The sequence below is a fragment of the Nannochloropsis gaditana genome (genome assembly GCF_000240725.1).
Source record: "Nannochloropsis gaditana CCMP526 unplaced genomic scaffold scaffold071, whole genome shotgun sequence".
Classification (NCBI taxonomy): domain Eukaryota; class Eustigmatophyceae; order Eustigmatales; family Monodopsidaceae; genus Microchloropsis; species Microchloropsis gaditana.
Window position 1 is genome coordinate 20,970 of NW_005803882.1, and position 53,144 is coordinate 74,113.

General features: G+C 56.4%; 6 protein-coding genes across 6 annotated transcripts; 5 read left to right on the forward strand and 1 right to left on the reverse strand.

Moving 5' to 3' along the window:
- Positions 1-1,633: 1,633 nt before the first annotated feature.
- On the forward strand, positions 1,634-5,112 carry NGA_2085200 (uncharacterized protein; the record flags this gene model as incomplete). The annotated part of the gene is made up of 1 exon (XM_005855938.1): positions 1,634-5,112. A coding segment is annotated over one exon (3,455 nt), but the record flags the coding sequence as incomplete, so codon positions are not given.
- A 13,901-nt stretch (positions 5,113-19,013) lies between these two features.
- On the reverse strand, positions 19,014-20,518 carry NGA_2029200 (wd40 repeat-containing protein). Its single transcript, XM_005855934.1, has one exon. The coding sequence runs from the start codon at positions 20,345-20,347 to the stop codon at positions 19,073-19,075; it is 1,275 nt and encodes a 424-aa protein (XP_005855996.1). The 5' UTR covers positions 20,348-20,518; the 3' UTR covers positions 19,014-19,072.
- A 9,290-nt stretch (positions 20,519-29,808) lies between these two features.
- NGA_2087700 (conserved c2h2 zinc finger protein) lies at positions 29,809-30,123 on the forward strand (the record flags this gene model as incomplete). Its single annotated transcript, XM_005855939.1, has 1 exon — positions 29,809-30,123. A coding segment is annotated over one exon (315 nt), but the record flags the coding sequence as incomplete, so codon positions are not given.
- A 2,493-nt stretch (positions 30,124-32,616) lies between these two features.
- On the forward strand, positions 32,617-34,157 carry NGA_2063800 (exocyst complex component 6b; the record flags this gene model as incomplete). The annotated part of the gene is made up of 1 exon (XM_005855936.1): positions 32,617-34,157. A coding segment is annotated over one exon (1,541 nt), but the record flags the coding sequence as incomplete, so codon positions are not given.
- Positions 34,158-36,816: 2,659 nt separating this feature from the next.
- On the forward strand, positions 36,817-38,262 carry NGA_2100500 (glyceraldehyde-3-phosphate dehydrogenase). The gene has a single exon (XM_005855940.1). The coding sequence runs from the start codon at positions 37,069-37,071 to the stop codon at positions 38,242-38,244; it is 1,176 nt and encodes a 391-aa protein (XP_005856002.1). The 5' UTR covers positions 36,817-37,068; the 3' UTR covers positions 38,245-38,262.
- Positions 38,263-52,184: 13,922 nt separating this feature from the next.
- On the forward strand, positions 52,185-52,898 carry NGA_2041610 (uncharacterized protein; the record flags this gene model as incomplete). Its single annotated transcript, XM_005855935.1, has 1 exon — positions 52,185-52,898. A coding segment is annotated over exon 1 (611 nt), but the record flags the coding sequence as incomplete, so codon positions are not given.
- Between the last annotated feature and the right edge of the window lie 246 nt (positions 52,899-53,144).

The window sequence follows — 53,144 nt, forward strand, 5'->3', positions numbered from 1 at the left end:
GTGGAGGTGGGAGCGCCCTTCCCCATGCTGAGCCTGGAGGAGGCTCGAGCCGCCTGCCTTTCGGGTGACGCGGACCTGCGCATGGCGGCCCTCCGTATGTTGGTGGCCTCGGCCAAGACCACCACGCTGCCCTCGGCGCTGGAGCAACACTTGATCGAAACCGCGCTGCCGGTCGCCCTTAAGGCCCCTCTCTCGGGCCAGCGCCACGGCTTGGAGCGCGCCCTCCGTCCGCTCTTCCTCCGTTACCAGGAAGCCCTGCGAGTCCTCTCGGCGCGACTTCGCCACCAGGCTCTAAGGGCGCCTGCGGAGGAGGATGTCTCGGCGCACTCCCAGCGTGTAGTGGGCTGCATCGCTCGCGTAGCTCGACTCCTGTGCGAGGGTTTCTATCCCGGAACGAACGTCTCGAGGAGTGCTCCCACCCTGGACGTGCTGGCGCTCTTCCTCGCCATCCTCCAGCCCCCCCCGCCCTCAGACGAGCGGACCGCGGCTCTGTACTCCCGCGCCTTGGCTCCCATCCACGCCTCTCCCACCACCGTGCTGACGGTCCTAAACCTGCTCTTGGCGCCCTGGGAACGCACCCGGCGGACAGCCTTTGACCTGCTCGCCTCCTTTCCGGCCCCCTTGAGCGGCCTCGGGTCCTCGCCTGCATGCTTGGCTCCGGCCATCGCCTGGTCCTTGGAGCTGACGCGGTCGGCTCGGCGGAACGAAAGCGAGGCGGGGGCGCTCATGCTGCGGCTTGTCTTCAAAGTGTACGTGGTGGGGCTGGGATGGCAGGGACTGGCCGTGCTGGAGGACTCTCGTGCTCTCGGCCCTGGAGGGATTCCGCGCCAGGACGACGGGACCTACCCGGGGAGCGCCGAGACTTTATTCCTGCGGCAGGTGACACGACTGATCGAAAAGCGAGTGGAAGCCTTCCAAGAAGGGCTGGCGGCGTGGGGTCTAAGGGAGAATGAGAGGCGGGAGGCGGCCACGGCGGGTGAGAGGGCGGGAGAGAGGGTAGTGATGGTTCAGGGCGCGGTGCAGGCGGCCAAGTATGTCTTGGAGGAGGCCGGTCGCCGCGAGCGAGCCAATGGGGAGGAGGGATGGAGGGAAGAATGGAACGGGGCCGTTGTCGCTCTGGTTGCTGTCTTGGAGAGAGTGCTGGAGGTGGCGTTGGGGGTTGTGGGCACGGCGCAGGAGGGTCTCCCGGAGTCTCTGCTCTTTGACCAAGGTGACGCGAGGGATGCCGAGAAGGCCCATGACTACACAGAGGAGGCGGCCTTGCACACGGCGGGGCCTGGTTTGGTCGTCGATTGTCGAGGGCACCTGATTCGGAGGGGCGGGGCGGCAGGGAAAGGCAGGGAGGTGGAAGGGCTTCTGGGAAGGACGGCTGAGGGCGAGGCCGATGGGGAGGAGGAGGAGGACGACGCTCGACAGCGATTGATCGTGGGCGGGTGGATGATGGTGAAGGAGGCGGGGGCCTGTCTGGCGGAGGTGGTGCAGCAAGCGACCTTCTCGTGCTCGTCGGTCTGGAGCGGAGGCGGGAGGATGACGAGGGGGCAGCCCGCGCACGGACCATCCGGGGGGGGGGTCCAGGAGAGGAGGGAGGTTGAGTCACAGGCGCCGGCCCTCTTGGCGGCCCTGGGTGGCAGCGCCAAGATGGACGCGATAGGCCGCAGCCTGCTGCAGGCGCTAGGGCGACTGAAGCACATGGGAGCCATCCAGGTGACGCAGTCGGCGCTGTTGACCGTCTCCCGGGCCTTGTTGCTCTCCTCCGACCCGGAGCTATCCCGCCTGCCCGATCAGTGGATGCAATCCCTTCTGGACAGGCTGCGCCATCCCCGGGTGCATTTCGTCCTGCGCCGCTCTGCAGGGCTGGCCTCCGGCTTCCTGGGCGTAGTGGGCGCGGAACCGACTAATCGCCCCCCTATCCTTCTGCCCGCGCTGATGGGAGAACTCCTTCGCCTTGCAGCACCCCTTCAGAAGAGCGCATGCCTCGGCACCATGTCGGGTCACGGGCTGCCGTCTGACGACTGGCGCACGCGCATTCACGCCCTGAACGTGCTCCGGCTGCTCCTTCTGGACGGGGGCCCTTCTCGCGACGTGGCGCAAGCCTTCATGGCCCCGGCAATGGAGGTGGTTCTTGTCGCTTTTCGCGATGCGCGCTGGGCGATTCGAAACTCTGCATTGATGGTCTTCGGCGCGCTGATCAACTCCGTCGTGGGTAGCGGCAAGAATAGTTTGGGGGCGGCGGGTTGCGGGGAAGGGGCTGGCGGCCGAAGGGAAGGGCCAGCGACGAGACCCTCGGGGCCGTCGAGTGCCCACGACTTCTTGAGGCGGCACCCAGACTTTTTGTTCATAGTGGCGGGGGAACTCAACAGGAGCATTGGACGGGGCGCAGACAGGGAAGGAAACCCTATGCTCGCGGCCGCCTTGTCGAACCTGACCGCCATCCACGTCGCGGCCCTGTTGCCCCCCCAGATGAGGAGAGATGGCGCTCAGACGTCGCCTTGCCTCTTTCCCCTTATCTTGCTCCTGTCTCGTCTGCGGCCCCCTTCCGAACACGTTGCAGAAAACGAAACTAGTGGAGCTTTGGACGAGTCGTTGAAGCAATGCCTCCCCTCCGTCGTCCGATGCGCATGCTTGCCCGATGGACTCATGCGTCTGACGGCGGCGCGTGCCTTCGCTTCTTTGGTGGGCCCCGTTCGCGCGGCCGCGGTGGTGCTTGCTCTCCTCTCTGCGCTCCCTCCCTCATGCGGTGCTGCGCATCCCGCGCTCGACCCAGCTTTTAGAGGAGCCAGCCATGAATATTACAATACCCTTCACGGCATCCTGCTCATGATCAATTCACTCTTGCGAAGCGTTCCTCAGGCTGTGTGTCGCCTGCGTCATGACGATGGAGGCGAGGTCCTAGGCAGTCTGCCCCACTTCCTTCCGCTTTGCTCGGATTCAGGTCTAAGCCTCGTCGAAGAGAGACGTTGGTTGACGGGCCCAGGAATGACCTGTCCGCCCGTCCGTGAGGAAGCTTTGCAAATGTTTCTGTACATTAACCATCTCTTGGAGAGTTTGGAACCGGCGCAAGCACCCATTGCAGCATCGGAACGGTCAGCCGCACAAGTATTTCGGCACACGCATAGACACCCGTTACATGCGGCAGGCGATGGGGTTATTTCCACGACTCCTCAACATCGACGGTCTGGGCCGAGAGAGGGAGCGCGGTCCGTGAAGTCTTTGCGCGGGGTCATTCAGGCATCCGTGAAAGATTTACTGGACTTGATCGAGGCAGGTGCCTCGCTCGACAAACCGCTGCCAGGGTTCGCTAGCCTCATCGCCTGGACCACGCGCTGGAGCCTTCCCCTCTCCTTGTCGTGTGAGAGCCTCGAATCTAGAACGCCTTGCATGCTGGAGAAGGTTCTCGCAACCTGGCTGCGTCACCGCATAGTCGAGGTCCGTCGAGAGGCCCTCCGCGTCCTTCTCTTCCTTCTGAACCGGCGAGCGGACCTTGGGGACGGACAAACCCAGGAGGACGGGGCGGCCGACGACAAGTTTCTGGAGCAGACACTGCGCGTGGCCTGCAGAGAGCCGTGTGACGCTCTCTGGCAGGAAGTTAAAGTGGCCTTGGTGGCGCAGGTGCAAGAACGCGAGCGAAACCCGAGCCTGCTCAAAGGCCAGATGGAGGCCCTCTGTTCCCTCTTTGGAGAGAAGAGGCGCACGCGCTCTTCCTCCCTTCCGCTAGCGGAGTCGTGCGCGCATGTTTCAGAAGGAGATGTCCGTGTTTTGGCTCAGAATGCGGCAACGCGCGATCTTGAAACGTCTGGGGAGCTTTTGTGCTGTATCTCTCGGCACGAGCCCCAGGCTTTTTCGTCCGTCTGTTTGGCCTCAGGGGGGGGAGGTGGCATTCTTGCGCGGAAACTGGAGTTGATGGGCCATGTGGTTGGTGAAGAGGTCAGGAGAGCGCAGCAGTATGAGCTGGATCGCAACACGGTGAAGATTTCGTATGATCGAGGCCTTAAGAATGTTGAGGAATGGATGTGTCTCATTGAAAGCGCTGCTTTGCCTACACAGACCTCAGCCATGCGCCAGGCGGCTCTGAGCTCTCTTCGGGCCTCGGGTCTGGGCATCCTTCCAGAGAGCTCGGACGCCCCCCACTTCGGCCCTTTCCTTGTCCGAGCGCTCTTCGCGGTCTCTGTGCTGGCCCAGGACGACGAGGATGCGATCCGCGAGGGGGCGCGGAGCGTCTTGGAGGCAGCTGTTGCGGGGAAGCGACTGGCGAGGTCGGCTGCCCCAATTGGTCCTACGAGTTCAGCGACCCCCTGCCTGGACCCTCTCATCGGCTACAAGCTCTCCCAGTTGGCTCGGTGCAGCCAAGGCGTCGCCGAGGAGTGGGGCCGGGCCGTCGTCCGCGTGGTGATCCTGCGGATCCGAGGGCTGGAAGCGGTGCTCAGAATCTCGGTGACATCCCCTCATTTGGGCCTCTCTCAACAAATATTTCGGCCGGAGCCCGACAACGTCTTCGAGGAGCCAGCCCTGGTCAGTTACTGGGCTGTTCGCTCGCTCATAGTGTCATTGGCAGAAATAGAGGAGCCGAGCTCGTTCTACGAGGTGGGCGTAGGACCGGAGGGGCAGGGGGGTGGGAAAGGGGGCTGCTCCACTTCGTTGCCTACAGGCTGGTTTGAGAATGCGGAATTGGCTGAGCTGGACGCGCTCTGGGAGCACGCGGGGCTGGTCACTGAGGCCTTTGAGTCCTCCGCCTGGCCTGGAGGCCTGACTTACCATCCCGACGTCTTCGCTACGCTCTTCGTGGCTGCGCTCGGACAGCTACTCATCACAGTCCTTGCGCCGGTCTCTGGAGAAATGGAGGATCGCAGAACTCTCTGGAAGCGTCTCCAGGAAGTGGGAGAATCTCACCCGCTCATGGCATGGGCGCTGTCGAGTCTGCAGGCGGTTACCGGTAAGGAGGAGCCCAAAACGGTCCAAGCACGTGCGAAAATGGTGTTGGATGCAGTGAATTGGACGGTGGTGGACAAATACACGCCTTTCGCCAGGCCCGGTCTGGAGACGGACACCTTCCTTTCTGTACAGAGGGCGACTTGGGAAAAAGCAATGTAAAAAGTCTACAAATAGCCGCCCTTTTTATGTGCAGTTTGTTTAAGAATGGGACGCCCCACATCCGCCTCTTGCTGAGTGTATCTACGGGATTTTCCTTTCCAACACTTTGTTTCAAAACAGTCCAATTTTGCAGTGAATCTTACACAAACAAGATCTCAGGTCACCGAGAATATGCATTTATCCCTTCAGTCGTGCGGTCACTCCTCAATCACCTTCCCTAGCCAAGCAAGGACGTCTGCTTCCTTCTCTTTGAGGAAAAAGTGCCCCCCAGGAAAGGTTTTGATCTGAATGCTGCACGTGGTGTAACGATCCCACTCCGGGAGCTGCTCAGGCGGAGAACGGGGATCATCCAATCCACCGATGAGCCATAGAGGAGCCTCCAACTTTTCGGCTTTCTCGTTGAATACATAGCGGTCCATACAGAGGTGGTCCATCTTGATGCCGGCGAGCACGGATGAGACCAGGAGCTGAGAGGAAGGGGAGTTTATTCGGTGAGCATGTGGCCGGGTGATTTCGGACGTAGCGATATCTGTCTTAGCCACATTCTGCCTACCTTGTCCTTGGCCATCTCCTTCGTCATCCCACCGCAGTCGACCATGCTCTGAATCATCTCGTCGTCGTCCTCCTTGTAGTAAGACATGGGGAACCCCCACCTGAGCCGGGAATCGAGAAATGTGTCGGCACAATTGACATCACGTCCAGCATTGAAGAGGCCTCCAACCCTATCGATGTTTCTACTTACCGATGCAGTGGCCGACACCCACCAAATATGCACATTTTGGGGGTGTAGTCGTATTCTTTTTTCATGATCCGTGCAAGGTGCAGCCCGATCATCGCTCCGAAGGAATGACCGAATATGACAAGAGGGGTTGTGGATTCCAAATACCCCATAACGAAACACGCCTGGGAGATCTTTTTAGCCAGGATATTGACGTCATGAATGGGTTTATCATTGAATCGAGCATTCCTGCTGGGTAATTCCACTTTCACAACTTCACCACACTTTAAATCCCATGTCTTAAAGACGTTGGAGTTGGCACCCGCCCATCCCAAGCATATTATCCGGACTTTAGCTCCAGCGATAGGCTTTCCATTAGAGAGCAACCACTTCTGAGCCATTGCCTCGCTCATGACGGGTCTACGGGGACCTGCCTTGAAGGTCGACTGAGAGTCCGTCGGGGCGTCGGATGCCTTTTTGGGCTCTGCTGCCGCATGTACTTCGATTGCCTTTGAAACATACGGAGGAATACAACAAGATGATCCACAGCCTGATAGACAATAAGAATGCACTGGTTAGTCTGCGGAAATAGGTTTATACTGTGGACGGGATCGTACGTCCTTACCCATTGGATCTTGAGAGCGCTATCTTTCGATGTATGACTAAGTCAGCCTGTGTGAGGGAAACGACAATGACGGGACGAAAAGCACATCATTAAGACAAATGAGACGCATTCCCGGCACGGACAGAAATTAATTAGAGAGAAGCCGTTACGCCCTCTCCTCTGCTTCGTGACCGCCGTGGCCCATGCCCAACGGAAGCAGGTGCATTTGTCATTTGTTCATTTATTTGCGCTGTACTCTGCCGGTAGAAAAGGTGCCTTTGTTTAAGTCTCGCATGTAAGATCTCATCATAGCCAGGATAAGTTTACTCTTACCGCGTAAGACCCAGTTGAGATGGGTTAGTGCTAGGATTCAAAATTCCCAGAGGAAGCTAACGGACAAGTGCATGGGCCCCCATTCGCGACGCCCTCAGCATATGCCACCTGATTCTGTCCTTTCTCATCTCGTTATCACGTACACAACGCTAACACAGCATTGCCTCTTCTTTGACTGGCCTGAATTCCCTGTGCCGTCTTCTAGGGGCAATCGACTTCGCCTCCTCTACGCCTCGAGTAAGTACGGTTGATGCCAGCTCTACCGTTATGTTAGGTTTTTTTCACACACAAAGCCTGTGGGGCTCTCTGTCTAGCAAGGACAAACATATGCGACATAATTTTGAACAGATTGCTGTCGATGTACACATACTTACATGGGTAAATGCGCTTGCTCCACCGACGTATTCTGCTGACGCCACTAATTCTGTTTCACTGTTGTCCCCTTTCCTAGCCGACCACTTTGAGCACCGGCTGCCAATATCTCACTCATATTTCTTGTTGATACACATAGATATGATGCAACATTCTAAAGCAAGGCCCGCAGGTGCAGTGGCTCCCTCGATTGTGTCATCGCCCCCTCCCGCAGCCGCCGCCATTGCAAGCGTCCCCTCCGGCCTCAAGAGCATGGCGTCGTCGGAGCCTCATCTTAGCACGTTTTTACCTGTGGAGTCTAATGGTCGCAAACGAAAATCTGTGCGAAATGAGGTGAAAGAGGGGGCAGATCCCCGACATATGTCCGTTGACGAGGATGAGGCAGACCCGGGCCCTTCCTGGACAGACGAGCAGGATTCCAAGTTGCGCAAAGTGGTGGCTTCGAGGGGCCCCAAAAACTGGAAGAAAATATCACAAGAGCACTTTCAAGGCCTATACACCGATACCCAATGTTTAAATCGGTGGTACAAGGTCCTACGCCCGGGTCTGGTAAAGGGGCCGTGGCTAGAGGAGGAAGACGCGGTCATCCTTCAGTGCATGCGGAGCGGACTCACCAAATGGTCCGAAATCGCCGAGCGTATTCCAGGAAGGCTGGGGAAGCAATGTCGAGAACGGTGGCTGAACCATCTGGATCCAAGCGTGAGCAAGAGCGCCTGGAGCCTTGAGGAGGACAAAGCCCTCTTGGCGGGGCAGGCGCGGCACGGGAACGCATGGGCCAAGATAGCCGACCTGCTGCCCGGCCGCTCCGAAAATTCGGTCAAGAACCGATGGAACTCTGCTGCTATGGTCCGATTGCGAGGCTCCGTCGATAGATCCCCCCCGCCGGATTGGGACGAAGATCTTGAGCGGCAGACAGTGCGAGAGTACTGCCTGAGGATGGCTGAAGCTGTCGGTGCAAGCGAGCCGCAGGAAGGAATGGCGAGGGCTGCTGGGGCCTGGCCTCCTGCCTCTGACTCAAGCATCAGGAAAATGTCTTCCAAGCTAGCCGACTTCATTCCCTCTGTCATGGGCGCGTTGGAGGGCGCGAACCCTGGTCTCTACGGGGGACTGGGAAGCGCCCACATCAAGCCCTTGCACGCCCGGCTCCGCGTGATGCTGGAAAGAGAAGCGGAGAAATACGGACCCACACACGCACTTTATCGGTCAGTCCTCCGTCGCGCCAAAAAAAAGTCAGCGGCCACGACCCTGGGCCCCAAGTTCAATCCTACTCAGACGCCGACCCCAGCGCCCGCCGCGGCGGTGCCCAAGCTGTGGTCGTGTGTACCTGGGACAGCCATGCTTCCTGCCGCCGCGCCCGCAGCATGTCCCGAGAAGCTTTTCTTAGAGAATGCCCCACAGGCCTTTCGGAAGCGTACCCGAAAGGACGATCAGGGCGCTGCAGGCGCGTTAGGGAGAGGCTCGCCTCTGGACGTGTCGTCGGCTGTGCCCTTGCTCCATCAGCTTCGAATGGAACCATCCCCGCAGACCTGTCATGTGCCCGCCCAGGGTAAAGAGCCAAGTGACAATGCCTCGAGTAAGCACCACCGATCCCACGAGGAGCCCTTTATGTCCTCTATCTCGCCAGTGAATTACGAAGCAAGCCAGAAGGGCCCGACTCAAAGGCGCGAGAGCCCCCCTTTCAAGAGAGACGAGTCTTTTTTGTCCATCCCTTCGAATCCTATGCCTCGAGGCTCAGACGCGCTTGCCTATATGACCTCCTCTTCCTTATGCTCGTCAGCCGGAACGCCCTCACCATCTATTGAACACGCCTACTCAGGCCTAAAAAGCCTTGCACTCGCCGTCAGCTCTCTCAGCGGCTTAACGTCTATGAGCGCCCCTAAGCACAATAACATCCACCCTGATTTTACTCCGGAATACACTACTCACAAGCGTGAAGAGCGAACACAGGAACAGCATGTGCTCTCCAGAGGTGCACGCCTGCCCGCAGAAGCCGTTGCAACTCCCTCTCCTTCCCAGTCTCAGAGGATGCGGGATGTCATTTCCTTGCTCTTCGCTGCCTTGCGCCGCGAGACAGACGCTTCTCGCCGCACTCTCCTCCAGGACGCCCTCGACGCAGCCACGCAAGAGATTCCCTCCATGGTGAATTTGGTCGAAGGCGGGCTCGGCTCCAATGCCGGCATTTTCAGCCTAGCCAGAGAGAGCGATCGCATTTTTATGCTAGATCAGCTTATGACAGCTGCTCACCGAGGAGTGTTCAGACCTTGCAACCGACGATGATACATTTATGAAAAGGGGCAGCATTGAATGAATTCTTTAGCCATGCATATGTGGCCAAATTAAAACTACACATGGCCTTGAAACTGGGAAGGAATCGTTTCGCCATATTATGTCAAGAAACAAAATGACTTATCAACAACACACGCATTCACACAAACAGAAGTACTCTTTGTCTTTTTCTTCTCAGAAAACATGCCACGGCTTGTACGTTTTTCAGGTGTCCGCATCCGTAATCTTTGTCTTGTCTCTCGACACGGCTTATACATTTATCGATGCTTCTCGAGACCGAGACATTTGTCCGTCATCGAGGCTGAATCGATTTATTTCATAATGATCACGTTCCGCACTTTTGCCTCGAGAAAAGCCATGTGTCCCTCGCCATGTGGTACTTTAGCTACAAAAGCGACCACATATTCATTCGACATTTGTTTACGCAATAGTAGAGGCAATATCTTTCGATGGTCTATTCTTGCTCTTTGAACTACTCTCCAAAAGTTTTTAAATGACTTAGCGGCCAGATTAGTGAGGTCCCTGAACCATACCGCGGCTGCAACCAACGTTGCCATGTGCACGCGCCCCATCGTGGCCTCCGCACCCTCGCCCACCGTCATCTCCCCCGTAAGCACCACTAGATCCATAAACATTCCCTCCACCATGTCCACCTCCACCTTCATGGTCCCAACTCCCACTGCCATGTGTTAGCATCCGGTAGTCAGGATCTAATCACTTACTCTGGTTTCCTTCCCGTAGACTGCTTTGCGGATGCCCCTCCCCCCCAATCGCCGTGGTATTAGCCCGTGAACCCCCAATAGCCGTGGTGTTCGTCCTTGATTCATTCGGAGTGACAATGCTAGGGCGTGACTCGCCTTCTGTAGTATTAGCCCGTGACCCCCCGGCAGCCGTAGTGTTCGCTCTTGATTCATTCGCAGTGATAGCGCTAGGGCGCGATTCGCTTTGATTTGTGCCACTCCCTCGTGACTCGTTCCCGGTCACGGAAGGGGCTTCACGCTCTCCATTAGTTTCGTTCTCGGCAGCTGTTGTATTACCCACACGCGTTCGATTTCGCTGGGGCAGCGCTTGCTCTTTTAAGTTTCGCCACCCATAACCGTAGCCATAACCCCGAGATCGATAGCAGCCTCGTCGGCATCCGAATTTGTCCGTCTCGTTTACCCGGGCTGTGTGGTTTGCCCTTGCCCCGTCCGCTCGAGTCTGGTTCGCGGCGATTGATGTTGCATTCATACGTGAGTCTGTCTCGTTCAAGGCCCCACCCCGAGTTTCATTCAGCGCTGGAGATGAGGCATTCACAGGAGGTCGTTGACGCCGCTCCTCGGACGTCGTGAGGTTCTGTTCAGGATGAACTTCCTGGTGCCCCTCCTCCCGGTGTTGATGTCGGTGCTGAAGTCCACGCAACTGCGTGAAGTCGCACAAAACCAGCGGCAGGACACCAAACAAAATTGCCAGGATAGGTTTACCGTGCATTTCAGAAATTGAATGCCTATTTAGCGATATAACTATATTTCCGAACCGATGTTAGCTGGACGTCGTCACATGCAAGGCGGTCGATAGCTGTGAAAAAAAGCCCACCATTTACGGAACACTATTGCAACAGAACAGAATAGTTGGAATATAAAAGGATAAGATTTTTCTTGGGTAGTCGTGTTCCTCTGGAATATGTCGAACCGCTACGAAGGAACTTTCTTGCGATAAACGGCCCGGACTGCCGTGCAAGCCGGCTTTGGCCGTTACTTTCTTCAACGACGTGATGCATCCGTATCACCCGAACGCACGTACCTAAACACTCATTCCTACCCGAGACAGGAAGAAGAAAGATTACAACGCGACATCATTGAAGGATATAAATGTGTAGCTGGCAGTCGCTTTGGGCGACTTCTCCCGTTCTACCTTTGGTAAATAGAATTCGATGCGGGCTCAGCTATTCATATCAAATTCAATATAAATTCGATACCATCGTCGGTATTCTTGTGCTGCATCAGGATAGTTTTCTACAATGGCAATTATGGCACTCTGGGTTGCGACAGGCTGTTTTCACAGATCCCCAACCAACAAATTCTTCACACATTGACGAGTTGCATAGGTGTGGCTTGAGCACTACACCTCAGCGTCAGCGCTAGATGCAGCGGACCGACCGCGTCGGGTGCTTCTGGCGCGCGGAGACTGCTATCTTTATTATCGCTCCCTACCACGTCGACAAGAGCAGCGGCCCCAACCACTCGAATTAGCATATCACCGAGGTACCTCCATTACTTCACCCCTCCCTACCTCCCGTCCTCGCTCCATCGTACGTTCCTTCTCTTCCCCGCCCTCCCTCCAGCCCTCCTTCTTTTCCTTCTCTCAGGCCTACCACAATATCAGCAAGCGGTAAGACTTCCCGGAAGGAGACTACTCCCCCCGGGATCCTTTTGTTCTGGAGCTCCCGGGCTTTGAGATCGAGCAGAACCTGCTGAACGGGGCCGAGGAGGCAGAGCCGCAAACGGCAAGAAAATGCAGAGTATGTGGAGGGCCTGTCCAAGGGGATTGCCGAGCTGGGATTGGGCAATTGAAGCGGGGAGAACGGAACGGGCCTTCCCAAGATGCCATAGACCTCCTCCGGGGGCTGGGACCGGGAGGGAGGGAAGAAAGAGGGAGGGAAGGAAGAAAGAAAAAAGAAGCGTCGGTTTCATTTGAGTATTCTATCCCTTATGATGTGCCAAGTCTTTGCTCGCAGTGTGCCTTCCTCACCTCCTCCACGGCCATGCGGTAGGAGGCTTTGGGCTCGAGGAAGATAACGGGTTCTGGGGACCGAAAAGTGGAGAGAAGGAGGCGCTTGGCTTAGGCTGGGGACCGGGGTATGGCCATTTTTGAGGAAGGGAAAGAGGAAGCAAGAAACGATGCAAGGAGTGAAGCGAAGAAGGGCAGTATAAGGAATGATCCAGTGTGCAAAGAAGAGATAGAATAAGTCGAGGAAACTATAAGGAGGACGTGGTCGCCAAACAAGGTTGCCGTATAAACGTTCGGGTACTGCGTGCCCCCTCCCTTACCTCTTGCCTCCCTTCATTTCTCCCTCGCTAACCCCCCACCTTATTATTGAAGCCCAGAGATATGGGTATATAGGTTCCTGGTGACTGAGAATGATTGTAGCGATATTGTCCAATAGCACCGCAAGGACCGCGCATCATCAGGCCTTTTCCGGGGGAGGGAGGGTGGTATTCAAGTAAAATCTTTATTTTGATCCAATTTTTTTGAACAACCTACATCATCAAAGAGAGCAAAGAATCGCCAACAAAATTTGAATTACTTATAAATATTTGTTTAAGTATTTTTAAAAGCACTCACCATTTGTATTTAATCATTCAGGGAAGTATATTTAGAAACCTTTCGATAATGTATTTGGGAATTCAGCTAAATCATAATAAACACGCTATGTATGTCGGTATTTCAGAGGAAAAACTAGGAATGTCGTAGTTTGACTACCCACTTATTTAAATGATGCAAAGTGCTCCGACATATACTCTATTTCGACATCAAAGTTTCACGAATAACTCTCATAACCTATCCGTTTGAAATCATATCAAATCGAGATTTAAAGTATCTTGTACAGGAAATGCAATCTTTCTCTGGCTTTAATACACTTATGATGTGAGCTTAGACGGTTGGACTAATTTCTTTGTCGTTTCGATTACTTGAGGATTGCAAGTTGCAAGCTCGAACAAGTTGCGAGCTCGAACAAGTTGCGAGCTCGAACAGTGAGACGACACAGGCAGGAAAGAGGAGCGGCATGGAACTCAAAGATCAATGTTACACTTTCATAAATTTACAAGAGGTCTACCGCGATTTTCCTCGTTTTTCGCGTGATAGAGATAAATAAAACTTCAAGCTTGCCCTCTTCAAGATTAGTTTACGAAAATGGAAGGCGAGCAATTTCATAGATTTACCATTTGATGTGTCAATTGAATTGTTTTCATGAGCCTTGTGCGTCAGGACTTATTTTGTATGGAAAACTAGCATTTACCTATCGTAACTGTGTACACCTTTGAGATTTACCAGCATACTGAAGCCTCTTAAATCATGTACTCGGGCTCAGGAAGTAAGGCGGATCCATTATCATCATCATCCGATTCAGATACCTCAATTGTTCTCTCATCAAATCGCTGTGGATTGTAGCCGATTAAGCCTCCTGCACTAGCTACACGACTTTCCTGATCTTGCCATGATTGGTAATCTTCAATAAGAAGCTCCATGAACCGATTGACAAGTGTACCGACCAACGTGGACAGGATGAGAGATGCACCCTGACGTAAAATTAATCCAGGTAGGAGAGAAAAAGGCGGCGGCACTTCTACGCTGATCTCCACATGAGCCCTACAAGACAATTTCTGTTGTACCTCTGCATCTTGGTCTGTCAATTGAGTATTTGCGTCTCTACTTTGAAATCGAGTCGCGTTTTGCACAACTTGATCATCGACAAGCCTGGCACGAGAAAAAATGCGTTTTCGTAGACGTGCGAAATTTCCTCCTGAAACACGAGAAATTTCGTCCGTTGCTATCGACTCCTCTTCGATGTAGGGGGGAGACACCAGCGGAAAATATGGAACATCACGAGGGAGATTGTCTGCTATTGGCATTCCTTTCTGCACGCGCTCAGAATACTTCTTCGTGGTAGCTGGGCGATTCCATTTTATGCGTGTCGAGAAGGCAAGTGAATTATTGGTGAGGACGTTCACAGCTTGCGTGCCTAAAATTGTCCCATCCGTTGCTCGGGAGACGAAACGCGAGGAAATTGAGGTGATAGCAAGCTGGCGCTTGCTCATGTCAACGTCGACACGTACATCAACGATGGGTACTGTGTGAAGGCCCACCAACTCGTTTGCGGGAACCATGAAGCGGAAAACATTACCTTGGGGGTTCTCTTTGCCCTTTTCCACGCGGGAAATAAATGACTGATCCAAAAGAGAGTATTGGTCGAATGGAAGGCCCATATACTCTTCGAGACGGGAGGCATTGGCTACGCTCACTCCACATGTATACCGTGTCGACAAAGTCATCTTTTTGCGCCTACGCTGTTGACGCCTCTGACGTTCATCTTCTGAGTGCCGATGACGATTTTGGTCTACCCCTTGCCATACGTCCCATGAGTTTAAGTCGCGCTGACTCACAAACTTCTGGATTTCTGATCCTTCCTCCGCTATGTCCTCCTTTGCGACGCTTTTCTCGGACGTGTCACGGTCGTCTCTACTTTCCAACGCCCTTCGGCCTGGACGACCAAGGGCCCATCTAGAGTCGGCTCTGCTTGCTCCACCGCGCTTATTTTTAAAAGTCGGCGCAAGAACACTTGCAGAGGGTGAAGAGTACATACCAAAGACATCACCGGCCGAGAACATTATGTGGAGGACACTATTCAAAACCTTGACAGCTTGTCGCACAGATTTTAGAGGCCCTTCATCAGTGATAGGACAGTGTTGATTTTGTTGAACATCGTTGTTCTCTGTGGCTCCCGCTGCACCATGTGTTCCGAAAAAGGAATGCGTGGATAGCACTTGATATGGCAACGGCAAGCGTTTGTGCTGACATTTGAAGGAAACGCAGATACCATGTCCTCGCAAGAGGAAGCCTTCGACTGGCAAGTTGACATACACCAGACAGAGCTGCAGAACGATCACTATCTCGAGAAATACAGCACGTTTTCCGTACGCCACCATGTCGATCCTCGTTGGATGATGATATCTCGGTATTACCATTTAAATCCTCCTGTACCACTCCTCTCCTTTCTCACTTTCTCCTGCTCCTCTTTTCTGCAGTCCTTATACATTTCGATCATGTCCGCGCATTTGTCCTTGTCACCTGTTTCCATACATTTCAGGCTGTTTTGCATCTCCCATGCGCAGGCTGTCTGAAACTTGGACGTGCCCCTCCCTGTAGGAGGAGGCGGCATGCACAACAGATATCAAAGTTGATTGGTTCGCAAGCGCTTTATCTTTGCCAAGAGCACAAGACTGGAGGGTGAGAGAGCTGGAGCCGCGTAGGAGACCCTGCAATAGCAGAAGGTAAAAGAGGGGTCGAGTTAGAGGCTTAGGATACACGAAGGTCCTTGGCGGTTCGACAGCCTCTTTCCCGCGCCTGGTGATGTTTCAATAACCATGAAAATGCGTGCAGGTTGGTTGATTTTCGAGATAATCGAGGTTGTGGTTTTCACTCGTTCATGCATCTGGCCACGCCCTTCTTGACGCGAAGGCGATAGAGCGCACGGGAGGCACAACGCACTGAAATAAGAATGTTCCACCGATGTTTTGGCCAAGGCCAAGAGATTTCTCGCTTTCCTTGCACTGCAAATCTCAGCTTTGACAAAGCACAACTCACTAGTTGGAGAGTGGCTATCGGTTCCGCTTTCGCATTCTTTCCTCCCCATGTGCGGGTTGCCTTTCCTTGTTCCACAAAGCTGAGACAAGTCAGAGTAATCTGACAAGTCATCACGGCCACCTCTTTGATCTGCGAACGCATACATTTTTCGCATGCCGCTCCCTGGTCTCATTTTAAATTTATTTACATTCCAAAGACGCAGAGCTCTCTCAGACCAATGTTTTGTAAAAGCAGATAGCAGTGAATTGTTGTCGCCCTCTGCTTCATCCCAGCGACCGTGATGAGCATCTCTTTACCAAGTAAAATTGAGTGCAAAACATCGGCCTCGCATTTACCGTCCCGACATTTTCTGCTAGTTCTCTTTCTTATTTTTGTTTTGGCACCATCAGGCCGGGGATGGTTGCTTGTGTCTCCAGCGCGGAAGCCCTCTGAAGGGCTCGTCTTGAGACGGGCGACAACCGAAGCATCCAGCGAATTTGTCTCATCTTCACGCCCGCCAGGGTATCACTTTGTGAGATATGATGGCGCTGCTATTAGCAAGCTGGCTCTGCGGGAATGGTGGCGGGTTCTTGCCCGGTTACGGGACGTAGGGTTGCCTATACTTTCTTGGCTGACCCTTGTGAATGTGGACGAGATGACCGGACAGAGCGCGTCAGACGAGCGCCGGCGCCTCCACGCGCGGAAGCTGCGTGAGATGCTGGTCTCGCTAGGGCCCGTCTTCATCAAAGTCGGACAGGCCCTCAGCAACCGGCCAGACATCGTAGGGCCAGTCTACGTGACGGAGCTTGAGAAGCTGCAGGACACGGTAGGACCTTTCCCCGACCATATTGCGTACCAGATCATCGAGGAGGAGCTGGGGAGACCCGCCTCGGAGGTCTTCGATATCGAGTCTTTGCGAGCGTCGGCGTCCCTGTGCCAAGTCTACAAGGCGCGCGTTCGGGCTACCGGGCAAGTGGTCGCCGTGAAGGTGCAGCGACCCAACATGTTCCGGACCGCGGAGGCAGACTTAGCCATCCTTCGCACAGGTGCCGGCTATTTGCAGCGGGCGCGAAAGTTGCGCTCGGATCTCCTGGCTATCGTGGACGAATTCGGGGAAACGCTGTGGGAGGAGCTTGACTTCATTCACGAGGGCGAGAACTGCAAGAAGTTCCGGGCCTACTACGCGGCGCCTGTCCTGGAGGGCATTACGGCGCCGCGCGTGGTGGATGAGCTGACCACGAAGCGCGTGCTGACGATGGAGTGGATCGAGGGAACCAAGCTGCCCTGGGGAGACGACGCCGAGCGGCTCATCGGACTCGGCTTGGAATGCTCCACCTACCAGTTGCTCGAGAAGGGCTTCCTCCATGCTGACCCTCACGCCGTACGTTTTCCTCCTTGACAGAGAGTGTCCATGTCGCGAATCGGGCGGTCTTTCGCTTTTGCGTGTTCCGCATGCCAATCCCTCTTCCCCTTCCCCCCTGTCTTCGCCCGTAGAGCATGCCCGGTGATGGAAGACCCTGGTCTCTTATCGCTTATTTTCACGTCTCTTCTTTCTGCAGGGCAATCTGCTGCGGACGACGAGTGGGGACTTAGCGTACCTGGACCACGGCATGTTGACGCAAATCACGGAGGAGCAGCGCTTCGCCCTGATCAAGGCCGTCTCCTTTCTCTACAACAAGGAGTTTGACAAGCTGGCGAGCTCCTTCGTCGACCTGGGCTTTGTTTCGCGGGAGGGAGACCCCGCGGCCCTGGAGGGCTTCGGCCCGGCCCTGCGCGCAGCTTTCACTAACGCCTCCACCTCGGGCGACAAGAGTCTCATGGACCTGAATTTCGCGCGCCTCTCCGCCAACATCCAGGACGTGGCCTACCGCTTTCCCGTCCGCATCCCTGCCTACTGGTCGCTCGTGATCAGGACCCTGGCCATCTGCGAAGGGACGGCGCTCTCCTATAATCCGCGCTTCAAAGTCATTCAGGTAAGCTCCTACCCACTCCCTCGCTCCCTGCTGCGAGAGCTTTGCCCACCTCCCTGCACGCCTCCCTCGGTCAAGCAGAGCAGCTTCTGGCCGGCATGAGGCGTCGAAACCCTGACACGTTGTCACATGATGTTTTTCCTGTACCTCTCTTTCCTAATGCCCTCGCGCTCCAACGTCGATGTCGTTTCAACCCGCCCACCGCCTCCTTCCCTCCTTGTCTCGGCCCCCCAGGCCGTGTACCCCTTCATTCTCAAGTACCTGCTCCAATCCTCGGATACGCCCGCCCTCCGCTTGGCCCTCCAGGAGATCTTGCTCGTGCCCGTGGAGGAGCCCCCCGACCAGTGGGGCGACGGAATCACCACCCGCCCAGGCAGGGTGCGTTACCGCATCCGGTGGAACCGGCTGGAGCGTATGCTGGAGGCCTCGTCCCGGCCCATGACGGCCATGCTCAGTCTGGAGGCGGGGTCGGCGCCGGAAACGAGGGCAGAGGATAGCCTGCTGAGCAATCGCGAGACGCTGGACCTGATCTTTACCTACGTCCTCTCGGACAGCGGGGCCTTCTTGCGAGAAGCGCTCATCGAAGACATTTTGGGCGCGCTGGACGATGCCAATTTGGTGGTAATGCGTGGCCTCTCTCTCCTCAGCGGGGGTCTCATCCCTCCGCCGGCCTCGCTCCCTGACCGCGACCGCCTTGCCATCGTCGGCACCCTGCTGGGCAACCTGAGGAGCCTGGCCGCGGAGCAGGGACTCTCCTCCCTTCTGCCGTCTTCCTCCCCCAACCCATCGGGGCCCTCGCCCGTGCAGAGCAAGGCGCTGGCCGACCTCTCTCGGCAGGTCCTGGCGGCCTATGCGGAGCGGCAGGCGACCAAGGGGGTGCGCGGGCTCTTCCACCGCGTCGAGAGGCTGCTGCACGCATCGTCCGACACGAGCGCCTCGCGCCGCCGTCTCCGACGGCGATGGCTGCGACAGAGTGGGCGGGACCGTGAGGTCCCTCTGACGGCATCAGGGGCCAGCGGGGGGAGCGAGAGGCGGATAATCGGGGCTGGCGAAATTAGGAGTAGAGCAAAGTAAGTAAGAGAAGGCAGATGTCTGGTCCTTGTTGTATAGGGTAATCAATGTTGATGACGGAAACGTGACATGAAATGTTCCGCAGCTTCAGATGGATCATGCCAATTTTTGACAGCACTGTGTCGGATGCTAGAGTACTCAGGTTCAAGAATCAAAATGCGGTTATAAAAAGAGCGTAGTTTCTGAGGTAGTAAAACGAGACCACGGTGATTGGTCTGGGGGTCTGAGCTTTCTGTGGGTGTGACGACACAGGCTTTCAATGGACACATGCAAGCCGGTGCATGGGCCAGCAGACTGCCTTTTTCTTTACTGCTCTTGCTTGACTAGACATGTGTTAAGAACAGCTATGTGCGCGGAGGTGGTGGCCACAAAAATCTGGAAGCAAACCACCCCCGCCTCTCTCGCCTCCTGACAGGGGCGGACGGCGCTGACCATCCAGTTGGGCTTTCCCGGCAAACCACTGAATCGCTTCAGGACCCTTGCCGGCGTCATTATTCCACTGGGAACATCGTTACCCGAGGCGGGAAGTAAGGGGCATTCCCACAGGTTCAGCACGCGGTCGTTCCCAACGGACGCCAAGATAAAGGGACCAGACCTCCCTGACCGTCCCCTCACACCCGAAGCTCCTTTTCCCGGCAAGTCTGCACCCTGCACATCCAAGAAAGAGACGCCAGCCACGCTTGTCGAATGTCCCCCCTCGAGGAGGGCGACCATGCTCCCTTCCACGAAGTCGTACACGCCTACTTCGCCGTTGCCCTTGGCAACTGCTACGAAGCGCCCGTCCGCTGAGAAAGACAGGCCATTAATGTAGGGGGGATTGAAAAGCTGACAAGATGAGACTGCCGACGGAGCAGTGGTGGGATCATCGGCATCAGCGTCTTTTGCTCCCGCAGCACTCAGCGATCCCGCCTCCACGGATATGGCTCGGCACCCCCTCTGTCCCCGCGAAGAGTCCCACAGGCCCAGGGTACTCGTGCTGTGAAAACCACAGGCCAGGTCCCACTGCACGCGTGGCCGAAACGCTACACACGTACAAAAATCTTCCCCTCCCGGGAATTGAAAGGTCCGTATGGGCTTTGGAGGGCGAAGGCTGGCGTCTAGCAGGGTGACCTTCCCGCTGTCGTCAGCTACTGCTACCTTCTTGCTGCCGCGTCGAGCTTGCACCGAGATCTGGTTTATCATATCGTCAGCAATGTCAGGCAGACTTCCCACTGCATTTTTGACGACTATACCTGGAGCGCGTAGGTCCAATTCGTAAATGGAAGTTTTTGTCGCAGCGAAGAGGCGATCCTTGTCAAGAAAGGCGACAGCGCTTATCCCCTGATTGTCGTCGAACATACCCGTGTAACATCGTATGGCCCGCCCCGCAGCAACATCCCATATTCGGCAGGTAGAGTCTTCCCCCCCTGATGCCAGCATGGATGCGCCCATGACCGCTGATCCGTTTTCTTGAGGCCCAAGCAAATCCAAACTCAGAACCTCCCCTTTATGACCCGTGAAACATGACCAGTGAGAGTCATCCAATGCGAATGACGGTCGGTTTCGGGTAGTGCACCCATTACGATATTCGACCTCGTCCATTCTCTCCCACGGGTCTTGATAGGATAAATTCAGCGCAAGTTTTTGATGTCCATTTAGAACGCATGAGCAATATGTTCCGACTGCTCTTGTCCTCGACCCTCAACCTTGAAGATGTAAGTTTACACCGTACCAAATTGGTCAACTGAGGAATTAACGAGCACGCGCACCTATGTAAAGGTTGTGTAGCACAGCGTAAGCCAAAAAGGTATAAAAAGGGCCGGTCGTGTGTTTTTCCCTCCCCGCCTTTCCTCTCGTTGCCAGATCGAGCCCCGTCGTTGCTCTCTCCCCGAGCCTGCTTGCGTGGGCGTGCCCTGTCCTCAGCCGAGTCGCACTTTCGTGCAAGCACAATCCATTGCCACACCTAAAGAAATCAGACGAAGCTTCGCTTGCGTTGGGCATAAGATACGTGGATGCTTTCCCTGGGGGGTCTTTGATTCTTTTCGCGCTATCCTTGCTCTCCCTCGACCCGGCGCCGCGTCATTCCGCGCACCCGGGCCGCTTCCCCGCAAAGTGTTGCGCATCACTTGCCCCTGTACATTCAATCACACGCAGGGTGCTATGACTTCGACCATTCCTAAATTCATGAAGTTGTTGCCTCTGTACATTTAAGTGTGTGCAAGTTGTTAGGGTCTTGTTTGGCTGCGTCGTGGTGGCTGAATGAAAGAAAATCTAGAACCATTTGCTCAATCACATTCCCTCACCTATGAAGACAGGCTATTGTCAGTCAGTCTCACGCTCCACCTTAGAGCACTTGTGGAGCGTATTCTGAGTGCTTGCGTCGGGCAGGTACTTTGTCGCAGACACCTCTTTTACCGAGGTCCTACTCTGTTTCTCAGTTGGGTGTTGCTCAGAAAGTGCGCTAAAGCATCGCTTCTATGAGCAGGGTACTGAATGTTCCGATCATGTCCACTCCCTCCACCTCATCCAGCCTCTCCAGTCCCGGCAACGGGGGCGCGGATTCTCATCTGAAGCGCCCTTTTCAACGCCATGGGGGGGAGAATCGGAAACGAAAAGCAAGGGAGGAGAATATCCCGCCCACCTCGTGTGACTCGTCTCCTTATATCTCTCCCTGCCGCAGCCATGATAGCTCGGAAGCAACGGACGAGCCCGCATCCTTCTGGCTGGTGGAGGCCGCGGAAGGGGCCTCCACCCCCGTAAGGGCCCCTGAAACGGCCGCCTGCTCGGGTGTCTCCTCACTCAAGCGCCGGAGGCACTCCTACCACAATCGGTCCGCTTCTCCTTCTCCTGCGCGTGGCGATAACTACGGGACTCATGATGTGAAGGAGATTGACGCGAAAAAGAACGGCGAAGATGACGAGGAGGGCGCCATGAGGCGAGAAGTAGATGATAGCCTCCGGGGGGAAGAGAACTGGGACCATCCTGCGAGCATGAACGCGATGTGCCGGCGCACTCTGAAGATTGAATACTGGGACCGGTCGAGAGAGTGCAAGGAGAGAAAGTGGGATCACATGGTGCGTGAGAGTGAGGGTCTGTGGTAAAAGGGTCGGGCAGGCGACTGCGGGCATGTGGGGAGAGTTTCGCCAGACACTAACTCCTTTTGGGATTGATCTCTAATGTATTTCCCGAGCACAGGACTACATTGATGCAACGTACGCTTCCCGGGAGGAGTGGATCCTCCAATCGGTGCTGCCGCGCGACGAAATCGTCCTGGAGGAGAACAAGTTCCCGTACGTATCCCGTTGTCTCTTGCGCCCCCACGTCAGGAAACTTCTGACTTGACCCGCGGTCCCGGCGCTTTTGATATTGACAGGTACAACACTCCCAAGGGCATTCGGCATATGACATTGTGGGCGCGGCGAGAGCTGTCGCTAGAGGAGGTGGAGTCCTACATGATAGACTGGATCGAGCGAGAGCGTCCTGGCGTGCGGCGCTGGAACTTGGACGAGAACGCGTCACGTTCCATTCAGGTCTACCACGTCCACATTTACACACAGGTAAGACATTGTGGAGAAAAAATCGACTTAAGAGATGCTCTGATTTCTCTTGACATTTTCCTTGCGGGGGTCACAGGAGGTGCCTGACGAGGAAGTGGGCCCCAGTCCCTCTCGAGGAGACGCAGAGGACTTGGACGACCATATCCTGAGCGAGGATGCGAAAAACGGAGAGGAATCTGACCCTGATGATGACTTGGAGGTGCTAAAAGAAAAATGGAATTTGGATCAAGAAAATTGCGGCTCAGGGGGGGAAAAGGGAAGGAAGAAGAACGTGTTTGTGTCAATGTCTTCCCCTCTTTCTCCTCACGCCGATAGCACAGGAGCCGACCAAGACACAAAGCGGGAAGTCTCGGCGAAAGGAGAGAGTGCTGCCTTATAGATGGGAAAGAAAACCGTATGCAAGCGCAGACGAATATGTCAGGCGACGAAACAGGTGTCTAGGCGTGCTCCACACAAATACGTTAAAGCGATGAGAGAGGTGATTAGATGCTTTTTACATTTTTTTGGGGGTTCTCCGCACCACCCCACAGTACCGTGTATGATGATGTCGCCCTCGGGGAGCACAAGAGCTGGCCTCTCTCTGCGGGAGACCCGGTACGTGTGTGTTTGGCCAAAACCCTCCCCCTTGTTCCGCTGTTTCCCCTCCTTTCCGCTGTAGGTCCTTCAGGTCAAGATACAGGTGCCTGAGGCAATGACCGTGCCGGTCATTCGTTAATGAGTGAAATATAATGTAGAGCGAGTCGTGAAAACGCATGGCATTTTGGCTGGAGATAGCTTTCATAATGCGGGTAGAGCGACGTTTTTGAATAGTAAAGAAAGCAGAGTAAGCCTGAGGTTGAAATGTGGAATTAAAAAATACAAGTTGATAGCGATGAAGATGTTCGAAAGCATATTTAGTGATTTTCTTGCTTTTTTGCCGAAACCTTTCGATCAATCTCTCTTCCAAAGTTTTTGTTCCCCTTCGCGCAATTTCATGTGTACCCCTAGACAACCGAGACCTCATTCCTACACAGCCCCATACCCATGCCTCCCGGTGCTTCGTGTGGACTTGCGCCTTACACGACCTTGAAGTGCACGAAGGCGTTCGCGAACAATTTGCCCTTCAGAGGGATGGGGCGGCCGTGCAAGCCTGATGCAGACTCATAGTACAGCGCGTCACCAGGCTCGAGCGTGACAAAGTGCCTGTTGTCATTGTGGTCGATGAAGGTGAGAAGCCAGTCCTCCTCTACGTCCTGATCAACATTCATAATAGCAGAGATGATGTGCGTGTCCCCCGTATCCACATGCTCGCGTAGCCAGGATCCGTTATGGTAAATCCGGATCCCGTAACAAGAGGTGGGGTGGAGCTTCACGCCTCCAGCCCACTTGCTCAAGTTCGGCATCATGCCGGAGAAAATGTCAGCTTTCTCGGCATCCGAGAGGTAGACCATGGTAGACGGCGCCTCGAAAAAGTTCGTGTGACAGTCAGACTTCGGCCAGGGCTCGAGAATATGCTCACCCGAGTGGTAGCGGTTCAGCAAGACCTGATAGACAGCGTCGGGGATGCGCGTCTTCTTGAAGCCAAGAGCCGTGTACCGTGGTTTGGTTTTCGGCTGAACCTCGTTCCGCACAACCCTTCCTTTGTTCTCCACGTCCCGGCCACGCCAAATGTTCATGTCTTCTTCCACGAGCTGCACATCGTCGGTAGAGCCGTGTTGGTTGTTTACATTCGGGAGCGTGGTTACGGTCTTGGCGCCGCAGTCCTGGGGGTTGAGGCACTGCTGGTTGGCCTCCTCAGTCAGGAAGTCCGACAAGCGCAGCGTATTTCTGCTGCCGTCAACACGCACGCGCAAAAATTGACGGGGTTCTGATCCAGGCTGGTGGCTGACAAATCGGAGGTGATGTGTTTCGAAGGTGTTGATAGACGACGTTCGCCCCCGCGGGATGGAGATGAGATCCTGAGGGGCCTGAGAACGGCCCGTGTCCTCCCACTTGATGGATACGTCGAAGGGCAAATCGTTGATGACCTCCATTGTCAGAGCTAAATGCGTGAACAACCAGTTGTGCAGCTGGAGCTTATCCACTGCCTTGATTACGTCGTAGTCTTCGCGAGTGCGACCACCCCGCGGCACATATACATACTCGTTACAGCTCGAAATGTTGTAGACACCGGGTAGTTCAGTGTTTCGATCAAGCATGACTTCACCAGTCTCGACGTGTTCCCCAAGGACACTATACTCAGATGGAAATCCTAACTCCCTCACGCTCTGTTCACATGCTGAGGAGCTAAAGCCAAGGAGCAAGTGCTTCTCGGCGACGCCTGTGTCCTTCTGAACGAGACCCAGAAGCTCCAGGTCCTCCAACCTGTTCAGATCCTTGAAATGATTCACAGCTTGGAGGGCCAAGGGCAGAAGCAGCATTACCGCCCAACGTGTCGTAACTTGTGCACTCATGAATACTTGGTACAATGTGCTGTTAAGTCTGTCGCAAAAGAGGCATTGAAGAAATCACATTCATGACTTCGACCGAATAAATAGACCCATGCATCACGAAGAATGCGAGGACACGACAATAACACATTCGTCCTTTAAATTTGGGTTTGAGGCGGCGAAGATAATGCCAAGGCAACATACACATGCCAGATGTTTCTTCGAAGGCGATGATGGGCCCTCCTACGGAAAAGAAGGCGAGAAAGGTGGAGCCTCGCTCGATTTACTTCACTTCTTCGGTAATCGGGACCTTTTCGTCTTGTACTTCTCTGACGAATTACCAGTAAGTGAGTACGCATGAAGATAATTACTTAGAAGTCACGCGGCTGGAAAAGCAATTGCCGGAAATTTGAACAGGGTCCGACCACGCCTGAAAGACTACCACATGGCTCTGTCGGCGCCGGCGCTCGTGGGCCCCAGCCCTCGCTTTAGGCAGAATGCCCCCCGGGCCCCACCGTGAAGAAGCAATTACAGACAAGGTCAAAGGCGCGTCTGTACCACAGCTCATTTTTCTTTCGTTCTTGGTCGGCATGTTCAAACATGGTCATCCGTTCCTGTAGTCATTCGCATGGTCTGTCTATAGCCGCGGACTCAACCTCCCGCCTCCACCTTTTGCCCTTGCCAAACCCTCCAGCGCCGCCACTATTTGCGCTTTGTTCTCTTCCTTGACGAGCATAGTTTTAATATCTATACTCCTTGCAGCCTTGAGATTACGGCCGATATCATCCAAGAACAATACTCGACTCGCTGACTTCTTCGAAAATCCCAGCCTCTGGAGGAGCGCCTCATAGATTCGTATCTCGGGCTTCCTCGCCCGCATTGTCGCCGAGGATATTACAAAGTTAAAAATTGATGGGTCGTGAAAGATCTCGTGAATCTTTTCCAATCGAGACCAAAGGTCGAATTCTTCTGGGTCGGCTGGAGAAAAAAAACTGGGCGCCACACGAAAGTCGTTAGTTAGCAAAGCGGTACGCACCCCCGCAGAACGCAAGGCTCGCACAGCGGCAAGCATAGCGGGATCTATGGCTGTTGAGGCAGACAGTATTTGAGACATGAGTGCACGGACGTTAATGTAGGGAGGGCGGAAGTCGATCGGTAACTCCGCGGATTTTACGCGGTGCGCTACTTGTACATAAGCCCGCCGACTGCGTGAGGATGTGAGCTCTAGTTCCCATTTTTCAAGAAAAGCATCGTCTAGCGCTACTTCTCCCCTCTCCAACATCTGGAAGAGGCCATGTTCGTCACCGGCTGAGTGAATTGCCACGCTGAGATAGCCCGCAGGCAGGCCGTTCCGACGTTCGTGGTTCCGGATAGCGGCGAGGGGCGAGGAGCGGGTCAGGACGCCCCCCCAATCAAAGACCACGACCAAAACTTCCTCCGCCCATGCCTCAATGTTCTTGACTGGAGAAACCACCACATTGTTCTTCTTGTCCTCTTGTGTCACATTGTTAATGCTTTCCTGTCCAATTCTCTCCTGTGCCTCAACCAAGTGCTGTCTGGCAATTTCAACGAGAATGGGAGCTAGATCCAATAATTTAATTGCATGCTTGCTTGAGGCTACGCCTTGTTGCCGCCGTGCTTCCACACCCTGCAAGATTACCGCGTTTTTAAAAAAGAGAAAGGCTGTGTAAAAGCGCCATGCCCTGTCTGGGTAGGAACGTCCGACTAGTTGACAATACGCTTTCACCAGCTCATCCTCATCAGGAATCCCCAGAGCCTCCAAATCCAGTCCAAGCAGGCCAGAGACAGGAGCCCGGGGAACGGCTGGGACGAAAAACATCATGGCGAGGTTGGCCAGGTCAGCCATAGGGTGGCCCAGCGTGGAGAGTTCCCAATCTAGCACAGCGATGACGCGAGGCTCCGTGGGATGAAATACCACGTTGTCGACCTTGTAGTCCCCGTGAATCAGGCAAGTTTGGTCCCTCAATTTGAAGCCTGGCTGCTCAGAATAGAGCAACATGTCCGAGCACACTTCTTGCAAACCTGGGAAGTATCCAGCATTTTCAGCCTGTCTTTCCATCACACTTTTCAAACGTTTCAATTGTCGAGCAAAGTATCCTCCATCTGGCTTTCCGAACGTGCTCAAGGACCGCTTCCGCCAATCCAACGTATGGATAGCTGCCAGGGTGGCTAACATCGCCCGGTAATACTGTGCCCGCTCTTGAGAGGTCTTTATGCCTGGCAAAGTCGGATCCCGAAAGATGCGCCCTTCAACGAAACCCATTAGGTAGAAGGGAGTGCCCAAAACCGAAGCATCTTCACAGAGATGGTAGACGGGAGGAACGGGCACGTCTGAATTTTGCAAGGCCTCAAGAACACGAAATTCCCTCTCTACGGCATGAGCGGAAGCTACTTTGACAAGCGCAGGTTTCTTACGGAGAACCAATTGACGATCAGAGGGTTGAAGCCTGAGCAAATACGTGGGATTCGACTGCCCGCCCTCCAGCTTCGTTGCCTTAATGTGCAGTGCAGTGGGTGGGGAGGTTGAAGAGACTGACGGGGCTAGGAAATCGCGGGGCAGGATTCGTGGCAGATAACGTTCCAACGCATCAGCATCAGTAGTCTCCATACCTATGCATGCGGATATTTATGATGGATTAGACTTGTGACGAAGAAAGCCTCAAGATGAATGCGAGTGAAAATTTGAAAAAGCGGTCGGGGCGGATTCCGGCAGGTTCCTGGTGTATTCCTCAGTATTATATGCTTGTTGATCTCCCACAACCATATGCAGATGTGATAAGACAGCGAGCTTATGCGTGGCGCTGATTTTGATAAAATGAAAACAAAAGAAGGGAATATCGACATGCTGCATTTTTTTTCTCCCTTTTTTTGTAACCTCACCGGATAGATAGCATTCCTACGATTTACCCCGAAGTTCGATCGATCCAAAACCATGAATAAGTCAGCCAAAGGTACAAGCTCGATACCGCGACGACACTCAAATACACCGATCTCACTTTCCGGTCTAAAAAGATTGCGAAACTGTTCCATATTCCCGGGAGAAGCGCTCAGGCTTCGTTTCCCGACATGCCTCACGTCACCTTCCTTTCAGCTTCTCGCTGACCCGTCTGTCTAGATTCGACCCCATGCTCCTTCAAGGGCGTAACTCGTTATCTCCGTCACTTGTGGTCTCCTTCCCTGATTTTTCGCTCCCAGTCGCGCGGATATGGAATCATAATTACTTAGCCATCATCATTTTAACGAACTCCTCGTAGTTGATCTGACCGTCACCGTCGATGTCGGCTTCTCGGATCATCTCATCGACCTCCTCGTCCGTAAGTTTTTCTCCAAGGTTCGTCATGATGTGCCGCAGCTCAGCTGCCGAAATAAATCCGTTGCCGTCCTTATCAAAGACCTGGGGAACAAGGACGGTCCCAAAAGCAAATGCGAGAAAAAAGTGAGCCAGGGTATCATTTGTCGCCCGTCAGGCAGGCCCGCGCACCCGTCCTTACCTACCTTAAAAGCTTCGAGGATCTCCTCCTCCGAGTCCGTGTCCTTCATTTTGCGCGCCATCATGGTCAGGAATTCGGGAAAGTCGATCGTCCCGTTTCCGTCCGCATCCACCTCGTTAATCATGTCCTGCAGCTCGGCCTCCGTCGGGTTCTGGCCTAGCGAGCGCATGACCGTACCCAGCTCCTTGGTGGTGATGGTCCCGTCCCCGTCCTTGTCGAAGAGCGAAAAGGCCTCCTTGAACTCTGGTTTTCCGTGACATCCAGGCAGAATTGCACAAGAGTAGGTCAGCGTGGCTAGTTAATGGGCAAGGGAAAGTGAAGGACTTCGCTAGACCAGATGGACGTACCAGCGATCTGCTCCTCTGTTAGCTCGGTCGCTCCCCCCTTCTCCACTTTAGCATCTTTGCTCATGGTTTACGAAGATTCAAGTAAGTTCCTGCACCTCCAAAATATGATACATAGAGTTCGTGAATGTCGGTTAGCCCTCCCTCACAGTGAAAAAGTTCAGGTCTCTCGGCGATAAAATTTATCTACCTCATCCCTTCGATGGCACGATTTCGATTTTGCCACATGGGCCCAAAGCTGACGCATAGCAAACCTCGATAACAACATTGTTGAAGTTCTGTGGTATAAGATGCAGTCGTGTTCAAGGGAGGGCTTTCACGGTGGCCAGCCGCACGTCCCCCACCCTTTCTGGCGCACCCGACTAAGAGGGTCTCCTACCGCACCCTCGAATATATCTTTCAAAATAGCTTGTATTAGTTGCAAGGAACTCATACTCAAACATGCAATGGTGCGCCAATATGGAGCTCCATGGCCTCAGGCTTGATCTCAGACACTGCTTCGAAACAACCATGCACGCCTTCGCTCCCATCGGTGTCCGCCTCCAGCCTAAGTGATGTTCGGGCTCAAGCTATCATGCTTTCTCTCCCATTGCAACCGAAACCTGCATGTAACGTTGTAATGTCCGGCCCGCGAGCTCCCGGAGGCGTGCTGATGCCGTGAAATTCGCGCTTGCCGAGTATGGGTAGCCCTCAGAAGTCGTTTCTCGCCGCTCGCCAAAACTCGGCCCACCCTGCGAGGCCTCTGTCCCGTGCACTCCAAGCCTCGGGGCCCCAACAATGACTCTGCCTGGTGTGCTGGGGGAACGCCGGGGCATAGGTTCGCTGTCGTGTCCTTGCTGGTCATGTAATCTTTCGTAGACCATGTACTCGTCGATGTGCCCATTTATCTCATACCGTCAGGGGATCGGAACAAAGAAAGGATAACGCAGGCATGCGCGGAAGTGGAGCATCCACGTGCCATGTATACATTTCTTTACATGCGTTTTTAACATAAATTATCCTGTTCTCAACGCCTCTAAGCTTATGAGAGAGCCCCGCCGCTTCCGCTCCTCCTCTGCGGCTAACTCGGCCGGAGTTTTCTTCTGTATAATTTCAGTCACCACGTCTGTAGTCCGGTAGCTCTCACAGTCAACAATCTCAAAAAGCGCGGCCTTCCCTCGCTCTTCTCCATTGTATCCACCCAAGCGCAAATCGTAAGCCAGCGTTTGTCCCAGTCTCTCATCCTTTTTGGGGAACGCCATCAAGTACCCGCCACTACCCCAGTTGGCCGAGCACAACAGAAAAAAAGCGCCTTCAGGTCGGCGCCAGTCAACCTCCCATTCCTCGTTCTTCCCCAGACCCATTCCTCGCACACCCAGAGCCCCAGAAATCCAGTGCTGGCCAAGCCATTTCCGGGAAAGAACGGACTGGAGGCCCGTCAGGGCCTGGCTTGTGTAGGCCGCAAACTGGCAGGCTTTGCTCATGTTCGGCTCCTGCAGTCGGAGCTCCTCACCGGCCACGCTTAGGAAGAGTCCCGACCGCACTTCTCGGAAAGCTACAAACTTGTACAGCCTCGGCCTTTCTGCGCCCCAACCTCCTCGGGCCCTAGATGCCCGGGCAGCCTTACGGATTACGGCCCGAGTCGCGTCCTCCAGCCCCTCGCTACCCGCCTCCAGCCGGTCTACCTGCACTCTTTGCTCACTCAAGGCTTCATGCAAGGTTCTTCCGATGCCCCGCTGTTCGTCCAGACTCTTTCCAAGGCTCTCCAGGTACTCGTCCTGCATGCGCGCCACCTCACTCAGGCTCTGGGGGCCCTGCCCGGCCACATGGGCCCGTTTGAGGCGAGCGTCGGCGGTCTCGCCATTGACCTTCCGTGCGAAAAGCTCTTGACGTTCATCCTTGACTGGATTGCTGCAGCCGTCCCGTGGTTGATCCCTCCACAAGGGGGCATCGCTGGAATGGGCCTCTGTCCGTTCCCCTGCCTGCTGGCCCGGGCCCCGGGGGCCTGCGCGCCGATCTGCCAGCCAGGTCGATGTGCGGGGCCGCGGGGCCTCGGGCTCTTCAGAGAAATAATTCCGCAGAGATCCCCACCATGTCATGCCCCGCAAGGTCCTAGCACTCTTCTCAATGACGTAGCGGTTGGAGTCCACAACGGCCTCGGAGCGGTCCAAGGCCTCCTGTTGACCCGCCACGGCCGTGAGGGTCTCGCGCCCTATGGCCACAGACTCATGCGCGACTCGCAAATAAGCGTCCAGCTCGTCTTTTGATTTGAACTGGTGACGTTCCTGTGCCCCATTCGGTGGGCAGCAGTCAGCTAGGTCAAGGACGAGATGTCTGATCAGGGACTGAAAGAAGCTTACCTTTTGTTGCCCCATTCCTGCCCGGTGGCTGCCCCTCGGATCTCCAGGCGCTTCTCTTGGCTCCATCTGAGACACTTAAATGTAAATATTCGCAACGAGAAGGTCAGAGTGGGTTCAGATAGTGCTTGTTCCGTAATTAAGCACGCAGGGGCGGATCCGAGCCCCCCGCCTTCGGTCTGCCGGGCTCGCCCTTTTGTCGTGCCGCCGCCCCAAGCCCATCGCCTACTTGAGGTGTTGTGCGATAGGCGAGCATGACAGTTCACATTGGTGTAATTTATGTGACTTTTGAATGGATGTTCGGTGCCCGCGTAACCGCAGTAATTTGACTTGATGACTGCTGTCAGTCCCTGGTGGAGCATGATGAGTCCGGGTGTCTTTGTCCCATGTTTTCCTTCGCACGTCGAATTGTAACGCAATCGAAACAGAGGGTAATTCGACAGGAGCAGTCATGGTATTGGAGGAGGAGCGGCGGCGAGAAGGGATAGAATCAATGATTTTGGAGACGGTGACTGGCCCGATGGAGCAGGTTGCCCTCTGTGTTCGCAACGCCCTGGAGGTGAGTTCTCAACAAGGCATGGGGCGCTCGAGATCCTTGTTTGACTAAATGCCTCTGGCTCCCTTCTCGTCATCTCATTTGACGCCTTGACAGCGCGGATGGGAGAAATCGCTGCCAAGTAGCTTGGCGGAGTTTCGGGAACGGAGGGAGGAGGAGATAGAGCGCGTGTGCAGTCGGTACTACTCTGAATTTCTAGGGTCCGTGCAAGAGCTTCTGGCTGCCAAAAGCAGATCCGCTGCTCTGAAAGAAGAGATTTCTCTCTTCGACGAGGATATCAGACGCACGGGCCAAGACATGCTCAAGATAGGCAACGAGCTCCAGCGGCAGAAGACAGACCAGCGGCACATCCAGATCGCCGCGGTGGTAGCCGCACAGTGCCACGAGCTCACCTTGCTACTGGCCAAAGCCAAGCAGCAAATCGAGGAAGGGCGGCACTATCCGGCTCTGCGCACCCTGGACAGCATCAGCCAACAGCTGAGGGTGGCTGTGCAGCACCCTTTTGTCGATCGCGTGGAGTCGTGGCTCCCCGCGCTGGCCGTCCGCCTGAAGTCCTCGGCCCTGCAGGACGTGTCCGACTGGCTGGTGGCCATTCGGGGCAAGTCGACCAGCATCGGCAAGGGCGTGTTGCGCAAGTGCGTGGGCTACCTGACCGGCCAGGCCGCATGCGCAGGAACCGGCTTGGGGGGCTTTCTGGGGGCCCCAGCCCTCGGGGCGTTGGATGCGCGGTCACTGGCCCCGACGCCGGCCGAGCTGCTGCTGCGGCAAACGAATCACGTCACGAGCTTCTCCGCCTGGGTGCAGGACGAGCTACTACAGGCGCTGCCCTACTTTCGGCAGGCCCCCGCAGGAGACGAGCAGCATGCCCTCTCCTCCCTCGCCGAGAGCCTGGGTCCGCTGCACCGAGCCCTTCACATCCACGCCCATCTGGGGGCCCTGGATGAGCTCCAACTCTTCTACGTCAATAACCGCCTGCCGCAAGCCTCGCTGCCCTCGGGAGGCTCCCTCCCTGCCCCATCCTCCTCGGCCGAAGCCACCGAGCGGGCACCCAGCCCGGGGGCCGGGAGGGAGGGGCCGGACGAGCGGGCCGCCCAACTGCAGGAGGCCATGGCTTACTACGCCGGCTTCTTCGTCACCGAGCACGCGGCCATTCGGTCCACAGAGCACCCAGGGGGCTTGATCCCTGTCTTCAGACTGGAGGAGGTGTGGCGCGGGATCCAGCGGGACGTGTGCGCCCAGCTGGAGGCCGTGATAGCGGCCACGGTCGCCTCGCCTGAGGCCCGCTCTCCCGCCCTCCTCCTGCAGCTTAAGCAGACAGCCTTGCTCCTGGCCTCGACACTGGGGGAAGACTGTTTCCGCTTTGACACCCGCCCTCTGATGGAGACACTGCGAGGCCCCTTGCGCGAAGGATTACAGGCCGCGGAGGAGCTCTCTGTGGATGCCAGGTGTCGGCTGGTGCTGGAGCAGCAGGAGTTCCAGCCCTTGAGCGTGACTTGCGAGGAAGAGTATCGGTCTCTGGTTCTTCCCTACGGCCTGGACTGGGAAAACGCGTACGTGCTGGAGGGCGGCGCGGACGTGGGGGAGCAAGGGGAGGGGCGGAGAGGCGAGTTGGAGGAGTCGAGCACGGTGAGGAGTGCGATGCGCGGCTATCGCACCGGAAGAACTCCCAGGAGAGGAGGCACGAAGGTGGGTAGAGGGGTCCGGTACCCCCGGGCCTTTCCTTTCTCTGTAATGGTCCCTCGCCTCTCCAGGGAGCTCTACCGCACCGCGTCGCTCTGCTTTCTGTACGGGCTCCAGCTTCAGCATCCCGCGGCCATGGAGACGACCTTGCTTGTATTGATAGAGAAGGGGTTGGCCACCGTTCGCCGGCTCCTGGACGAGGAGCTGGCGGGCGCCGGTGGCAAGGCGGCGGACATCCCCATCTCCAAGGCCTGCCAGGTCTCCGTCGACGCCATGGCCCTGGCCCGTGTGACCACAGCCTTCGAGGCGATGCTGATCTCTGCAGCGGCGCATTTTTTCAACTCGACGGAGGCCGCGTCCAAGAGTATCCCAGCAATACTGGGGGCAGGGCGCCGGGCGCTGGAGGATACAAGCATTGCTGCACAGCACCTGGTGTATGAGCTGATCCAGAAAAAGATTGACGAGCTGCTGGAGGGAATATGCTTCATCGAATGGGAGCCCACCAAGCTGGCGAGCGGGGCACGTTCATACGTTGAAGATGTCGTCAGCTACCTGCAGGTGACTTTCATGTGCCTCACGTACATGCCGAAGGAAGCCAGGGACGGACTGCATTTTGCGTCCTGCACTCACATCCACGCGGTGATGTTGGCCACGCTTCTGGACCCCCACAAGGTTCGGGCGGTCAATACGACAGGACTATATAATCTGAGCTTGGATGTGGCTGCATTGGAAGCCTTTGCTGACGCTTGTGGTGTCCTCCAGCTCCGCGAGTGCTTCGCCGAGCTCCATCAGACCCTAGGCGCCCTCTTGCATCAAGACATTCACACTCTCATGCTCGATGCCAGTCTTCGCGAAGGGGTGTATCCTAAAATCCGAACAGCTCATCTTGTGAATATTCTGGAAAGGTACAAACCACTGGGACTCCTGGCCCAGGTAAAGAACCAACAAGGAGGCGCAGGCCATGGCGGGGGGGGAAGGGGTGTTGATCTTCCGTATCTGGACAAAAAAAAGGCTGCTGAGTACATCAAATCTCTTCGTAAACAATTACAAGAAGAACGAGAATAATTGATGCCCCCAAAGTCTTCACTCGAGCCGTGTAAAGAAGAAAGTCTAAAATTAACTTGCATGAGCGGCTCGGCTCGGGTTGAATGTTCCGCAGCAGCGGAGTGTTATGTTCTTCAACAGGCGGTCAAGATACACAAGTCAGAGCGCTAGTTTTCTCAGTCTGCGACGGTTGTTGGCCCTTCGTCTAAAGCATGAGGTGTGTGGGCTATGATTTAGCCTGTTGGTAGACGTGGGCGTTTTTTACGGTCACGGGGGAGGGCGCAGTGTCTGGGTTGTTGACGCCCGCATCCTATTCCTGTCGAATATCCCTCTTGTTCCACAAGATGCATCGGCTGCTCCCCCTGAACGGACTCGTTTCACAGCCCGTCCACTCCCTATCCTCCGGATCTTGGAAGCAATCCCGCATAATGCACTGATATTTTGGGACACGCCCGAGCGATGCTAGATGGATGCCTAATGTCGTGATTGACTCTTTACCTTGGGCTTGAGGCGCTCCTAGCTAGGGGAATCCGAAGGGGATCCTCCTGTGCCGCTCAACCAGTCGTAGAAGACAACCTTTCTAGTCTCTAGTGTGGTCATTCACACACGCATGGATCCTGAGAGTGCTTTCATGTGCGGCCCTTTAGATTGGCCTGTGAGGATTGCAATTTTGTGGCTTTGTGACGCATGGCACATACCTCGCCCTCTTTCGTCCGTCTGACCCTCTCACGCGTGTAGATACCTCTCAACGACCATTTTCACAGCGCTTCTTCTCTTCTAAAAGCTACTCACTCCAAAAATGGCTGGTAAGTTTCTCGTCCTTCTGCGGCTTCTAGATTCGTGTCTGCTTTGCATCATCTATCTGCCCTCCGGGTTCGACATCTAAATATGTCACCTCGTGTTCCACATCGCGTGCAGATTCTCGTGTGCGCATTGGTATCAACGGCTTTGGCCGCATCGGCCGCCTGGTCTGTCGAGCGGCAGTGAAGAACCCCAAGACTGTGGTGAAGGCCATCAACGACCCCTTCATGGACGTGGAATACATGGTGTATCAGTTCAAGTACGACTCTGTCCACGGGCGCTTCGATGGGACCGTCGAGGCGAAAGATGGTAACCTGGTGATCAACGGAGAGGTGGTTAAGGTCTACAAGGCCAAGGATCCGTCTGAAATTGGGTGGGGCGAGGCGGGCGCCGACTATGTGTGCGAGTCTACCGGTGTCTTTACGACCACGGAGAAGGCGGGCAGCCACTTGAAGGGCGGCTCCAAGAAGGTGATCATCTCTGCGCCGCCCAAGGACGGCACCCCTATGTTTGTGATGGGAGTGAACCACACGAACTACAAGCCTGACATGGACGTTGTCTCTAATGCCTCGTGCACGACGAACTGCCTGGCGCCCCTCGCTAAGGTCGTGAATGACAATTTCGGCATCGTGGAGGGACTCATGACCACCGTGCATGCCATGACGGCCAACCAGCTTACCGTGGATGGGCCCTCCAAGGGCGGGAAGGACTGGCGTGCCGGACGCTCCGCAGGCGTGAACGTGATTCCCGCCTCCACTGGCGCCGCTAAGGCCGTCGGAAAGGTCATCCCGGAGCTCAACGGAAAATTGACGGGCATGGCCTTCCGCGTTCCCACCGCGGACGTGTCCGTGGTCGATCTGACGGTGAAGGTGGCCAAGGAGACGTCCCTGGATGCGATCAAGGCGCTGATCAAGGAGGCGTCGGAGGGCTCCATGAAGGGCGTGCTCGGGTACACGGAGGAGGACGTGGTCTCCCAGGACTTCGTCACCGACTGCCGCTCCTCCATCTTCGACGCGGGCGCTTGCATCGGCCTCAACTCCACGTTCTTCAAATTGGTGTCGTGGTACGATAACGGTACGTACATGAGTGGTTAGACCACACGTGGAGTCGATGGCGCAGGTCAAGCACGCGTGCAACGGGGACCTGTGTAGTCTGTTTTGCGTACCTGCCTCTCATTTTCTCCCGGCGATGACCATGTGTCCGTCATCGCTCTCACACGCGTCCACAGAGTGGGGATACTCAAACCGCCTGGTGGACCTGATCGTGCACATGAGTACGGTGGACAGCAAGTGAGGTGCCTACGAGGTCCTTCTTGAAGAACAGGGCCATAGGGAGACGCACCGGCCCCGGCCCTGTGCTCTCACGGGGGCTTTCCTTGGGGAGGGGCCCTGAGGATGACGAGGGGGAGGGTGGAACTAGTAGAGTCACGCCACACACGGCGCCTTAGGACTTGTCTTGTCCGGAGGTGGCTTTTACAGGCACTATGATGCACGCAGTGAAGGAAGAGTTCAAATTTTTTCCATACATATATTGCGGGGAAGGACGGTTAGATGAATTGCGAGGTATTGCGGTCGGAAGTTTTGCCAGTGAACGGATACGGATATGATGATTTTTGCATCCCATGCCTGAGGTCAGGAGCATGAATTGCACAGAACGGAGATTGAAAAAAGAAGATATCACGTTACGGGACACATCACGAAGCCGCAGGAGTAGCTTTGGGGTAGACGAGCGCCACGCCCTTGGCGATGGCTTTCTCTCCCCTGGCTGTCCATCAGAAATCTTTCATTTTCTTCGTGCGTCTGCTCTTCGATATCAGACGTTTTCTCATCCTTCCACAAAATCGCACGTCACCGGGAACCACACAGAGAAACGCTCTTTCACGACAACATCACGAACTGTCAGGCCGGGGACAGACAGCATAAAACGACCAAGCGAACTATTGAGCAGGACAAAAACAAGGGCGGGCCGCAGTGCGCGTCCGAGGCCTCAAGGCTTGAAGCTTAGAATCCTCTTGACACACCAGCTACACCGCACATATATAAGGATAGCATATTGCCCGAGCTGAAATGCTGCTGCCCAATCCTAATGCCAGGCGGGCAGCGTGCGCTTAGTAGCTTAGAGCGAGACGCCGTCTTGCTTGGCGACCATCTTGATCAGGTCGACGACGCGGCAAGAGTACCCCCACTCGTTGTCGTACCAGGCCACAAGCTTCACAAACTGCGGGTTGAGAGCAATGCCGGCGCCTGCGTCGAAGATGGTGGAGCGCGGGTCGGACACAAAGTCCTGGGAGACCATGGGGAGTTCCGTGTAGCCGATCACGCCCTTGTGGGTGGTCTCGGAGGCCTTCTTGATGGCCGCGCAGATGGCCTCGTAGGTTGTGGGCTTGGAGAGACGGGCCGTGAGGTCAACCACGGACACGTCGGGCGTGGGCACGCGAAAGGCCATGCCGGTGAGCTTGCCCTTAAGGGAGGGGATGACCTTGGTCACGGCCTTGGCGGCGCCGGTGGAGGAGGGAATGATGTTGACCGAGGCCGCACGTCCGCCGCGCCAGTCCTTCTTGGAGGAGCCGTCCACAACCATCTGGGTGGCCGTGAAGGAGTGCACGGTGGTCATGAGTGCCTCCTCGATGCCGAACTCGTCGTTGACAACCTTGACGATGGGAGCAAGGCCGTTGGTCGTGCAGGAGGCGCAGGACAGGATATCCGCACCCTTGTAGTCGACCTCGTTCACGCCCATGACAATGACCTGGGAGTCGTCCTTGGCCGGCGCGGACATGACCACCTTCTTGGCGCCGCCATCCAGATGCACCTGGCACGTGTCCTTAGTCAAAAAGGCCCCCGTGGACTCGCACAGGTAGCTGGCGCCCAGCTTGCCCCAGCCGATCTCCTCGGGCTTGCGAGTGTGGGTGGTCTTGATGCGGTGGCCGTCGATGATGATGTCGTCGCCCTCCACGTCCACCTTCCCGTCGAAGCGCCCGTGCACGGAGTCGTACTTGAACTGGTATGCCATGTACTCGGCGTCGGCGCCCGTGTTGATGGCGACAAGGTTGCACTGCGGGTCCTTGACGGCAATGCGAGCCACCAAGCGACCAATGCGTCCGAAGCCGTTGATGCCCATGGGGACCGCCATGTGCACGTCGTTGGTGCGTGCGTGCTGCACCGCGTTGAGCTTGAAGGAGGGAGTCACGAAGGCGGAGGCGGAGCCGGCCAGGGCCAGGGCACCGATGAGGGTGGATTGCACGGGGGCCATCTTATCTGCTGAGCGTGAAAAGTAAGCTGTCAACGTGGCAGAGCAGGCAAGGAGAGGAAATAGCAGTGCCGTTAAAATACGCATCGCAATGCGCGTGCAAGTCAAGGAGTAACCGTGTCGGGTCAGAATGTCTGGCCCGTGTCAAATCCCAATCTCCTTTCATCAAGAGCAATCTTTCCTCCTGCATCTGTGCCCAATGCATCGACCGCCAAAGATCGGCATGCATTTTTCCAATTCATCTGACACAAACAATGCTTCTCAGAGAAGAGGTTGTATTGTGCACACAGGGGCCGAGCCCGTTCTTACGCAAGAGGGGAAGGTAAAATAAGAATAAAAGATCTGGACATTACTGTCGCGTTGCAGCAGCCACTCACCACACAAAGCCGTCGTGTGAACGTTGCGCTCGGCAGGTAACGTAAGGGTGAAAAGATACCATGAAGGTTGACGGGCTTCAAACAAGCTTTTCAGATGCAGGGAGTGCGTCCATACACCGCGAATTATTTCGAAAGGTATACTTCTAAACAACAAGAAGATTGGGTCTTGTAAGCGCAGCTTCCGACACGCAAGCCGAACAACGCTTTTTGGAGACGGAGGATCTTGTGCAAGAACAAGATGAACTTCCAGAGGAGGTCGTGGGAGAGAAACAATGAAGAAGTGATGCGCATCGCCACTTTGCTATTAAATGCAAGACCAGCTCAGATATGATAAAGCAAAGATCTCCGTCTGGTCAGACGCAAAGCAACATCAGGGCCACAATGCCAAACCTCCGTGGCTCGTCTGCGGGGTGTGCGGCTCCATGATGACGTGTTGGGCGCCGCCTCTCTCAGCCCCCCGAGTCAACCTCCCCCCTTGTCCCCTGAGAACGTCCTGCCAAGCCCTCCTCATGCACGTCTCTCCGAGCTTCCCACATGTATCTTCCGCATTCCTTTACAAACACCTAATACTGCTTCCTGAGGACGCATCCTCTGCCCAGTGCCAACCCGCGTCGCTCAAGATGCTAGATACGAGCATCATCGTACAATCGCCGAAAAATCTTCGTCTCCGCTTAGTAAATAAAAACCCAACAAATAATTGCACAAAGCTCTCAAAATCGTCTTTTACTTTCCCTCACAACATTCCTCGACCATCGACGCTTTGCCACTTACCTCACACATGTTACCGCGGGTGGTAATTACGTATTGGTCGTTCCCACTACAAGCCCTAAACTGAGCAATGTATAGACCTTTTCCTCAACCCCCCTCCCCCCCCCCCAAGCATGTTTCTATTAACATATTAATGGTATGTGAAGAGTGATCTATTTATCCTCCCCAAACTTTCTCCCCTAGTCAAATGTCTGATTATGAATGAAGATCCTCGCGATATCGAGTGGAAGCCCCAAAATCGCAGCCCTCGGTTCGCAACGGGAGCACTATCTTAGTCATGCAGCGGCCGTGGGCATATTACCATCTTGCTGCAGAAAGAGTGCTGTCCCCTTGTCGTAGCTGCCGACAGCTTCCGGTCTCTCTCACCTCCGCGTCGTCTGTCGAAAGCTGATGGAGGCAAAATCTCGGAGCAGGCGGCGCACATCCAGCAAGCTCTCAACATGGTACTCGGCCTGACTGTACGTGTTTCCCACATGCACGGTGAAGACTTTCGCGTCCCGGGCCATCAGCGGCATGTCCCGCCCTATCCCAGTGCTCACCCCCCCCTTCGGGGTGCAGGGCCTGCTGCTCAGCATCAGCGCATTCTCCGTGACAGCCTCGTCCTCCAGCGTCAGGTGGTCCATCTGGGGGCCGAGGCTCGGGCTCGCGAGATCTCCTCTCTCCAGCCCGCCCTCACACATCTCCCTCCCGCCCTTCTTCTCCGCGTGAGAATCCTCTTGCCTTCGGCACGGCTCCCCAATGACAGGGGGTTTCTGCTGCGCGTCTTGTGACTGCTCCATCCCCGACGGGTTCGGGCACGACTCGGTGAACGCGCTGTTCGACGCCGACTCCCGCCCGAGCCCGTCCCCGGCCGTGGGCGTCGACACGCTCCGTGGAGTTGCACTCGAGGGCCGCAGCTCTGGCTGCCCGCCCCCCGGGATCGAGTCCAAGGGGATGAGGTCGGGTCCCACGTGGGAGGAGAAGGGGGTAAGGCCGCCGTGCGAGAGAGGGTGCGACCCGCCTACCGAGGAAGGGGCCGTGAAACGCGCCGCTTCCCCCCGCAAAATCTTCAGGACCTGGAACATGTCCTCGTCGGTCCGGTCGTCGCCCACGCAGAATACAAAGTCGAGGGGCGTGTCCGAGTTCTTCGCCCCCCGGGACGGGTCCGCCATGTACCGGAGGACGCTTTCCACCACCATCCCCTTGCTGGCGCCCTGGTGCCTCACCTCCACCATCCGATTCCCCTGGATGATCTCCAGCGGCAGGTTCGAGAGCACGTCTTCCAGCTGAATCTGCATGTCCTTGGCTTGCCAGGAGCCGAAATTCGGATCCGCGTCCCGGTAGTGCCAGGTCAGACTCGACTCCTTCTTCTCGATGTAAGTGCCCGGCGTGCGCTCCGTAAAGTACTCGAGGATGGGCCGAACGATGTCCCGCCAAGACGTGTCTACCTCCGGCGCCATGGTCTGCCACTCCTCCTCCTCCGGCATCCGGTAGTAGAAGCCGTACTCGGCCGCCAAGGCCATCTTCAGCTTGCCCAGCCACGTGTCCATGAAGCGCTTCTCCCGGCCTGACACGATCACCACCGTGTTGCGCGGGTCCTTGCTCAGGGAGTCCAGCAGGTTGGTGATGTAGGGCGACGGGGTGGCGAGCTGCGGGACGGACTGGAGCTGAGTGAGGGTGCCGTCGTAGTCCGCGACGATGAGCCGGTTCCTGGCCCGCTCGTAAGCAGAGCGGGCGAGGTCGAACGGCAGGCGCGGGAGCTTGGACAGGTTCGGCTTGTTGGCGCAGACCGTGCGCAGCTCCGCGACGAAGGACTTGGCCCAGGAGGAGGCCGTGTTCACGGAGACGTAGCGGGAGAGCTTGTGCTGCCGGATCTCCCGCTCCGCCCGTGAAAGTGTGAGTGCCTGCTGGATGGCGTGGCAGACCTCCTCTGTGTTCCAGGGGTTGATGCGGATAGCCCCGCTCAGAGACTGCGCGCTGCCCGCAAACTCGCTGAGGACCAAGACACCCGGCCCGTCCTTCTGGTGCACGCCCGGCATGTCTCTCTGCGCGGCCACGAATTCGTACGAGACCAGGTTCATTCCGTCCCGCAGAGAAGTGACCAGGCACACGTCGGCCATGTTGTAGATCGCCACCAGCTCCTCCTGCGTGATGCTCTGGTTGATGTAGTGCACCGGGGCGTACTCCAGGTTCCCGAAGGTCCCGTTAATCCTGCCCACCAGCTCGTTCACGCGCTCCGACAGCCGCTGGTACTCCGGTACTTCGGTCCGCGAGGGCACTCCCACCTGGATAAGCGTCACCTTCCCGCGCCACTCCGGGTGCCGCGTCAGGAACAGCTCCAGCGCCAGCAGCTTGTGCGGCATGCCCTTGATGTAGTCCAGCCGGTCGACTCCCAGCAGCACCTTTCGACCCGCGAAGGTTTCCGTGAGTTCCGCGATGCGCGCGTGGACCGCGGGCCGCTGGAGGATGTGGGCGATGTGCTCCGGGTCGATCCCAATGGGGAAGACGCCCAGGGACATGAAGTGCGAGGCGTACTCCAGGCCCCGCGGGGTGGTGTCCACCTCCAGGACACGGGCGCAGGCCGAGAGGAAGTGGCGGGCGTAGTCGTAGGTGTGAAAGCCGAGCAGGTCCGAGGCCAGGAGGGCCTCCAAGAGGGGCTTGCGCACGGGGAGGATGCGGTAGATCTCCGAGGAGGGGAAGGGTGTGTGCAGGAACCAGCCGATGTTGGCGTGCTTGAAGCGCTGTCGAAGTTCCAGGGGCAGCCACATGAGGTGGTAGTCGTGGACCCAGATGTAGTCGGACTCGACCCAAATCGCCGCCACCGCGTCGGCGAAGAGCACGTTCGCCTCCCTGTACGCGTCCCACAGCACCGTGTCGAAGCGCTTGTCGGAGCCCGCCTCGGACTGGTAAATGGGCAGGGGCATGTAGTGGAAAAGGGGCCAGAGCACGTCGTTGGAGAAGCCGTTGTAGTACTTGTTGACCAGCTCGTCCGAGAGGAAGACGGGCACCGCGTTGTACTCGCGCAGAAGCTTCTCCCGCACCTGCTCCCGGTCCTCCTCTGGTATCTCCTGCCCCAACCAACCGATCCACACCGCGTTCAACTCCTCCCGCGACCCCTTCAAGGCCGTAACCAGCCCACCCGAGGACATCCGAAAGTCCCACTCCCCGGTCTTCTCGTCCCGCCCGCCCGACACCGGCAGGCGGTTGGCGACGATTATCACGCGGTGCTTTGCCACGCTTTCCGACGCCTCCCCCGCGGCACCGTTCTCCTCGCCCGTGTCCCGCTTCTCCTGCTCGCTCTTCACCTTCCAGAGCTGGCGCTGAAGCTCCTGAATGTTGGCCAGGATGGCTTGCTCCTGGAGGGACATGACCTCATTCGGCGTCTTGCCGCGCTTCGTGACCTGGGCCTCGTCCGCGACGGCCTTCAGCAGCTCCTCCGCCCCCAAACTCCTCGGCGATGCACCACTGATTAGACTGGCCCCGCCTGTCGCTCCCCCCCCTCCTCCCCCTCCCCCTCTTAAAACCTCGTCCGCTGCCGCTGCTGCTGCCTCCGCTACCTCGAGGTCAGAGTCAACCACCAGCTCTGGCGGCAGCGCAACCTCTTCTTGAAGGGCAGCGGCCTCCTTCATCACGTCGTCAGCCGGCACTGGGTCGGATGACGCCATGGGAACAACGCTAAAAGAGAGGGTCGTTCAGGACCTTGATCTGGAGAGATGGGATGCCGACGTCGAGATCTCTTTCACCTCTGCTTCCTATGCCATTCCAAGGCCAGACCGGCGGCGATGCACAGCCTTGAGGTGGAATGAAAAATGTCCTTCAACTGATGATTAAGTGTGCGGGTCAAGACGCGTTTTTGCAGTCGGTGGAAGACGCCCTGAATTGCTTCGATGAGAAATTTAGAAAAGAGGCCCTCCTGTTGACAAATATGCCCAAAAATTGAAAGGGGCAGGAGAAAACGACATGAGACAGAAATTGGCACAATTACAAAGATAATGTGCGGGCAACATGAGGTTTTTGGAGCCGGAATGGCGGAGAGGGACTTTTGTGGACTTGAGCAAGCGGGCGGGTGCGCAGGATGGCGCGAGGAGAGAAGGGAGGAGAGACGGGCTAATACAGGGCACATCTTCATCGGAGTGTAAGACCGATAGACACTCAGACACTCATAGGAAGGAAAAAGCCACAAGTGATTGAACTCAGGTACAGAACGAACCCCGGCAGAACAGTGAGAGGCGGGTGTCATGTACTGAGATTGTGGAAAGGACCGAGCACAGACTCGGAAGCGAAGGCATCACATTCGTTACTGGGTCGTACCTATGGGCGAATGAACACTTTTTTTTGGAAAATCGATGCTTTGTTCAAGTTTTGTTTATTTTTGAATGCCGATCAATAGTCAGTTTGAGATGCGATTATGCTCGTCACACTGTTGCACTCGTCGAAATTAACCTCCTCCGCGGCAAAGTCCTCACTCCTCATTTAGCCTTGCCTGTTAAAGCGGGCCAGGCTGCCTGCACGTATCCAACAGCAGAATACACAGTCAATACAGCCGAAAAAGCCAACAGACCCACGCCCACCTCCAGAAGCTTGTGCGCCAGCGCATCGTGGCTGGCCAAGGGGGGCTGAACGTAGAGCAAGACAGAGAGGGCTAGCATCTGCGTGGCCGTCTTAAATTTACCCCACCAGCCCACCGCTACGGTGTCTCGAGCCCCTTGCGACGCCATCCATTCGCGGAGAGCGGAGACTCCTATCTCACGGCAGATAATGATGGCGGTGGAGACGGTGACGACCGGCGAGTTCAACCTATCCGCCATGAGGACCAAAGCCGTGGCCACCATGAGCTGTGCGATGAAAGGAGTGTACAGGGCAGGTAGTGTTCATTTCATCAGCCGCTGCGATCACGGGACGGTGGCAGACAACGGGAGAGACACCCCTTCCGGGACAAAACCCGACCTCCCTCCCGGAGCCCTCCTTCCAGGCGCCTCACCTTGTCAGCAACGGGGTCGAGGAAAGCGCCCAGAGGGGAGCTCAGGTTCATACGTCGGGCTAGATAGCCGTCTAGCCAGTCCGTCATGGCCGCAAAGACGAAGAGCCCCGAGCAGGCCGCGTTCCGCCAGCTCTGATGGTGTCGGGATTGGGGGATGGAGGAAGGCGGGAGAGCGCAGGCTCGTAAGTTGCTTGACGTTCTTTTCTCAGCTGAAGCGCAAGCTCAATGGTTTCGCTTTATTAGGACACATGACACGGCCACGCGCACGACAAAGATGAGACGAGAGCGCCCCAACGCCTGGCGTGTCTCCCACGTACCGCGCTCGTGTAGTAGATGATGATGAGGACAGGGATAGAAATGACGCGCAGCAACGTTAGGATATTAGGCAGATTCCATAAAGAGGGCTCGTTGCCCCGATTGGAGGCGGCGTTTCCACCCCCCGCCATGCGCGCAAGCCGTGACCAGGAGACCTCCCCCCCGTTGCTTTCTGTTACGACTGCGGTGCGTCCCTGCCAGGCCTTTCTATCCGCCAGGTAGGCCAAATGTGAGAAGGGTCGAGTGGAAGCAGTGAACGACTGAGGCACCACTAGACCTAGCAACGCAGAGGGGCTGCGGGAGGGGAGTCCAGGTGTCTGGAAAGCGAGGGCCGCGCTGTGCATGTCGGAGGGGTCAGGTCAGACAGAGAGCCATCAATCCACAGAAACTGACTTAACTGTGCCATACATACCTGGAACTGCCTGCTGCCGCGCCCGTAGAAGCGAAATAAAAAGCTAGTGTACAAGTAAAAAGCGCTCCTTCAACCCTCATTCGGGTCTTCCTGCTGGTGGGCACGTCCTGTACACACGGGCGAAGAAATGCTTTGCATAAAGAAATTAAGCCTGCGCAACAAATTTGGTAAGTAAGCTTCGAAGTGCTTGGATAGGCGACCGTCCGGTTCATTCACGCGGTTTCAAGCAAGTCGCGGCTTCGACGCGAGCTCGCTATGGCAGCCTCACGGCGAAGGGCCCTCGGAGAGTCTTTACCGTCAAAGCCTTGGTGCGACGGCAGACTCTCAGTCCCGCTCAAAATCCTTCATTCCTTGTGTGCCATTCCTGCTCAATCAGGCCTTGGGTACGCGCGAATCTGAGAACAAAGTACGTCGAGGATGGCTTTGCCGTCGGCACACGCAGCAACGCTCAAGAACGTTGCTGGAAAAAGCAGTGTCCAGGTGAGGTTAGGAAAGAAGGGTAACGCCGTCACAAATGCCACCCCGCTGACCCAGCACAAAGCTCACAGCTAGTATATTATAATTCGCAAAAAATAGTTGTACCGAGATTGTCTCCGCGTCGCCGACCACATTGCCAGTAAGGTAAGCAATCCATTGCCTGCCCGTGCTCAGCCTGAAGCATGACGAGATTCCCACCCCTACAAATCGCCTTGCATCAGAGCCCGAAAGGAATTGCACTCAGGAAGATGCTTCGCTCTGAGTTCAAAAAGAATGCCGCGGTGGATGATGCCAAGCAAGTGGAACAGCTAAAGATGAAGTAAGAATGGCTTGCGAGGTCCCGCGGGCGGAGCAGAGGCAATCAATAAAATGAAAAGGGCAAATGGAACCTGCCCACCAGGTTTCTGACACGCACCCCTTTTCTATTTACATATATAGTGCGGCCAGGGGGTTAGCTAATTATTTGCTTTATGAGTCAGGAAGGTAAGTGTCTTCTTTCTCTATTGTTCTAGACATGTCTTCTCCTGAACCTCATCCTCTCCCTCCTCTTATCGCAGCAAGGAGCCCAAGATACGGGCACGGATGAATAAAACCACCTCGGATATGATTAAGCAATGCATGAACAATGCCAAGCGAGAACGAGAACGAAAAGAGAAGGCTGAGAGAGGAGAAGGGGCAGAATTGGAGCACTTCCACGTAAAGATTTAACAAGTGAATAGCTAATGCATGTCTATGAAGATGGCGAGAAGGCAGTGTAAATTCACCGAATGAAGAACTTTAAACGGGTATTTTGGGTACCTTGGATTTTTTTTTGAAATACGCAACACTTATGGTGCTTTCGGAGCGGAATTTCCTCCCCGCTGGGATTTACTCGCCCGCTTTTTTCCCCGCTTTTTTTCGTTTGTTTTTTGGGAGGGCTTTCTCCTTTGTTTGGGCCCCGTTCATTGTAATTTGCTTGAAGCCTCTCGTACATGTGGCTGTAGATATTTAAGAACAAGACTGTTGTTCACCTGGCGCCCCATAGTGTGGCCCTATTTATCCTCCGGTCCTCTCCTCAGGAAGCGCCTCTTGAGGTGCAACCTCCTCCTCCCTTCTAGATTATTGGGACCATGAAGCTCTTTTCCCTTTCCTTTGGATGATATCTAAAAAAGAGGTGATGGATGCCTTTCGGGTTTGAAATAGCGACCCATTACCTTCATATATTACCCACAGATCGAGGGGCCGGACGGGCATGGGAGGAAAGGAGACCCCAGAGAAGGTGACGTCACTGAAAGCGCGGACCGTTTCTGTCCCTGAACATAGTGCTCCTAAACTTTGCTGCGTCAAAACATGATTTTATAATTTTACCGACGTATCTGGAAGAAGGATCCAACCGGGTTGGGGGAGAAGATGCCGTCCGTGTTGTCCACAGGTGACTTTTGTTTTTAAGTGATACTTATTTCCGGACAGAAGACTTCAACCATACTCAAAATTTAATCCTGATAATCGGGCTCATTTGTCCCCTCCGTGTCAAATCATCCCCTCGCTGACAGCAGTGAAAATTTGATTGGAAATTATTTTCTGTCTCACGTTACCATCATAGGTTTGCCAAGGGCCGCGTTTATTTCTGCATTCTCCCAAGCACACTGACAAGCCCCTGAATCCGATCGTAAAACTTAGGATTCGATGACAATGACACCTCTATGTCTCTTCCCCCTCAAGGAAGAGACTGTCTTTATGGGAGTTGTAATAGGTGTGGGGGCCACTATCATCTTCTTTCCCCTTCTCCTACGGTTTCCCCCAATTCTGCGGAAACTTCGTACACTTCATACCACGCCTTTATCGGACGTGCCCGGCTGCCCAGAGCACTACGACGAAGCCTTCACTTCAGCTCTTTTTACCCTTCCGGACCCAAACAACTACCTCTCTGTGTACAGCTATCTTCCCCTTGACGAGGGCATCCGTTTCCGACATCCAAGGATGCCCGTTTGTCGCTACTTCTCGCTCTCTCTGTACGCTGGCCTCTTCGACCCCGTGCAAGACCAGGTCCCGCCCAGCCTCTGCGACATGGACCTCGTCTACAATCTGGATGGGAGCTTCGATGTAGCCATTTGTGATGAGGAAGAGAGGCCGGCAGACATCTCCCCGGCGAACTGGCTGCCGCGACACGGAGTCCGCGACGCCTTGCTGGTGGTGAGGAGGTACGGGACTCTGCCTGGACAGCGCCTCGACATGCCCTCCTTCCACTCTATGGGCCCTGGCACGCCCAAAGAGCTTAAACCCGCCCACCACAGCTTTTCTGGGCCTCATTACGCGGAGAAAGCGCCCTCGCACCGCTTCCAGCGGCTTCTGCGCCTCCTCGCCTACCTCGGGGCCGTGGCTTGTGCCTTACTCCTGGCGGGCAGGTGGTCGGCGGCGGAGATAACCGCGATGCTGCTGGTAGCTGGGGCTATGCCGGCCATTCTCTTGCGTCTGTTGTATGCGAGGGGTCGGAGGAAGGCGAAGAGGGTCTTGTCAGACAGGGCGTACAAGGTGGGAATCCGTGCCTGGCTTTCTCCGCCCGCTCGCTCCCCGGCCTCTCAGCGCGTCCGTACGCCCGATCTCCTCTCTTGGCTTGCCTCTGCTTTGCTCGCTTACTTATTCCGCCTAACTGTCGTCTTTGGCTTTCCCTCTCTCAACCCCCAGGTCAACGAGTTCACAGACCCGCCGGAGGCCCGGGTCTACGACGCGGACTCGCCCAAGGCCCATCCCAACCACAAGTACTACTCCTGCCCCTTTGACGCCCGCCAAGGTAGGAAGAAAAATCTGGGCATTCTCTGTAGTATGAGAAGTGCTAGGGCCCCAATGCTGGACGAGCGAGGCTTCCGACGTCACATTCGGCCTGAGCAATAGGAAAAGGAGCCGCTTTTCAAGGAATAAGCACGCACCCTCCTTCTTTCCAAGGTACGCAAAGGCTGACTCGCTCCTAACCCCTCGTAGGCGACCTGCTTATCATCGGCCGGATCTTCCCGGGAAAGCAGAGGATGTGGACCTTTGTCGTGTACGACGAGTGCGGCCTGCCGCAGTACCAGCACTTCACGGACGAGACGCTCCGGACCTCGCCTGGCGCCAAGTCTCACCTTCCCGGGGCCAGACGAAGGAGGGAAGGAACGGAGGAGCCGCGGGCCCTGGACGCGGGGAGGGAGCAGGCGGGGCTGGCGTATCGCTTGGTCCTGACGACGGACATGCGCCGCCACTCGGGCAGGGAGGAGAACGTGGTTGACGTGTCCAGGATCCCGCAGGGACTGGTCTTGCTCCGCCTCATATACCCCGAGACCAGGGAGGTGTTCGAGCGCAGCAAGCCGAGCGTGACGGTACTCTGTACGGAGGATGCGAGAGGGCACCGGAAACAGGCTTAGGGTAAGGGGTGACACAAGGCCCCCCAAGCCCTCGAGGGCGACCCGGGTCCTGTCCAAAAAGACGTGAGGCAGCTGCCTTACAGCTGAGAAAGGGAAATTCGTCCGTATCGCCGAAAGGTTCGGGGCTAAGCAATGTTCAGATCGAGCATGAGCCGGCAGAGAAGCTATGTATGGCGTGAGAGCTCTCATGAGAAGTCCCTTAGCCATGCTAGGGGAGACTTCTTCAGCACTGAACCAATCGAGTAAACAGACAAACCGCTCTTTTCCAAGGCATTGATTATTTGTTATAAATGGATGATTTGGTTGTTTCCTTCAATGGCTGCACAGTCCCGTGTTTGACCGAGGCTGGCACTCTTTCTTGTCATATTATGTGCCCGCGATTCGTGAAGAGACGATACAGCGTCAAGCCGATACACAGCGAGAGGAAAACAATGATACCCCACAAAGTTGCACGATGCCAAGCCGCTCGTCGTGCCATTTGATTAAGAATCCTGCGGGCTTCGCCAGCAAAACCTTTCATCTCCCGTATGCGAGTGGAACCGTCCTCCAAGGCAACCCGCTGACCGCGCATGTCCTCCCCTATCCCCGCCGCCAGCTGGTTCGTCTCCTCCGTCAAGCGGATCGTGCCTTTCAGCAAGGCAGTACGATCATGCTATCGTGTGCGTGTGATATGTCAGGATTTTAGAAACAGGGCCCGAGGTGCACGTGTCTGACTGAAGGCGCCACCGGTGTGGAAATGGAGGCTGCAGGAGCTTCGATCCCCCCCACACTTTCAACTCACCACCTCCTCCACTGCCCCGTATGTATATGCCGCCGGGTAGCTCGCAGCCATCATGCCACCACGGAACCCGCGACGAGGAGAGTGCGAGCAGGGCTGTGTGCAGGAAGAAAAGAGGGCGATGAGAGGTGCGCTTGGTGCCTCGGGATATCTCGCTAGTATCGCCTCCTTTGTTCCTTCCTCCCGCCTGCCCTGTTTCTTTGCCGCCCGCCACGCCCGGCTCTGTCCCTCTCACGGGCTCGTATCGTAACAATTAAAAAAAAGATATCTTTCTGACACCACGCTTACAGTCATGGACTCAGGCCCTGCAACATCCAATTCGTCAGCTTTTGCCAACATGGAAAGCTGCCCGGACCTCCTGGAAAACCCCCTGGCCCTTGTGCAGGAGTGCTTTGTTTCACAAGCGGCGATCAGCTCCACTGTCCCAACTCCCGTCAAACCCTCTTTTCATCTGAGGGTGTCAGACGCCTTCCGTCGTTATTTCGAGAGGCAACCCAACGCGCTATCAGGTGTGCCGCTAGTAGACCCTAGGACTTGGGCCGCGGACTCGGCCCCGATGGGACCCCTGCGGAAGCATCGCTTGGTCCGGTTTCGTGGCATGGTTGTCGATATGCTCGATCCGCAATTTTTCTCCGGTATGCAAAGGGATCCTGCCTCGGGTCGGGTGGTTTGCACTATGTATCGGGAGGCGCTGACAACCGAGGAGGCGGCAGCGGGGGCGAAATGGGAGCCCCACGGGACCGTCGAGCGCCGGCCCCTGCTCCTAGGGCCCATCCCTGGGGAGGCAGGCTGGGTGGGGCGGTCACGGTCGACCGGAATCAAGGATGAGAGCGCTTTGATTGCCAAGAAACGGTCGTTTTGCGCCAATGCGAGCGGGACTGAGATGGACACTTCCCTGACAGCACCCCTGAGCGATGGACCGGCCAAGGTAGCGCGCTTGGAGGAAAGCAAGGCGAATGGCATGGACTTAGACGATGCATCCGCCTTGTCCAATGCTCCGCCTCCATGCCCCCTGCCTGCAGACTCTTTGGAGGGTCTCCACGGGCTGCAAGGGCCCGAATCCTTCCGGTGCCTGGCTTACTTCTACGACGGGGAGGAGGGACCCTACCCCCCCAAGCTGAACGAGGCCTTGGACGTGGTCGCAATCTTGTCCTATACCTCGGCAGAAGAGAAGGACAACATGGCGGGAGGCAGAATGGAGGGCGAGGAGGAAGACATGGACGTGGCGGGCGGGGCGGACGGGGCGACTTGGCGCTACCCCCGCTTGCACGTATTGCTCTGGGAGCGGGCGGGGCCAATGCTCCTAGACGATGAAGCAGAGGCAGGAGGGATCGCTCCCAGTCCGCTACCCTCTGCGTCCTCCCGCGCGCCTGCGCCCTCGATTTTTGCCGGCGCCTCCGTCCCACGGCCCCGGCCCCTGAGGCTAACGCAGGGGCCCGACCAGATCGCCCACGCGCGCGCGGAGACCGTCCGTTACTTCGCGCGACATCTAGAAGGGGACATATTGGCGGCAGAGTACCTTCTCCTCGCCCTCCTCTCCCGGGTGCGGCTTCGACGCGGCGGGGGAGAGACTGTGGGCAACCTCCCCGTGAACATCAGCCGCGTCAAGACCCCGGGCCTCGCCAAGGGCCTGAGCCGACTCCTCGCCCGCGTGGTTGCCCGGTCCCGCTCCCTCCCCGTGACCCTGGCCCGCCTCCGGGACCCTCGGGCCTGGATATCGCAGAAGGACTACGGAACGAACCTCCTCTCCACCACGCCCCTCCAGGCAGCGCCGGGCACGGCCCTGGTCTTGGACGAGACGGGGCTGGAGACGGGGCGGTTGGACGCGGCGGGTGTGGCCAATGTTCAGTGCCTGAAGGGCCTGATCGAGAGCCAGAAGACCTCCTGCAACTTCGGCTACTACAAACTGGACTTCGAGGCCGACTGCCCCATGCTCGTCGTCTCCAAGAGCCGATCCATCTTCCACGGGGGAGCCCTCTGTGAGGTCCCGCTCGCGCCTGCGTCCGCTCCTGTGGCTGCGGGGACCAGTCACTCCATCTCTGCTGCTGCTGTCTCCCTCCCCATGGGCGGTGGCGAGGAAGGGCGTGAGGAACGGGCAGAGGAAATGTCGCCCGAGGCCCTCGCGTCCCTGCGTCGGTACCTGGCGGCTCTGGCTGGCTTCCCGGTGGAGATCGGGGAAGACCTCGCCCGCCATGCGGAAGAGGAATACGTGACTTTGCGGGGGCGGGAGGCAGGAAAAGACCTGCGGCCCGAGGATTTGAGCCGATGGCTGACGTTGACTCGCCTGCTCAGCGCGAGCGAGGGGAGCGAGCGGGCGTGCAAGAGAAGGCACTGGGACCGAATGAGGGAGATGGAGAGGGAGCGTGTGGGTCGACTGCGAGGGCTGGAGGCGGGAAGTGTGGCACAGTAGGTCGAAGGAGCGGGAAAGAGAGTTTGGACAGACAAGCGCAAATGAAAGGAAGAAGGGAGGGAGGGACATCTCTTGTAAAAGCACCAATTGACTAATAAGTGACTTATTACTGCCTTGTCAATGTTCTCATGACTGTAAATGACTACTAATTGGCATCTGCCTATGCTCCCACGTAGCTCGTCCTATGTGCAAACTGTGTGGAATGCCTGTCCTGCCCTCGCCCGGCCCTCCAAGCCTCTCACTCTCCCGATCCACCGTGCAAACGGCGGTAGGCCTCAAATTTGGACAGGCTCTCCGGCGACGTCGTGGCACGGCACGTCCTAAGGGCCGCTTGCACGTCCTCGCGCCTAATCAGGGGCAGGGGGACAGCAGCCTCACTACTTCCGCCCTGGCTAGCCCTTCCATCGCGGCCGCCTCCGTCCGGCCATGGAGGCGATTTATGGGCAGCCAAGGCATGCAGCGCCGCCCGCCGCATCAAATTCGCCAGGTCTGCCCCGGAAAAGCCCTCCGTCTGCTCTGCCAGCTCGGCAACCCCCATGTCCTCCGCCCACCGCATGCGCTCCCGCCACCTGTCCAAGATGTCTGCCCGATCCTGCTGGTCTGGCAACCCCACGTAGACGAGCCTGTCGAAGCGCCCGGGCCGCAGAAAGGCGGAGTCGATGGCCTCAGGTGCGTTGGTCGCCGCCAGCACCGAGACAAAGCCGGCAGCCTCCTCGCCGACCTCCCCTTCCCGCCCGTGCTCCCGGCGCAGTGCGTCCATCGAGAGGAGCAACTGGGACGCCAGACGACCCCCGCCTCCGCCCCCCCCGCGCGCGCTGAAAAGTGCTTGGAACTCGTCAATGAAAATAACCACAGGTCGATTCTCCTGGGCTACCCGGAAGGCCTCTCGCAGGAGCTTCTCCCCCGTACCTACCTCGCCCCTCACCACGTCCGTAATCCGCAGCCACATAAAGCCGGCCCCGCACTGACAGGCGGCCGCCTTCGCGATCAGCGTCTTCCCAGTCCCAGGGGGGCCATAAAGGAGGAGCCCCGCGGGAGGGT

Coding starts and splice junctions, on each gene's coding strand:
- NGA_2029200 (XM_005855934.1), bottom strand. CDS start 20,347: ATGGACGAGGTCGAATATCGTAATGGGTGCACTACCCGAAACCGACCG.
- NGA_2100500 (XM_005855940.1), top strand. CDS start 37,069: ATGCCAGGCGGGCAGCGTGCGCTTAGTAGCTTAGAGCGAGACGCCGTC.